The 72,089-nt window shown below is 47.0% G+C and overlaps 1 protein-coding gene across 1 annotated transcript; it reads left to right on the top strand.

Annotated features, from left to right (window-relative positions):
- Positions 1-22,354: 22,354 nt before the first annotated feature.
- LOC126525199 (uncharacterized) lies at positions 22,355-69,950 on the top strand. Its single transcript, XM_055067575.2, has 5 exons — positions 22,355-22,547; positions 57,948-58,106; positions 61,409-61,512; positions 64,048-64,116; positions 69,698-69,950. Exons 1-5 carry the CDS (start codon positions 22,448-22,450, stop codon positions 69,803-69,805), a joined length of 540 nt encoding a protein of 179 aa, XP_054923550.2. The 5' UTR covers positions 22,355-22,447; the 3' UTR covers positions 69,806-69,950.
- Positions 69,951-72,089: the final 2,139 nt, after the last annotated feature.

Genomic DNA, 72,089 nt, shown 5'->3' with positions numbered 1-72,089 from the left:
CCTTCGGAATTAGTATTTTTTGCATGTAATTATGCTTAAGCATTTTATCAGCTTCTGATTACGCATGTGCTACTCTCCGCTCCCTGGAAAACCTTTCCCTAAACTTCACTTGTAAGTGAGTGTCTGTCCTGTCCACTCCGTTTCTTCCCGCCCTTATGTCCGCTCAACACTACATGATGCATCAACTGGCCCAACAGTCTACGCTTCTGAAACGATATTCGACTTCATACCAGCAATTGGGTCTCAGATAAAGCTCACAGATGTTGCATTGTAATAAATAATTAATTTTTCTTATTGCTTACCAATGCTGTGCTACCTACCTTACCCCATATTGTAGTTTCACAATAGGAACAGATGGAACCAATTACTATTAGTGATGAAGGGGTTGCAAAGCTTATTTATAAAGGAAAACTTGCATAAGCAAGTTTGCATTGTATATTTATCCACTTCGCAAATGCTTTCAACTCTGCGTAACATCAACTGTTACTTTATGAGCTAAGTAAGCTAAATATTGTCACGCGCTAAGGCAAGATTAAGTAACAGTACGAGCAGCTAGACACGAAAAATGCCAGACATTAAGCGACGGTTCTCCAGCTGGCGCCGGATCTTTGACTTCGTCGGCTTCTTTGCCGTTTTGCTGGGCGCGCAACGCTGACTGTTCGCTGGCTCAAAACACCAGGTGGCATTATTCCACCTCCAAATGAAGCATCGACTCGATGCTCAAACACAAGACGTACACGGAAAGTACGCAAATTAGGTAAGACAAAAAATAGGGAAACACGCTAGCACACATACGGGCATGCACACGAGGCAAAAAATGGGTTCTCTCGTTAGAAACAACAACAAAAAAAAAATGCTTCGCAGTTCTTTGGAGGACGACGCGACGACAGCCAAAAAAAAATTGTTTCACTAGTACACTTCACATCACCGTGTAAAATACGGCTTGAGGCGGATGACATATACAGCCTCTGCGCGTGGTAAACGGCGCTTGGGCGAAGGCAGGTCTCCGTCTAGAATCACTTCATAGTTCACGTCACTTACACGCCTTAGTACTGTGTATGGTCCGAAGTACTTGCTCAGGAGTTTCTCACTGAGGCCTCGCCGTCTAATGGGTGTCCAATCCCAAACTTGGTCACCAGGCTCACAGGTAACTTCTCGATGGTGGAGCTTGTACCTTATTGCATCTACACACTGCTGCTGTCTTATGTGCACACGGGCCAGCTGACGTGCTTCCTCGGCGCGCTGAATGTACTCAACGTCAGGAGCTAACTGGTCGAGCTGGTCGGTATCTTCATACGGAATCATGGCGTCTAGCATAGTTTTGACATCTCGACCATAAACGAGGCGGAATGGCGTGAATCGTGTAGTTTCCTGCGTGACAGTGTTGTACGAAAACGTTACGTACGGCAGGATTTCATCCCACGTTTTGTGCTGCACATCGACGTACATAGAGATCATGTCTGCCAGTGTTTTGTTTAGTCTTTCTGTTCAGCCGTTAGTCTGAGGGTAGTATGCAGTGGCCTTTAGATGATTCGTGTAACTCAGCTTGAAGATGTCGACCAGAAGCTTCGCCGTAAATGCCATCCCTCGGTCAGTGATGATGAATGACGGTGCGCCATGCCGAAGCACAATGTGATGCATAAAAAAACTAGGCAACTTCAGATGCTGTCCCGCGTGGTAGTGCCTTCGTCTCAGCGTAACGCGTCAAGTAATCAGTTGCGACAATGATCCACTTATTGCAGGAGGAAGACAGGGGAAATGGTCCAAGAAGGTCCATTCCAACTTGATCAAATGGCGTACGCGGAGGGTTGATCGCTTGTAGAAGGCCTGCAGGCTTGAAGGGTGGTGACGTGCGGCGCTGGCATTCACCGCATCCTTTCACGTAGCGTTTGACGCAAGCAGTCAGTCTAGGCGAGTACTGCAGTTGCCGTACCCTGTCCAGAGTCCTTGAGTAGCCCAAGTGACCAGATGTCGGCTCGTCGTGGCAGGCTAATAGGATGTCGTCGCGAAGGGCTTGAGGTACTACTAGAAGATGTGGTTTGTCGCCAGCACCTGTGTTTCTTTTGTATAAGATGCCCTGCCCTCTCTTAGGCAAATTGACGACAACCGTCGCGAAAGTGGGCGAGGAATGGACGCCATGCTGCCTTCTAAGTGATCGATGATGGGCCTTAACTCAGCCTCCGATCGTTGTTTAGCGAGCAGGTCCGGCCTGCAGAGGGCTCTCAGGAAGGTGCTGTCGTATTCCTCGTCAGGATTCTGAGACTCAACAAGTGCTTTTGATAGCGTGTCAGCATCTTCATGTTTCCTGCCTGACTTGTATACGATGGTGATGTTAAATTCCTGGAGTCGCAGACTCCAATGTGCCAATCGTCCAGAAGGGCCTCGTAGGTTGGTCTACCAGCACAAAGCGTGATGGTCGTTCACAACTTTAAATGGCCGCCCGTAGAGATACGGCCTAAACTTTGTGGTATCTCAAATAACCGCGAGGCACTCCTTCTCTGTGGTGGAATAATTGGACTCTGCGGGTGATAGAGTGCGGCTCGCGTAGGCGTTAACTCGTTGAGTCCCGTCTTGCGTTGCACCAGGATAGCTCCCAGACCGATTATGCTGGCGTCAGTGCGTACTTCTGTGTCAGCATCCTCATCAAAATGACCGAGCACGGGAAGAGAAGACAATCGACGTTGTAGCTCCGCAAAAGCAGTCTGTGCTTCATCAGTCCAGAGGAATGGCAGGTCGTCACGTGTAAGGGGAAATAGCGGCTCTGCAATCTTCGAAAAAATATCAATGAAGCGTCGATAATATTCACACAAGCCCAAAAACCGTCGGACACTTCTCTTGTCGGTTGGAGTGGGAAAAGCAGCTACGGCAGTAGTCTTCTCGTGATCGGGCCGAACACCTTCCACGCTGACGACGTGACCAAGGAACTTCAGTTCCTCGTAACCGAAATGGCATTTCTCTGGCTTGAGTGTAAGGTCAGCCGATCGAATGGCTTCGAGTACATTCCGAAGGCGTCGAAGGTGCTCGTCAAAAGTTTGCGAAAAGATAACGACATCATCGAGATCAACGAGGCAGCTTTTCCATTTGAGGTCAGCGAGAACTGTATCCATCATTCGCTGGAATGTGGCTGGCGCGCAACAGAGGCCAAAAGGGAGTACTCTAAATTCGTAAAGGCCGTCCGGAGTCACAAACGCAGTTTTCTCGCGGTCCCGCTCATATACTTCAATTTGCCAGTAGCCACTTTTCAGATCGATAGAGGAGAAATACTTCGCGCGCCTCAGCCTATCCAGAGAATCGTCGACACGAGGCAACGGGTACACGTCTGTCTTGTGTGACGTTGTTTAGCTTCCGGAAGTCAAGGCAAAACCGAAGCATGCCATCTTTCTTTTTAACAACAACAACTGGCGATGACCAGGGACTGCATGAAGGCTGTATTACGCCATCTTGAAGCATTTCCTTCACCTGTGTTTGAATGGCAGGTCGTTCGGTCGGGGAAACACGATAAGGCTGTTACGGTATGGGGGGCACGTCGTCACAGGTGATGATACGGTGTTTCGTAATCGACGTTTGACGCATCTTCGATGACCGTGCAACGCAAGAGTGGAACTCGAGCAACAGCTCGCGCAGGGGTTGTTTGTTCTCTTCAGGAAGCGTTGGACAAATGTCGAAGGTGCGTATAAGTGCTTCAGCAGTGTCGATTGCCTCGGAAACAAAACACTCAGTGACATCAACGATCGGGTTGGCGTAGGCGATGACAGTACCGGGGAAAAGGTGCCGGTGTTCGTAGCTGAAGTTCGTGACAAGAACCTCACAGTGGCCAACATGGAGATCAATAAGGCTTCTGGCTACGCAAACACCTCGAGAAAGCAGGCGAGAGCGATTGCTTTCTGCGAGCGCTTCACCGTGTAGGAGTCTGTCACATGCCACCTGAATCACGACACTTGCACGTGGTGGTATGGTGACAGCGTCGTCGATGACAAGAAGAGATGCTCGAGGGTGGATGGTGTTGGTTGTCGCTGCGGCACTCTTTGTCTAGAAAGTGACGAGGCGTTGTCGAATGTCGATGATAGCTCCGTGCTCCCTGAGAAAGTCCAAGCCGATGATTAGGTCTCGAGAACACTGATGGACAATGCTCAAGCTGGCAAAAAACGTAGAGCCGTGAATCTGTATTCGTGCCGTGCAAATGCCGAGTGGTGTGACGATGTGCCCGCCTGCTGTAAGAACTGGCGTTTGATTTCAAGGCGTCGTCACTTTCTTCAGGAAGGTGGCCAGTTTTTCGCTGATTATAGAATAATCCGCTCCAGTGTCCACTAAAGCAGTCAATTCACAATCGTCGAGCAGTACAGGAATGTCCAAGCAAATTATTCTTCTGTAATCAGCAGGTGCTGTCGTCGTCGATGGATCGTCGGTCCACGTACGCGTCAGTAGGGGTCCTTGAGCACGTCCAAACTGAGCGGCCTCGCCCCCGAAGGCCGCTGTGGTTAGTTTTCCCGGCGTGGGCTGGGCGACCGACCCCGCACCACGCTCGGATACGTACGGCGATTCGGAGAAAACCGCCACGGTTAAGGGGAGCGTGACCCGGTGTCGAGCTGATGGGGATCCCTACTGCTGAGCAACGCATTGTTCAATTTCAGGAGGACGCTGGCTGAACCTAGGTCGCGGCGAGTTTGCTAAAAATCTGCGTAGTCCGAGCTCTCGATAGGAGCACTGTCGGTAGACGTGCCCAGCTTCGCCACAGTGAAAGCAAAGGGGACGGCGATCAGGTGCCCGCCACACATCTGATTTCCTTCGGGCCTGTCGGTGGTCCTGGTAATACGAGGCCGCTTGGACGGGCTGTAGCTTGGCCGGGCACGCGGTGCGAAGCGGGAAAGGAGGTGGGGCAGGTTCCCTTAAAGCTTGCGAATACGACATACAGGAGCTTTCAGTTCTTAGCGATCGAGCTTCTGTGTTGAAGGGTGGTTTTCTTAGCGCTTGCTGGACTTCGTCACGGAGAACGCTGGACAAGGAGTTGAGCGTCGGCTGTGAGGGTACCGACAGTTTCTGGAGTTCTTCGTGGATTACGGAACGAATGAGCTCTCCAAAGAAATCGACGTGGCCCCCGAGAGCTCCGAAGAAGTCCGTAGGTGAGGCAGCGTTCACTTGGCGTTCGTACGATGGTGCCCGCTGCCGAAGCGTCTGTTCCATGGTGTCGGCCTCGGAAAGAAATTCTGACACAATCTTGGGAGGACTGCGCATGAGACCATCGAACTGCTGCTCTTTCACTCCGCGCATCAGGTACCGCACCTTCTTTTCTTCCGACATGCTGGGGTCGGCTTGTCGAAAGAGACGCGTCATGTCCTCGACATACATTGCGACACCTTCATTCGGCATTTGTATACGGGACTGGAGATCACGCTCAGCTCGCTCTCGGCGGTCAGGGCTCGCACACGTCTAAAAAATCCGGCGTTTGAATTCTGCCCATGAAGTTAGGGCATCTGCATGGTTCTCATACCAAACACGTGCACCATCGTTAAGGCTGAAATGTACGTTTTTCAGTTTCTCTGCGTCATCCCACTTGTTGAACGCGGCAACACGTTCATAGTGCACCAGCAAATCTTCAACATCCTCATGAATGGTGCCGTGGAGGGGATTCGGCGTTCGCGGATTGAGTAGCCTACAATGAATCGGCATTGTGCCTTCCATACTAGTAGGGGTGGGCGGAGCTGCCATTTTCTCTGGGAGGAGTCCAAATTCAGGGGCTTATCCACGGATCCTTCTGCTGGCGCGGTGTACACGCGTAACCACCGGTACGGGGCTGGAGCTCCTGCTGCTCGGATGGGTTTGGTGCATAGACTAAATTACCCCGCACCTCCACCAGTTTGTCACGCGCTAAGGCAAGAGTAAGTAAAAGTACGAGCAGCCAGACACGAAAAATGCCAGACACTAAGCGACGGTTCTCCAGCTGGCGCCGGATCTTTGACTTCGTCGTCTTCTTCGCCGTTTTCCTGGGCGCGCAATGCTGACTGTTTGCTGGCCCAAAACACCAGGTGGCAATATTGATAGTGCTGTGCTAAAGTGGATAGAGTGTTTGTTAGTTTGGCACCAAAATGTAAACGCTAATGATCATGACTCTCCTATTTCACCCGTTACATCTGGTTTTCTGTGAAGATAAGTACTAGGACCGCTTGTTTTTCTTAACTATATTAATGATCTTCCCTCTTCAATTACTTCCAAAATGATACTTTTCGCGGGTGATTGTGTTTTATACAGAAAAGTTACTAACCGAAGTGATGTGTGTTCTTTTCAAAGTGATCTGAACAATAATGCAACTTGTTGAAATACTCGGCTTACGAATCTAAACATTAATAAATGCAAGTTCATGGTAATTGCACACATAACTAAACAAATTCATCCGAGCTGACGCCCGCTTAATGACACCCCACTGACACGCGTTAGCAAGCATAAGTACCTCGGTGTTCTATCATGGTCATAACAGATGATCTGTCATGGAAGGCGCACATTGAATATATTACTAACGATGCCAACTGCAGGCTTAGTTTCATTCGTCGCAACGTTTCTCTTGCCCCTTTCTCTTTAAAAATCAAAAATGCTGCTGTACAAGACACTAGCGCGTTCGAAGATTGAGTACGCTGCATCAATATGGGATCCATACACTAACCCTCTCATTGCAACGCTCGAATCAGTTCGGAATCGCTCTGCTAGATATATAATGTGTAATTATTCCCTGCATGTTAGTGTCTCAGGAAAAGAAAAAAAAAACACTTATTCTTCCACATCTTTCCATACGGCGTTGCATATCTCGCCTGTGCACATTTCATAAACAATGTTACACAAACGACACCCTAAAGCTATCCCTACTTACTCCTCCGGTTCACATATTGTCTCGCAGAGATCACAATCTAAAGGTACATGTTCGAAAGTGCCGGACACACCAGTACTTGAAATCCTTCTTCCCAAACACTGCATCGGACGGGAATCACCTGACCTCCCCTGTCGACACCTTCAATGGTCCCGCGAAATTTCAGGATGCTGTTTATAGTAATCTGCTGTAAGATTTCTTGCTCTTGACTGTTTTTTATTGCATTTTTCTCACTCCTCTCTGTAACGCCTGACCAGTCCTAAGAGTAATAAAATGAAATTAAATTAAACGTACCGCACCGCTGGACGAGGCTGTCATTTCGGTTTAGAAAGGTAACCTGACAGGCCATCAGAAGTCTTCTGAATGGCATCTGCTTTAAGTTTAGCTAACTGTCGTTGCTACGACCAGGCAACGTCGGGCTCAACACACCATTGTGCAGAAAACACCACAAGGCGAAGCTGACCATCGAAGCCGGGAGGACAGTTCAGATGGTTCTCATGAAAATGACGGGAACTGACTTCTCCGCGGAGGCCCTCTAGTGCGTGCTGCCGAAAATGGAGCTCCTAGGGAGCCACTCTTCCAGCTTACGCTGTGACTGTACTGCTTGTGCTGCGCGGGCTTGTGGCTTTTCTTCACAAATTCGAACGAGTTTCTAGTGTAAAGTTAAGCAGAGACACTGTCCTCAAGGAAGGGCTCACTTGCCTAGTAGGTTTACGCACTTAGGGAAACGAGGGAAAGCTATTCTTCGTATGGGACCCTTCAAACGGACCGACACGGAGGCACAGAACAAACATAGGTACTGTCGTTCCTTCCATCATCTAACTGTTTATTTCTTTTCCGAAAACAAGTACTCCTATTAAAGAGTTGCTTTCTTCGCATTCATTTATATGTATTTGCACAGTCATTATGACAGTGGATGGCGGAGGGAAAGAGAGAGAAGACATGAGTCTAAATTCGTCGCATGCATAATGAAAGTTGTAGCGCACCGACACTCGCCATACAAGTTTGTTACCTCCATGTACTGTAGAAGTGCTTTACTCGGTAGTGTCAATTACTCTGGAGCCTCTTTACAACGCCTTCTTTATAGTATCGGTACTGTTTTAGGTAGTGAAAGACCTTAAGGAAATCAACCGTTTGCGCTTCTGGTAGCGTGCTTTTTTATGGCCTCACTTACTGTTTAAGTTCTTTATTTTATTGTTTTGTTAATCAGGAGCGTGGGCACCGAGATTTACTTGGTAACATTGCGACTGATTTGGCATTCAAGGAACTGTTTCACGTATGTGAGGTTGGAAAGCAATTATGGACGGTTTCTTTATAATGAACCTACATACACCATACTTTTACTTCATTTCTAGCAAAATGCATCATCCATGGATACTGGCTATGCACATTCTGTGCGATTACATTTTGCTTGTGGTCATAACGTCGCCAGGTTGCTTAGGAAACGGTGAGTTTTCTTTGGATAGTCATGAGAGCACTGTTATAGTGCTTCCCCATTTTTTCTAGTGCTACAGAAATACTCTTCATGTGTATCTCTTTCAATTGTTCAATTAAGTTAAGTCGAGGGGTTTTTACAGGTCTAAACCGAGATATTATTGTGAAACACACCGTAGTGGGGGACTGTCGATTATTTTCGATCTCCTGGTGTTTTTCGACGTGCAGCCAATGCAAGGTATACATGGCCTTTTTATGCATTTCCGCCCCGTTTAATTGCGGCCGCCGTTGCCGGGGTTTGATTTGGCGCCTTCGGGCTTAGCACCACAACGCAAAGCCACAGCGACGCCACAGCGTGTAGTTAATTTCTACCTTACATTCTTGGCCTAAGAAAAGGCGAGGTAAATGATATGTAGGCATTTAAAATATTATACATGGTGCATTTATTATAATATATAGAAACTTACACCGATAGTGCAGAGCACGTCAAGCAAAGTAGTTGATGCCCCGATTACACTTAGAAACATCCAGGGCTTTCTCTTCAAAGGAAAACAAACATCTACGTTAGCAACGACGCAATCAAACTGCTGTTTTAAGGATAAAAGTATGTAACTTTCTTTTACTAGGGTCACTAACTGAAATTACATTAGGAGCCTTTCACGGTTCCCTAAATTGAAGACGCTATGAAAGAATGAAGTGTATTCTAGAAACTACGTTCGACGTTCCAAACAAAAAGTGCGTTTTCGAAACCTAGGGAACGAATGCCGCACATATATAGGGGTTTGAGGGCACCCATTATAACTGTTCGGCCAGCGCCTTCAATAAACAAAAACAGAGGGAAGTTCGTTAAGTACCTTTTTTATTTATGGGTAAGTAAATCACCGACCGGACTCTCAAATTTTGTTACCGTGATAAAATGAAATTGAACAGCCGAAAACGTGATGTCTTCAGGCAACATCGTTACGCTGGTGTCTAAAAGCCATCGTTTCTTGGAAAACTTACTAGAAGGAACTCTGGCGCTAGAGACTACAGGAGCTGTAAGTAATTAGGTTCAGCACGCATTCGAATTATCCGTAGTGCACATATTTGCATATAATTTGCAATTCAGGCTTCAAATGCCTTTACGGCGTTAGCATATTCAACACTTTAATTAAAGCATTGGATGAACAATGCATTCATCTTCAATGATTAAATGTAAGTGTTATTGTATACTGCGCCTTACTGCCTTCATGAAATTAGGAAAATATAACTGTTTGGAAGGTTTCAAGAATAAAGAGCGATAAATAATGGGACAAGAACGCAAGTAGTCGCAAGCACGAGGCTTATGCAAATGCGCCTAGTAACCATCATTCCCAAGGTTGATGAAGGTCTGCTGTGACAAGGCTCTTAGTAATATTAATCAATAACTCTAAATGGAAACTGTCTGTCGTGGAGCCGATGGCGTGCACACTCGGGTGAGTATCACCGGATTACGAAGTCAAGTAAAGCCACTGTGCAGATCCAGGAGCGCAGCGTGGATTTATGAAAGCGAATGCGACGTTGTTTATGGTGAGGAAGGGCCACTAACTCATTCACCGGCCGCCACAGTAGGAAAGCTTTTGGATTTATCATAGGGTGGCCCAACTGCAATATAAGCTTCCTTATTTGGGCAAGGAAAATTTGGCAATTTGGGACGCAGGAACAAATTCAGAAACCTCTCTCGTTTCAGTGCAATCGAAGCGGCGAGAACAGAGCATTTCAGCAGCGTCTCAGCAACCCCGCACTCAGCCACTTTCGCAGATCGCTTTTCAAAATACGGGCCCGCGCATGTCTCTTCAACGCTAAGTGAGCGTTACGAACGCAAAGCGCGAAGCTATGGCTGTGTTCCGATACTCACCGTAGGCGGCTTAGCGGACAGCGGCCATCTTAAGTCTCGTTCCAATTCCCACGAAAACGTCAAAGTAGACAGCTTCGCGAAGACAGCATTGAAGTCGAAAAAGATGCAGGCTGCTTACCTGTCCTGACAAGATGGCGACTGAGCAGGACCCTTCGAAAGCCAACAGGAAGGTTTCTTGCGCGTAAGAAAACGTAGACACGCTCTCCTACGCCCTTATGTCAGCTATATCGTGTTATTCATAGGTTTTCAGGCGAAAATACCTAAAATACAGAAATAATGGGTGTTTTTCTGAACTTTCCTGATGCCGCGAGGTAGCATGACCTCGCAGAAGCGTCTTCCGTGCTTCTTCCGGACGGCTGGAAACGTGTTCCATTACATGGCTTCAAAACTGTCTCAGCTGTCCCCTTTGCTGTCTACGTGGACTGTCTCCGATGCTGACCAGAACTTAAACACACCCTGTATCATCAGTCGGCACTCTATGTCGGCATCGCAGATCGCCTTCAAGGTACGCTTGCCGCGCCCTCACCGCTTCGAGTCGCACTGCGATACACTCAAATAGATGGTGTTCGCATACATTGAGGCAAAACAAGAACAGCGCCATGGAATGTATGACTCAGTCGACAAAAAGCACGCGCGTTGTACGACGACTTGACTGAATTCGGCCACGGAAACTGCAAATAAACGCAGCGCGAATATGCGGCAGTTAGGATAGCGAAAAACTAACGAATCCGCATACAACAAGTGGCAACGTACGAGACATTAGTGATGAGCGTGCAATCGCTCGCTTAGCTCACAGACCCGGGACCATTTGCGTTCGGTTGAAATCAGCCCGCCTGATTCTTTGAAGCCAGACCTTCCTCCGCCCAGCGTCTCGCTTCCCACATGGAATTCGGCAGAGTCGCTTGCCACCATTTACAAGTGTAGCGAATCCGAAGACACAGCAACCTGGCTTCGCGAACACGGAACCGCGCTACAAAAGCAAAAAGAAGGCGCCAAACCGTCTGCGTACGCCCCTTGCGATGTTTGGCACGGCTATGCCGTCGGAAGCAAAACCAAGCAAGAAAAAAAATATGTATATACCACGCACTGTGCAAATCGATGTAAGCGAAGCTTTGTCTGCTGTTTCCGTTCATTGACGTTATTTGGCGGTGACATAGTGACGGCATACGACAGTCATGAAGTGTTGTGAAATGTAGCCTTGTCTCCTCCCCTCGACGGTTTATGCGAGCCTTCGTCTCCTCGGGATTATAGAAGTTCACGTTTCGGCGCCATCCTAGGTTGTAGCGTTGCAGCTCACAAAACTGCCTCATCTCTCTATCCCTCTCTATTTCCTCGTTAATGTTCTCCCCAACTCCTCCCTCTACTGTCGTTGCTGTCGCGGATGAGCACAGAGGGAAGCCAAGCGCGCCAAGCCTGCATTGCATTTGTGCGGGGTTCTCACCTATAGTTACGTATAGCTACGGCGTCAAGAGGGCATTGTGCATATGCTATGCGGCGCATATGTTGGCACGAGCTTCCAGTGTCGTGTTTCCTTCGTGCCACACTCCTGTCATGTACAAACGCAATAGCATTAACGGCTCCGGGTCGCACAAAATCCGTCGTCAACGCCGCGAGCGTAGCTAGGCGAATAAGCATTCTGAATCACAACCGCGGAGGCCCTCCAGAAGGTTATTCCTCGCAATTTCGAGAATGACATCTCGTAAACAAATGTCATGAAACAAAACACCGACAGCGCATGCCTTTTATGTTTTTGTGACATGGTCACGTGTCAACCAGGTCCCGACGCGGGCGGCGTTAGTAGCGTGCATCTCTGCTACGTCCCTACGTGACCGGCGTTAGCGGCATGCAGGGCAACAACAACAACAGTAAGCAGCAGCCAGCAGCAGCAAGCAGCAGCGGAGAGCCGAAGAAAAAGGCCAAGAATACTTCGATTTAAAAAGCGCGTGATGGCGTTTGGCCAATGGGAGGGCCGAACGTCAAAGGAAAGCGCAGGAGAGGAGGACGGCGGCAATCTTCAAAAAATGGCGCTATTTTGTTTTTTTATTGAGCTGCTTCACGGCTAGTGGTTTAAGAGCGCCCGCCCTTGAGCTCGGTGCACAGTCACAGGTCTGAGAGCGCGGGCTCGATCCGCAGGCGTCTCGGCGGCTTGAACCGTGCGAGTGTCCTCGCAGCAGCAAATAGACAGCTTTTTATTGGGAAATAAAATGAAAATCAAGTGCCGTATTTGCTAACGATTATTTTTAAAATCACCTCATGCCGTATGGCACGTTGCTACACATCCGATAGCACATATATGGGCTCCTTCATGAGAAGAGTTATATGACATAATTGCTATCTGTTGGAAAATATCATACAATGTCCGCGATCATTCTACGCGGCCACTCGTAGTGCGAAAAAAGTGAGAGACTGAAGCAAAGGCTGGCCGACGAAATGCAGCCTGCTTCGACAGCTGGCGGTGCGGCCGGTTGGATGTGTTAGCGTCTATTCAAGCCACTCCAGCTCCTCGCTAATCTTTATTTTAGCTTTGTTTTTATACATACAGGAAACAGTTTGCGCAGCACTAAATGCGCATTTTAATGCTCCTAGAACAATGCAGGAAGAGATAAGCGAGAGCAAATCTGCAGACGTCAAATTCAATGGGGCTGCTGCGAGCTGCCACACTGCTGCCAGCTGCCCGAACACTGGCGCTCATATTGAACATAACGTTTTTCACATAACCAAAGCGGAACGTAATTACAGCATCACAGAAAAAGAATGCCTGGCCATCGTTTGGGCACTCGGGAAGTTTCGCCCCTATTTATACGGCAGGCCTTTCAATGGGGTTACTGACCATCACGCCCTTTGTTGGTTATCCTCTTTAAAAGACCCGTCTGGACGCCTTGCCCACTGGGCTCTGCGCATTCAAGAATACGACATACACGTCATATACCGCTTAGGTCGCAAGCACACTGACGCTGACGTTCTGTCCCGCTCTCCGCTGCCAGCCGACACGGCCTCCCTCTCCACCATTAAGGTGGTATCCTCGGTCAACATCGACACCTTCGCATGAGAACAGCGCAAGGATCCGTGGGTGGCATCTCTTTTGGATCTCCTTTCTGGCTCGTCTGCATCTCCCATCCCCCGCTCCCTGCGTCGCCAGGCTGCCCATTTTGCTGTCCGGGATAACCTCTTGTATCGATGCAACTACCAGCCCGATGGTCGCAAGTGGCTCCTGCTTATCCCTATTACGACATGTGCGCGTCTTTCCATATTGGCCCACAATGTGCACACGCAGGCGTTTTGAAGACGTATGAGCGCCTGCGGCAACGTTACTACTGGCGAGGAATGTTTACTTTTGTCCAAAAGTTTGTCCGCTCGTGCCCGCAATGCCAACGCCGCAAATCTCCGCCTCATCCGGCCCACGGTTTATTACAGCCGCTTCCGTGCCCTGCTCGTTCCTTCAGCCGTGTGGGAATTGACCTGTAGGGGCCGCTACCACTAACACCCGCTGGAAAACGATGGATTATTGTCGCAGTTGATCACCTTACACGTTATGCCGAAACCGCTGCTCTACCTGCAGCGACCGCCAGTGATGTTGCATCCTTTCTGCTCCATCGTTTCATTCTTTGTCATGGCCCACCTCGGGAGCTGCTGAGTGATAGAGGCCGTGTGTTTCTGTCGCAGGTGGTTTAAGCTCTGCTTGCTCAATGCCACATAGTTCACCGGACCACCACGGCGTACCATCCTCAAACTAACCGACTTACAGAGCATTTCAATCGCAGCCTTGGTGATATGCTCGCCATGTACGTTTCATCGGAGCATACCAACTGGGACATCATCCTCCCCTTTTTCACGTACGCATATAATACGGCTACACAAAGTACCACAGGATTTTCTCCATACTTTCTTCTCTACGGTCGCGATCCTTCCTATACCATCGATACGATTTTGCCTTATGCACCAGACGCGTCAGAATGTGCTCCCGTTGCAGCCGTCGCCCGATACGCCGAGGAATGCCGTCAATTAGCCCGCATTCACTTTGAGAAATTTACGTAATTACTTTGAGAAATTGGCGATATATATATATATATATATATATATATATATATATATATATATATATATATATATATATATATATATATATTAATATATATATATATATATATATATATATTGTAATGAAGAAGCAGAGCACAAGCACAAGGCCAGCCGGATCGCCAGTGCTTGGCACGAGAGTGAGCCGTTCGGGTAACCAGCTGTTCTTCCTCTGCGTCACCTGCCTCCTCGGATACGAAGAGACGTTGCCCTCGGAACTGTTCAGTGCACCCATTACAATTGGTGGAAGGTGCGGGGTACTCAAGAACATCTACACCCTGGAACTCCGGTCTCGGACTCTGCCTTCCGTCATGCCTGACTCTCCCCAGCCGACGTCGCCGCCACCCCCCGTTGCCTGCTCTGGCGCTGTCCCGCAACGCCATCCAGCGGTTTTCTGCGGTACGGATGAACAGGACATCAATGACTGGTTGGCTACGTACGAACGGGTGAGCTTACACAATCGATGGGATGATACCGCCAAGTTAAATGCCGTCATATTCTACCTTGCGGGAGTGGCTCACCTGTGGTTTAAAAATCACGAAGCCGACTTTCAGTCCTGGTCCGCGTTCAAGACGAGCTTCGCTGCAGTTTTCGGTCGCCCTGCCGTCCACAAGTTGCGCGCCGAGCAGCGGTTACGAGAGCGAGCGCAACAACCCGGTGAAACATTCACCTGTTATATTGAAGAGGTTCTGGCCCTATGCAAACGTGTGGATGCGCCTATGCCCGAAAACGACAAATTGAAGCACATATTGAAGGGCATCGGCGATGACATTTTCCAAATGTTGATCGCCAAGAGCCCGCGCACCGTAGAAGAGCTCATAAACTTGTGCCAAAGCTACGACGAGTCGTTATGTGAAACATGTCATCAAGAGGCTGAACATGGCCAACTACTTCGCCGCGAAGAGCCATCAGGGCTGTAGGAAGTGGATTGCAGACAACGATGGCGCTGAAACCGGCTGAAATGTCAAGCGCGGCGAAAGGCAGGGGAACGCCTTTGCGGGTCATGAAGAGTTCTGAAGGAGTGAAGACGACAGCGCCTTCAGAGACAGCGCCACAGAAGACGGGAACAACGGCAGACAAGTACGGCGATATGGCGATGTCTTCTCGAAGAACTAGCTTAGCGGGAAGAGAAGTGGCGCCGACGAGGGGCACGTCACACATAGGCGATAATTCGACTTCAGCACGTGCACAATTGATGACGGCGTTATTTCGCGAAAGAAAGTCCCACCCAAGTATCACGTCGTAAGAACAGGACTGCCGAACCACGAACTCCACAATATAGAGAACGGCCTGAATAACAATTCTAGCTGTGCATGCTGCTGAAGGCTGAACTGGCTGGGCGCTTGCTGTGCGAAGAGAAAACCCAGAAATTGGCGTCGTAACTTTTCGTAAAGCGTGAGAGAGGCGTTCGTTTAGGACAGACACGGCTGCTCCAGTATCAATTAGCGCAACGGTAGGGACGCCGTCAACAGTAAGATCGACAACGTTCGAAGGCGACAATGGAGGACATGTACAGATCGATGGCGACGCAGTTCTTGCCTACTGAACTGCGGCGCTTAGTTTTCCTCTAGCGTGGGTGAAGGGCGCCGACGCATGGGGGACAACGAGCGGCGACGCGGGGAAGGTGAACGACGTGTAAGAACCGGGCGCTCGGCTGGTGGCCTGTTCGACTGCCGACTAATATAAGTGTCGTCGAAAGGCTGCACGTTGCCGTAGGGAGGCGACTGCACAAACTCATCAGAGTGCAACATGCGGCGGCGGCGGCAGAGTCGTGCAACATGGCCGGGAATACCACAGGCATAACATATGGGCCTGTTGTCTTGCGTGCGCCAAGGATTAGCAAAGGCAGGAGCAGGTCGATGAAGGGGACTATGAACGGGTGGTGGCAGCCGAGGATGTAGCGGAACGAGTGGTTGACGAGGGGGCTGCGCGGCGACGGATGCGTAAGTTAGTGGCGCGGCGACAGGGTACTGCTGATGCTGCATTGGTAGAGCCTCAGCAACTTGGTCTTCAATAACCCGCCAGAGCGTAGGAGCGAGCTGTGTAGGACGCTGTTGCGGCAGCGACTGCTGTAGCTCAGCGAAGGGTAGCGGAGAAAGCTGATGTGCAACTTCCTCCCGCACGAAAGCTTGGATTTGTGTGAGCTAGGAGGAGCGATCAGAGAAGGCTGTCATGAAAGAGAGGGCCTCGTCAGCCACTGAGGGGCGCCTAGTCAACTCGCGCTGCCTCCTCAACTCGACGTAGCTTTGGCACAAGTTTATGAGCTCTGCTACGGTGCGCTGGCTCTTGGCGATCAACATTTGGAAAATGTCATCGCCGATGCCCTTCAATATGTGCTTCAATTTTTCGTTTTCGGGCATAGGCGCATCCACACGTTTGCATGGGGCCAGAACCTCTTCAATATAACCGGTGAATGTTTCACCGGGTTGTTGCGCTCGCTCTCGTAACCGCTGCTCGGCGCGCAACTTGTGGACGGCAGGGCGACCGAAAACTGCAGCGAAGCTCGTCTTGAACGCGGACCAGGACTGAAAGTCGGCTTCGTGATTTTTAAACCACAGGTGAGCCACTCCCGCAAGGTAGAATATGACGGCATTTAACTTGGCGGTATCATCCCATCGATTGTGTAAGCTCACCCGTTCGTACGTAGCCAACCAGTCATTGATGTCCTGTTCATCCGTACCGCAGAAAACCGCTGGATGGCGTTGCGGGACAGCGCCAGAGCAGGCAACGGGGGGTGGCGGCGACGTCGGCTGGGGAGAGTCAGGCATGACGGAAGGCAGAGTCCGAGACCGGAGTTCCAGGGTGTAGATGTTCTTGAGTACCCCGCACCTTCCACCAATTGTAATGGGTGCACTGAACAGTTCCGAGGGCAACGTCTCTTCGTAACCGAGGAGGCAGGTGACGCAGAGCAAGAACAGCTGGTTACCCGAACGGCTCACTCTCGTGCCAAGCACTGGCGATCCGGCTGGCCTTGTGCTTGTGCTCTGCTTCTTCATTACAATATATATATATATATATATATATATATATATATATATATATATATATATCACCAATTTCTCAAAGTAATTACGTAAATTTCTCAAAGTGAATGCGGGCTAATTGACGGCATTCCTCGGCGTATCGGGCGACGGCTGAAACGGGAGCACATTCTGACGCGTCTGGTGCTTAAGGCAAAATCGTATCGATGGTATAGGAAGGATCGCGACCGTAGAGAAGAAAGTATGGAGAAAATCCTGTGGTACTTTGTGTAGCCGTATTATATGCGTACGTGAAAAATGGGAGGATGATGTCCCAGTTGGTATGCTCCGATGAAACGTACATGGCGAGCATATCACCAAGGCTGCGATTGAAATGCTCTGTAAGTCGGTTAGTTTGAGGATGGTACGCCGTGGTGGTCCGGTGAACTATGTGGCATTGAGCAAGCAGAGCTTCAACCACCTGCGACAGAAACACACGGCCTCTATCACTCAGCAGCTCCCGAGGTGGGCCATGACAAAGAATGAAACGATGGAGCAGAAAGGATGCAACATCACTGGCGGTCGCTGCAGGTAGAGCAGCGGTTTCGGCATAACGTGTAAGGTGATCAACTGCGACAATAATCCATCGTTTTCCAGCGGGTGTTAGTGGTAGCGGCCCCTACAGGTCAATTCCCACACGGCTGAAGGAACGAGCAGGGCACGGAAGCGGCTGTAATAAACCGTGGGCCGGATGAGGCGGAGATTTGCGGCGTTGGCATTGCGGGCACGAGCGGACAAACTTTTGGACAAAAGTAAACATTCCTCGCCAGTAGTAACGTTGCCGCAGGCGCTCATACGTCTTCAAAACGCCTGCGTGTGCACATTGTGGGCCAATATGGAAAGACGCGCACATGTCTTAATAGGGATAAGCAGGAGCCACTTGCGACCATCGGGCTGGTAGTTGCATCGATACAAGAGGTTATCCCGGACAGCAAAATGGGCAGCCTGGCGACGCAGGGAGCGGGGGATGGGAGATGCAGACGAGCCAGAAAGGAGATCCAAAAGAGATGCCACCCACGGATCCTTGCGCTGTTCTCATGCGAAGGTGTCGATGTTGACCGAGGATACCACCTTAATGGTGGAGAGGGAGGCCGTGTCGGCGGGCAGCGGAGAGCGGGACAGAACGTCAGCGTCAGTGTGCTTGCGACCTAAGCGGTATATGACGTGTATGTCGTATTCTTGAATGCGCAGAGCCCAGTGGGCAAGGCGTCCAGACGGGTCTTTTAAAGAGGATAACCAACAAAGGGCGTGATGGTCAGTAACCCCATTGAAAGGCCTGCCGTATAAATAGGGGCGAAACTTCCCGAGTGCCCAAACGATGGCCAGGCATTCTTTTTCTGTGACGCTGTAATTACGTTCCGCTTTGGTCAGCGCACGACTGGCGTAAGCAACGACGTACTCGGAGAAGCCAGACTTGCACTGCGCAAGGACAGCGCCAAGGCCAATACCACTGGCATCGGTATGCACTTCAGATGGGGAGGTGGCGTCGTAGTGTCGCAGTATAGGCGGAGACGTCACGTGACGGTGTAAGGTCACGAACGCGGAGTCGCATGTAGGAGACCAGGAGGATAGGCCGTTGGTGCCACTTAAGAGTTGTGTCAGAGGTGATATTATCGAGGCGAAATTGCGAACAAAGCGTCTGAAGTGAGAACAGAGGCCGATGAAGGCGCGGAGTTCTTTGAGTGTCTTAGGTTTCGGAAATTCTGCTATGGCCCGAAGTTTGGATGGGTCGGGGCAAATGCCGTCTTGTGATACGACGTGACATAGAATCATGAGCTTGCGCGCGGCGAACTGGCACTTTTTCAGGTTGAGGGTCAGGCCTGCGTTGGTCAAGGACGTCAACACTTGCCTAAGGCGAAGAATATGCGTGCTGAAATCAGGGGCGAACACAACGATGTCGTCGAGATAGCACAAACACGTGCTCCATTTTAGGCCACGCAAGATATTGTCCACCATTCGTTCAAAGGTAGCAGGCGCATTGCAGAGGCCAAATGGCATCACATTAAATTCGTATAAACCATCTGGTGTAACGAATGCAGTTTTAGGGCGATCAACTGCTGACATCGAGACCTGCCAGTAGCCCGAGCGTAAATCCAACGAAGAGAAGAATTTAGCGCCTTGCAAGCTGTCCAGAGCGTCGTCAATGCGCGGTAGAGGGTAGAGGGTAGAGGGTAGAGTCTTTGCGCCTTATCTTATTGAGACCTCGATAATCGACGCAGAACCGAATGGAACCATCTATTTTTGTGACGAGAACCCCCGGCGACGCCCACGGGCTATTGGAAGGTCGAATGACGCCGCGCTGAAGCATGTCGTCCACGTGCTCACTGATCACCTGACGCTCCTTGGCGGATACGCGGTACGGGCGCTGCTGCATTGGCGCGTTGGAGCCCGTGTCGATGTTGTGGCTGACGGTTGACGAGCGACCCAGAGTAGGCTGAGCGACATCAAAAGAAGAGCGGAACTGGGCAAGCAGGTGAAGAAGCTGGGAGCGCTGCTCGGAAGTAAGATCATCGGCAATGAAAAGTGTGAATAAGTCAAGTGATGGCGGAGCAGAAGGGGAAAGTGCACAGAAGTCAGTGAGCTCTGCATACGAAGCATCCGGCACGTCGGTTATAAACATGTCATCAAGAGGCTGAACATGGCCAAGTACTTCGCCGCGAAGAGCCATCAGGGCTGTAGGAAGTGGATTGCAGACAACGATGGCGCTGAAACCGGCTGAAATGTCAAGCGCGGCGAAAGGCAGGGGAACGCCTTTGCGGGTCATGAAGAGTTCTGAAGGAGTGAAGAGGACAGCGCCTTCAGAGACAGCGCCACAGAAGACGGGAACAACGGCAGACAAGTACGGCGGTATGGCGATGTCTTCTCGAAGAACTAGCTTAGCGGGAAGAGAAGTGGCGCCGACGAGGGGCACGTCACACATAGGCGATAATTCGACTTCAGCACGTGCACAATTGATGACGGCGTTATTTCGCGAAGGAAAGTCCCACCCAAGTATCACGTCGTAAGAACAGGACTGCCGAACCACAAACTCCACAATATAGAGAACGGCCTGAATAACAATTCTAGCTGTGCATGCTGCTGAAGGCTGAACTGGCTGGGCGCTTGCTGTGCGAAGAAAAAACCCAGAAATTGGCGTCGTAACTTTTCGTAAAGCGTGAGAGAGGCGTTCGTTTAGGACAGACACGGCTGCTCCAGTATCAATTAGCGCAACGGTAGGGACGCCGTCAACAGTAAGATCGACAACGTTCGAAGGCGACAATGGAGGACATGTACAGATCGATGGCGACGCAGTTCTTGCCTACTGAACTGCGGCGCTTAGGTTTCCTCTAGCGTGGGTGAAGGGCGCCGACGCATGGGGGACAACGAGCGGCGACGCGGGGAAGGTGAACGACGTGTAAGAACCGGGCGCTCGGCTGGTGGCCTGTTCGACTGCCGACTAATATAAGTGTCGTCGAAAGGCTGCACGTTGGCGTAGGGAGGCGACTGCACAAACTCATCAGAGTGCAACATGGCCGGGAATACCACAGGCATAACATATGGGCCTGTTGTCTTGCGTGCGCCAAGGATTAGCAAAGGCAGGAGCAGGTCGATGAACGGGACTATGAACGGGTGGTGGCGGCCGAGGATGTAGCGGAACGAGTGGTTGACGAGGGGGCTGCGCGGCGACGGATGCGTAAGTTAGTGGCGCGGCGACAGGGTACTGCTGATGCTGCATTGGTAGAGCCTCAGCAACTTGGTCTTCAATAACCCGCCAGAGCGTAGGAGCGAGCTGTGTAGGACGCTGTTGCGGCAGCCGGCTGCTGTAGCTCAGCGAAGGGTAGCGGAGAAAGCTGACGTGCAACTTCCTCCCGCACGAAAGCTTGGATTTGTGTGAGCTAGGAGGAGCGATCAGAGAAGACTGTCATGAAAGAGAGGGCCTCGTCAGCCACTGAGGGGCGCCTAGTCAACTCGCGCTGCCTCCTCAACTCGTCGTAGCTTTGGCACAAGTTTATGAGCTCTGCTACGGTGCGCGGGCTCTTGGCGATCAACATTTGGAAAATGTCATCGCCGATGCCCTCCAATATGTGCTTCAATTTGTCGTTTTCGGGCATAGGCGCATCCACACGTTTGCATAGGGCCAGAACCTCTTCAATATAACAGGTGAATGTTTCACCGGGTTGTTGCGCTCACTCTCGTAACCGCTGCTCGGCGCGCAACTTGTGGACGGCAGGGCGACCAAAAACTGCAGCGAAGCTCGTCTTGAACGCGGACCAGGACTGAAAGTCGGCTTCGTGATTTTTAAACCACAGGTGAGCCACTCCCGCAAGGTAGAATATGACGGCATTTAACTTGGCGGTATCATCCCATCGATTGTGTAAGCTCACCCGTTCGTACGTAGCCAACCAGTCATTGATGTCCTGTTCATCCGTACCGCTGAAAACCGCTGGATGGCGTTGCGGGACAGCGCCAGAGCAGGCAACGGGGGGTGGCGGCGACGTCGGCTGGGGAGAGTCAGGCATGACGGAAGGCAGAGTCCGAGACCGGAGTTCCAGGATGTAGATGTTCTTGAGTACCCCGCACCTTCCACCAATTGTAATGGGTGCACTGAACAGTTCCGAGGGGAACGTCTCTTCGTAACCGAGGAGGCAGGTGACGCAGAGCAAGAACAGCTGGTTACCCGAACGGCTCACTCTCGTGCCAAGCACTGGCGATCCTGCTGGCCTTGTGCTTGTGCTCTGCTTCTTCATTACAATATATATATATATATATATATATATATATATATATATATATTTACCAGAAAAAAGCAATTCTAGGTCCGGGTAAATATTCACAGTGAAGTAGACGCACGTATGATGCGGTTTATAGACGGCTCGGCCGGGGTCCGGCCTTCATCAGATGATGAAGGCCGGACCACGGCCGAACCGTCAATAAACCGCTTCATACGCACGTGTACTTCATTGTTATATATATAGCATATCTCTGCTTTATTTCATATTTAATGGAGGACAAATGAAAGGCCAAGAGGCTAACCTGGACTGTGCCGTGTTGGCTAACCTGCACACATTTGTGCGACATTCAGTAGGGCGCTGCACTGTGTACAGAAGTAGGCAGTGCGAACGTAAATTTGATGTAACGCATGTGCGCGCATTTTTGTCGTGCGTGACGACTTATTCAACATAATGATAACATAAATGGAGGTTCATGTTTGCAGAGTGCAGGAAGACGTGCCTCGTGATGTGGTGCCCAGACTTCCAAGATCCCGACACAAACAGCTATATCAAGTACAATTTGAGGGACCCAGGTTGGTAGCATTGTACTTATTTCTTCGTTTTTTCGTTTGTTTATTTATGCTGTCAATCCAAGAAAGGAACATTACAGGAGTGGATAGAAATACAAGAAAGAAAAGATACGAAATACCGCTACATATAGCACGAGAAACAAAAAAAAGCAATAGCAGTATCTGTGAAAAGTGACGTGTGGTGATCAAAAACAAAACACTCTCTCAGTATGTGCATCAGAAACAGAAACAGTTGATATGACGCATTCATATCCGGGAAGGTAAGATTCTCCAAACCAGCAGTAAAACCACTGACAGAGGAACACATGACAAGTGGATTGGGTAATTAATTCCATGCTTTGGGGGGATTGCCCTAAGAGAAAAGCTATACTTGAATATATCATTCCCTGTAACTGGCGGCTGTATCTATAAACTGTGCACGTGTCTGAAGTGTTGATATGCTGTAATTACACAGAAATCAGCAAAATTAAGTTTAATTTGTTTATCAATAATTAGGTTTAGGAATTAGGAATTTAGAATTAGAATTGGAATTAGTAAATTAGAATTAGAAATTAGGAATAGGAAAAATTTTTGAGAATTTTAAGATAAAGAAAGTTAACATAAAAATGCAACATAGAAATAATTAATAATTTTAGAAATTCAGCAAGGCACCTTTTCTATCACTCTAATAATTTTGTAAGCTGCGAGAAAATCTTTCCTGTGGCTGGATCCCAGTGAAGTCACCCCAAAAGAAAGAATGGGTGGCGAAGTTAGCGATAGCCCAAATTTGCTAATTGAGTTTTCGAAGACTTTTCTTGGCCTAGAAAATCGACGGCACGAGATAAAGTAATGTTCGATAGATTCAGGTATATTGCAAAAAGAAAATAAAGGGGACATAGGGAGACCAGACCTGTGTAAATAAAAATTTGGATACGGTATACGGCATCTCAGTTTTCTAAACGAAACTTCCAATTATCTTGAAGGACACCAACTGTTATTCCATGGGAAGGCAAGATGGTGGTATTCAGAAGACAGTGTTAGTATGGATATTGAAGAATTTTGCGATATACAGAAGTTTCTGTACCTAGCCGCCGTAACATAAGCTGATGTCGGCAAAACATATAATAGGGCCCTTGAGGGATGCTCGTGCGATTGAATCAGCCATTTCATTCAAGTGCAACCCCTGATGTCCCGGTACACAAAGCAAACATACTTTCCGTAAGTATGGAGGTACAATCGAACAAAACGTTCGTTGAATTCTTGAATTTGAAGATGCAGCAAGTGCTGCGCATACAGACAGCGAGTTGGTCACAATAACAGCTAATGACTCATTTTGGTCAACCTTCCGTAGTGCTAATATAATTACTAATAATTCTGCCTAAAATATGAGTATAAAGTCGGGAAGGCGAAGAGAGTAAGACCATTGAAGTGATTCAGAGAAGATTCCCACTCATGCCATCTCATTGCACACAGAAGGGTCAGCAGCTAATACATTGTCAGTGGCTAGCTGGTACAGGTGGTCGTGTAAGATGATAAATAAATGTATGCTTCGTACTAGTTTAGGATCATTTGGAAATATGTCATCGAATTCAATTTTGAGGTCTGGTAAAGCGGCATAGAAATGCAAAATTTGACATATAGATACATCCAATTGTTTTAACTGTGCTTGCACAAATATCCTCTTAGGGCTGTGTAATGTCGACCACGATACTTGAAAAACTCAGACGCTTCAGTGATAAATACCTATTGCGCACGTATTTTAAAAAAGTATTTTTTTTAGTGTTTGAACCGTAACCACGCGGAATCTGCAATCTAGGATGGGTATATGAGCTTGCTGGTTAAAACAGTGTTGGCAACGAATCTAGGTAGCTCGAGACATAACCGTAGAACTTTCCTTTCTAAAAGTATAAGAAGCTTAATTTTGTAGGCGGGACCACCGGAAAGTATTACGCAGCGGACTTCTAATACGGGCCGAACGTACATATTAATTATCAGTATCTCTCCGCAGTCTAGAGTGACGGTGGCTGAGCCTGCGGAGTATAGTTACGGCACGTTCTGCCTTTGTTTTAATATGTTTAATGTGACTGCTCGGGGTAAGCCTGCCATTGTAATTAATACCAAGGTTCTTGATTGCGTCAACATAAGGAATTATTTCCTGGCAGTATTGTAAAGATATATGCAGTTGTGCAGTTAGCGGAAAGACTAGTACTGCACAAGTAAAACTCTTGCTTGGGCTTGTTGGTTCATATTTGAATGTGTAAAGAGCAAGGCGCAAAGATCAGGACAGAAGAAGAACACAAGCGCCGGTCCTGTCGTTTGTGTTCTTCTGTCCTGATCTTTGCGGCCTGGGCCTTTGCACATTCTAGCACTGCAATATTGCTGATATTTAACGACATGCATAACCCCTCTCGCTATGTCTCCAGCATTTCTTTTTCGGCAACGACTGGTGTAGTGAATGTATATTATCTTCGGATGTAAAAAATGCGATATCTTCCGCATAAACAAAAAATGTACTGCCCTAGACTACGGAATTGTACTTACCAAAATGTTAAATAAGACAGAAGAAAGAACGGTACCCTGTGGTACAGCTCTTGGCTCCTTGGGTTTAGACGTCGAAATACCGCGTTGATAAGAATAGAACTCTCTATCCCTCGTAAATTGATAATCCCAGTGGTTATATACTTCGGGAAATTCGTAGGCTGAAGCTTATCGAATAGAATACAATATTCTAGAGTCGCTTTCGCTACATCTAGCGTCACCAAAGCTGCGTAGTCTAGTTTGAGGCCAGCAAGTTTAATGCGGCTATCTACGTCTACATGGGCACACCACACGGAGTGGCCGGGACGAAATCCAATCTGACAAGGACTGAAAAGTTTATCATCCTTCATAAAACTTGTTATATGGCCGTGAACAACTCTTTGTAATAATTTAACGGCATTGGAAGTAAGAGAAATTCGTTTTATGTTGTCCAAATCAAGTCTAGCTGCCTTTTTCTTCAACAGTGGAACAAGTTTAGCTACTCTCCACTCTCTTGAAAGCCATGAATTTTTTAGAAACAAATTTACTATATTGAGTAGCTCCTGAGGAACATATTCAAACAAAACTTAATCATTCCTGTTGTAATATCATCTGGACATGGGGCTGACGCCGGTTTTGACCTAATAGTTCCCTCGAGCTCTGTCGCTGTTACTTCTACAAAGTCATCTCCGGAGGGAGGTTTCTTTAGTCCTATCTGCAATTTGTGCTTCAAACGTCGCTCAAGTCCTTGAGCAATTTTCTCAAGTGTCTCTGATAATTATTTAGTTGATAGAACTACACAGTCAATATTCACGGGCGCCGATATAACTTTACAGGATCGAAGAGAATTTAACAGGGCTTTTTTCATTGCTAGGCTGCGAAAGGTATGCGTAGTGCTTGGAATCATATTCCTCCTTAGCTTTTGAGACTCTTCGCTTACGTGTAGTAGAAATATACGCATATTCAGCCCAATTAACAGGGCATTGGTTATATAAACGTTTTTCCCATGCAGCTCTTCGGCGTCTGAAATGTCGCTCGCAATCAGAATTCCGTCAGGGACAATATGATACACCGTTAGTATATTGTATAACAAACTGAGCTTTTTTTTGATGATTGTTTTAGAATTGAACATAAGCTCATTGCTTTATTATCCCTCTCCATGCCCTCCCTGAGCGTTTAAAGCTGATTTGAACGCATTCCTAAATTGTGCGCAACTACCAAAAGTGCGCACATGATTGTCTAAACTATTTAACGGGGCAAGCCGTTCCACCATTATAGGGAGGTGATCAAACTTAGTTCTTGAAACAACAGTCTTCCAAGAGGTCACAGAAATGCTCGAGGTAGCAAACGTAAGATCTAGAGCAGATCGCGATTGACTCCGAACAAAAGTATGTGCTCTAGAATTTAATCAAAAGGAATGATTTGAAAGAACCCATTTCCACAAGCGTTTGCCACAAGTGTCCGGTCGAATACCCCCCGATACATGATGAGAAATATTATCGCCCACTAGTATGGTGTTCTCTTGACTGCCAGCAATAGATGTATCGAGTGAATGGGTGCCTTCCACTGCAGTGGGGAAGTACGTGTTAATGATAGAAAAAGGCGAGCACTGAGTAAGTATTATATCCAATGCTAATCATTCACAATCGGGTGACATTCTCTGGTATGCTATAGTAGCTTTAAGGCAGATGTTTGATGACACAAAAAAAGAGCTAAATCACCGCCTCGGGAAGGGCGATCCAATCGAAAACATCAGAAATTTTCAAGATGATAAGTCTGACCGGTAGCAAGCAACGTTTACTATAAAAGTATAATATCTGGGCAATATTTAGAAGTAACTTATAATAAATCTGCTGCGGCGGAAAGTATGCATCTACAGTTCCACCGCATTACTGTTAAATTTCCTATGGTGAATATATCCGAGCAGGAGAGTCTGCTTGGCCTAAAATGCTCTCTTTTGAGGAGCCCTTCTTAGTCGGAATCTCTCTCGCGTACTTTTTTGCCTTAGAGTTGGTGGGAGAGCTGAACTATTTCTCTATCACTGACCTAATTCGTTTAAGAGATTGGGGGTCCATATCTACATCGACATTTTCCATTCTATGTATATCGGAGACGGATGTGCTCCACATTTTCAGAAGTTGGTGGCTTTAATGAATCGCTTTTAGAGAATGGCAGCGCTGCCGATAGACACTTCACTAGGTGTATTCCGTGGTAGACTCAGCACCTGATCCTCAATGTTGGCTTAATTAGTAAGTTGAAGCCACAGACCTCTTTGTGAGGACATCACCTGAACAAGAGAGTCAGTGAGATTTGTCACATTGCGCTCCATTGCTTTTTCAAGTTACTTTTCTATGGAAGCTGCCGCAGCATGAAAGATTGCGTTTTCCATGCGCACTGTTTGACGGGCCGTAATACCAGCACACCCTTGCGTCCTCACCTGAATTTTTCCAATGGCCTCACGACGAGAGCATCGACGTCTATCAATTACTTCGAGAGTTTGCTTTTCTTTTGACCTTGCAAGGCACTTACGCTCATCTGCAGGGAGAGTACCACTGCAAAGGCAGCATGACTCATTTGAGGAAGAACAGTCATTTGAATTGTGGCCTCCTCCACAAATTGCCATCGTGTGTTGGACCTGCCACCTTTTATGGAGTGCCCAAACCGCCAGCATTTTAGACACTGAAGGACGCGTTTGATAGAGGCTTAGCTCGGTATGTCACTTGTCATACCTTATTTCCGATGAGCGGTACATTCAAGCAAATCTAGCAATGATTGCCTCTGTGCCGTGCGCTTACTATAAGCGACACGGCTGCAATGACGCAAGAATTCACGCCTGCCGCTGAAAGCATTTCCAAAATTTCTGCGGGACATAGACTTATGGCGACACCGCAGACTAGGCCTTTGGTACACGCAAGGGGGACCACGAATGAAACTGCTCACTGGACGTGTCACAATAACATCGCACCTTGTACGGAAGCCTGGTCTGTCGAAGATAATGACCCTTCGGTCAAACTGTCAAACCTCGGCGATTTCTTTAACATTGTCTTGGGATTCTTCATGCGAATCACTTCACCATCACTCGCGACCAAAGCCACAGGAACGCTGAACTTCCCAATGCGTAAGAAACGCTCCCGCGGCAAATCAGGGGGAGGAACAAAAGCCGACCAGGAGGAAGACTCCTTGCCCAGTTATGTGAAAGACAGTGCAGATACGTAGGAAATTAATCGTACAATTTAACGGATATCGGAACAAAAGGTAAAAGACAATCAGGTAAAAGACAAAGAGCAAAAGAAAACTGCGAGCTACGTGACCAGAACCAGCGTTCCAAGCAGGATGATAGCGGCGTTATCCTAGCTAGGCTCTACATCTACTTCTACACACAGTGGCTGTGGGTCCCGGCAATAGTTGGTTTTTTGAAATGGCTGAGATATGGGTGCGCCATGTACCGCTTCGAACTTGTTCAAGGCGCCGGACTCGCGTTACATTTTGGGGACAGCGATTATGCTAACCCGCAGCAAGGCGTTCCCCATTACGATGCTTTCGTTCGCATCGGCGTCGTAATCTATACGGCACCGTCATAGGACACTCAACTGGACCACGCCCTTTCCACGATGTGCACAACCACTACGGAACCGTCGTCGCCATCTCAGGCTTCAGATTCTGGTAGGACATCTTCAAACATTCACTTTGCTGATTCACATTCCACTCGCTATTAACCTGCGCCCGTTCTAGCTGCTCTCTTGGGCTCTTTTGAAGCACGCCTTCATCTGCGACTGCTCTGTTTAGTCCAACGTGTGCCTTTTGTGTAGAGTCGCACCGCCGACTTCAACACACCTGTTTTAAGCCTTCCACTGACAAAGCTCCACCTGTCTCGGCGCCTCCCTCTCCTTTTCGAAATTCCGTCAGACAGCAATCCCAGGCAGCCTTCCCAAGTCCTTAGCACGACGTCATGGTCTGCGTTTCGCACGTAGTTGGAGTCTGTCGTTGCTGTCCACTGCTGGTCATCTAAACACAAAGCCCAAATCGTTGTGACTCAACTTCCTTCTGCGGCCACTGAATTCATGCAGTTGATGCCGGTACCTAACCGCTCCAACTACGCAGGCCTTGTCTCGGCACTCGGCTCCCGCTATGGCCATGCCAAACTTCCACACTTACATCATACAGAATTGACGTAGTAGTTCTGCGGAAAACCGCAAGTTGGAGAGAAGCAATAATAAAGGGAAAATCAGAAATCCACCCGTCCGTAGCTATTGGTACAAAGGCAATCCACACTGTTTCCTCGAAAGAAAAGCCTCAGAGTTGAAGAAAAAACGGGTGGATGTCTGATTTTCCCTTTATTAATTACTTCTCTCCACCTTGCGTGTTTCCGCAGAACTACTACGTCAATCACTTGCCTTAGCTTCGTGTTCTCGACAAACCCGACTTCGCCCTTTCATCTGCTAGCCGCCTGGTTAGCTCAGATGGTAGAGCGGCTGCCCCGGAAAGGGGGTGGTCCCGGTTTCGAATCCCGGACCAGGACGAATTTTTCTTCAACTCTCAGGCTTTTCTTTCGAGGAAACCGTATGCGTTTCTTTTGTAGCAATAGCTGCGAATGGGCGGATGCCTGATTTTCCCTTTAATAATCATATAGAATTACAGCACGTGCAACAGGGCCACTACAGCCTCCAAGACCTCGCTGCTCATGTCTCGCGCCTGTCGAGGCAGGCCCTAGCTGTTTGTCCGAACTCGACCGCCAACCTCATTGCTACCGAAGCCTTGATTGACGCCATCGCTAACCCCAACGTTCAACACTTGGTCCGTCGCAACCAGTCGTCTACAGTTCACGCTGCCTTAGCTCTTGCACTGGAGGCTGCCACAGTGGAACAATCCACTGAAGTGCCCCGCCTCCGTGCTTTTTCAAGCCAACAAGCGTCAACAGGCCAAGCCAGTAGCTCCGACCTATACCGTCATCACTCTGCAACCGTGCATTGCTATCAATGCAATGGGGTCGGTCATTACAGTCGAGGCTGTATGCGTCGTACCACATCACCGGAAAACTTCACAAGGGGGCCACTGAAGGCAGGACCCCGCGTGAGTCTTCAAGTTTTTTTCCTGCCATTTTACCCGTTAACAAGTATGCCCACGCTGCAAGTCTAGCTACTGGGCCAACGGAAAACGTTGAAGCGCTAGTGGACACCGGTGCATCGCTTAATTTCATGACACCTTGTAGGCTCCCCATTCAGTGCCATCTGAAGACTGCAACGGTCACACCAGCCGGCCTCTCTTAGGTGACGCAACTTCTCTACGTTCCTTTGGAGAAATCTCGACAACTGTGACTGCTTTTGGAAAAGTGTGAGTGTCCCATTCTTTGTGTCGCAAATCCTCTTCGCACCGTCAATTTTGGCCTGCAACTGGTGCTCAACACTGGGCGTACCCATGTACTTTACCACGCCACGTGCATAATAGGATTGCTCCATCACAATCCGGCACCTGACCAGGCAGCTAACACAGTGACAAATTATGTGCTGTCTTCGTATGTTCGCTCTATATTTAAGTCGGGCATACACGCGGTCGCAGGAGCCCACATCGTCCTGAGCGATGTCACTTCGTCATTGCGCAATCATTTATCTTACTTTCGTTCGATTGTACGCTCCCTCTCAACGTGGTTGCGTGCGCTAACGACCGTGCTTCTACCGCAGGCCCACAAAAGTGAACATGTTCGCCCACCACAATTGCTTTCTTTTCCTGGTCTGGCAACATGTACGGCAACCCTGCCCTTGTTTTCTGCTGCGCCGGCACCCATTCGTTGTGACATGGACGCATGCTTAGATGCGGATTCCTTTGTCGACTGCACTATCTGCTAGCGACCGGGCAATGAATTTGCCGTCTCACGTTCTTTACTGCGCTCCTCATCGTCTACATTTGCTCTCTTGGTGCTCAGGCTATCAGACAGCCCGATGCGCCCGCACTCTGGAACTGTGTTGGCGTCGTGTGCTCCGTCCTCGCAACGGTGCAACCCTGTACTTCTCCAGAACGTTGCGATGACTGAGCCAAATGGAATGTCTTCCATTTCGACCCAAACCTAACGTCTTCCTTGAAGTCCGATATCCCAGAATAGCTGGGGAAATTTGAATAAGCCTTGTCCTTATTACCGAGCGGACTCGGCTGTACTACCCTTGTTCCTAACAAAACCAACATTGGCTACCACGCACCCGTTTTACACAACCGCTGTCATGCTTGTGTTTCTGGATATGCTGAAATTGCAACTCAAGTGGAAGATATGTTACAGCGTGGCTTCACATCTCTCACGTTCTCTTGGTGATCCCAAGTAGTTGTCGTGAAAGAAGAATGGCACTACGCGATTTTGCGTTGAATATCACCGCCTAAACAGCATTACCAAGCCAGATGTATAGCCTCTCCCCCACCTCGACGACGCCTTCGATCAGCTTCACGCGTATAGATTTTTCACTACACCCTCCGGCTACTGGCAGTTCGGGATCGAAAAGAAGGACGTGGTGAAAACTGCATCTATCACAGCGAACGGCCTGTACCATTTTCATCGCCTTCCTTTTGTGCTCTCAAATGCAATTCATAGGTACGAGCGACTAATGGACCGGGTCCTTAGATACTCGAAGTGGTCGGTGGCGATGGTGCATTTGGATTACACCATCCTGGACGCTGTCACGTTTGGTGACAGCGTCGCCAAACACGACACGTATCCGAACGCCGGCGATGCTGGGGACAACCTCGTTTGCCGGTTACGCTGGTGACGCCGGCTGTTTGGTGACAATGACACGAAATGCCGGTAACGCTGACGTTATATAGAGCGCTGTATAAAGCATGGTCATATAGAGCGTGTCTTGCGCGCTCTATATCATGGTGGGCTCCCCATAGTCTTCAAATCGTTTCTTCGGCTGTCCAGAGTTTTACTACTTGGGTTATGTTGCGAGTGCTCACGGCGTCAGCCCTGACCCTTCGAAGCTACAAGCTTTAGTAAGAATTCCGCCTCCTAGAACGGCTTGGCTTCCTACTTCCATCGTTTTGTCCCTGGCCTCGCCGCTAGCGCCGCACACCTCAGTGAACTCCTGAAGAAAAGTTAGGAGTGGCATTGGCTCTTCGACCAGGCATCAGCCTTCGACAATACTAAGAGGGCCCTCACTACTCCACCGACACTCGCATACTATCAAAAGGATGCCCCTCGCATGATCTAGACTGACGCCAGTAATCTTCGCCTTGGGGCGGTTCTCTTACAATCCGACTCTGAAGGGAACTAGAAGCCCGTTGCGTATGCCAGTCGCCGCCTCAGTGAACTAGAGTTGGTACCATGCTTCAGAACTTGAGTGCCTCGCTGTGGTCTGGGCCATTGAGAAGATTCGGCCTTATGTCGACGGCAAGCATTTTACTATTGTTACGAACAACGTTGCGTTGCGCTCACTCGAAACAAAAAGATCTAAATGCCACACTTGCCTGGTGGGCCCTCGAACTTCGACACTACAGCTTCAAGGTCGTTCATCGTAGTTCTTGTCACCAAGACGCTGCAACCATTTCATGCAACCTTGTCGTTACCAACTACTCTACGCCGGCATTTGCCGTAATCCATCTCCGAGTTACACAATCAAACGTTGCCAGAACCTGCGGCATCGTCCGGCACCTTTCTGATACCGGTAGACCTAAGCGCTTCCTCGAGATACTTTTATCAGCTTATACAGTCCGAGATAGCCTCCTTTATCGCCGATGTACAGCAAGTTAATTTTGCCTACCAGCGGTGCATGTGGCCGTGCGACCATCCCACTTTTCATGCATAACGACACCCCCTCTGTTGGCCAAATGAATCAGTAGAACATTCTGGATCGCGTTAAGGAAATGTTTTGGTGGTGTGCGATGTGCGTCATGTCATCGTGCTCGTCATATCGCTCGTGTGCTCGTCAAGCTCGTCATATCGTCAGCAACCCACAACCTGTGCCGTCACAACCAATCGTCCCTTTTAGTGAACCATTCGATATTGTGGGCATTGATCACATGCGCCCATATCCTCACAACAAGCACGGCAACAAACAAATTTTTAATTGTTGCCGAGGACTACCTGAACAAATGGGTAGAGGTTCGAGCCGTCCCTGATTCTGCAGCCGCTCATATCATGACCTCTATTGAAAGTGCCTCATAATCCGACATGGCACGCCAAAGTTGCTGATTTCCGACTGTGGTATGGCTTTTATGCCGCGTGCCTTCAAAACGTCAATGCGTAAACATGGAATAAGCATGCTCCAGAGCCCGCTCGGCTTCCACAAAAATGGATAGCTCGAGCGCGTCACATCATTTCTTCCTGCGTCAACCCCACAAACGGCAACTTAAATGACTACGTAACAGCTGCGGCTTTTGCTCTAAACATGTCCCAACAGGAAGTCACTCGTGCTACGCCATTTCTGTTGCTGTACGGCAGGACGCCAATGTTACCGCAAGAGCACTTTCTTGGCTTAGATACGTCTCTGCAAGAAGGCCCCGAAAAAATGTACTGCAGCAAGACCCTGCGCCAGGCTCACGTCCTAGCTGGACTAGCAATACTAGACCACCAAGCGCAGTTCAATATGTCTTCTCAGCGAAGTTCTGGTCGCTCTTTCAAACCGCTCAATTCTGCCATGGTTCGACGAACATTGCGTCTACCTCGGCCCTGCGAAAAACTGTTAGCCCGGTTTTCTAGTCGTTTCTGTGTTGTGGAAGCTTTAGGTCCTGTGGCGTTTCGTTCAGCCGCGATTCCCGAACATGATGACAACCGTCAAATGCGCACTTTTCCTACTCCTGCCAGCTAGATGAAGATTTACATCCCTCGTGAAACCTTTACTGAACTTCTGTCTTACTCCTCTGTGAACTCGAATGGGCAGGGGTCGGCGAGCGTAACGGTAACGAACAACGCCACAAGTAAAAGAAGAGGAAGAGAAGGACAAGCAGAAGAATAGAGCGGTAGTGGCTAAGGGGAATTGTAGGTTTTTGGACCGGCTGAGAATAGGGTGTGTCATGTACTACTTGGAACCCGTTCAAGGCGCTAGAGCCAGCTTACAATATCTTATTAATTTATAAAATGCAACGCGAACCTGCCTGAACAATGCTGTATGTTTTACATAAGACTTGGCGGATCACTCGGTCGCAAAGTTGTATTACAAGCAACGTCTTTACTAATGCATCTCAAGAAGGTCAGTAGTTCCTCATTTCGGACGGGTGCAATAGGAGCTCTTAAAATTGATGTTTGAAGAATAACTGAGTAAACCATCTTCATCCCCAGCCTATTTTAGTGTCACCTACAGGACGAAAGCTCCTTCCAGCGACCTCTAGTTACCCCTATCTTGCGCTGATTTATTCCAACTTGCAGCTGCAAGTTGCCTAGTTTCATCAATCCACCTAATTTTTAACCGTCCTCGGCTTCGCTTCCCTTCTCTTCGCACCCATTCTGTAACTCTAATGGCCCTATGGTTATCTTCCCTGCGTGTATACTTTATAACATTGGAACACAAAGATAAAAGAACTGTACATGCGTCACGTGATCTTATCACAGGGCCCGAGTGGTTGATTACTACAACTTGTCCGAACGCAGCAAGCGCTAATTAGTCCCGTGAACGACCTACAGGCGTGCTGCGAGCGCCGCTCGCGTGAGGTCACGGCATGGACTCGCGGCTGTCATTGGCTGCAGTTTGTACGGTGTGCGGGCGCCTTTTGCAGTGTTTCCATTTGTTCGCTCTCGTTCCCTAAGCTTGTACACTGATGTCCGTCCTATCAAATATATTTTTACGACGTCTTCGTTCGCGAGAATCTATGCAAGGGGCTTATTTCCTTGATGGCAATATATATTTTAGAGGAGGTAAAGCTACAGTGCCAGCTTAAGGAGTTCAGATAAGCCCATTGCGGTTTTTCGTGCGAGGACGTACACTTGGCAGCGGCAGCTTACGTGGATAAACCATAAACGCAAAACATGCCACGTAAGAATCAAGTTCGGATATAATACCTGCCGTGGTGCAACACGCATGTCATAAACGCTGGCTGTATGTGACTTCTACAACATTTCATCATCATCATGAACCTATTTTATGTCCACTGCAGGACGAACGCCTCTCCCTTCGATCTCCAATTACCCCTGTCCTGCGTCAACTGGCCTCAGCTTGTGCCAGCGCATTTCCTAATTTCATCAGGCCACTTCGTTTTAAGACGATGGCATGGGAGTAGATGGTGGTATGGTAAGACGGTGTCATGGGGCAGAGGTAGAACATCGGACTTGCAATCTGAAAGTCAAAAGTTCGAATCCTCCTGCAGTACAGTATACCTCCAGGCAAAGAGTGCCGCCTGACATCAAGAAAAAAGAATGCCGAGAACCGGTGAGGCTATACTAATCCAGGTGACACTAAATTTCCTTGCTAAATTATGAAGGCCCACCAAGCTTCAGCAAAACACACTCTATCAGCCTCCATGCTACAGTATTCGGCCACTACCTCCCTCAGGATTCAAAAAAGATGAAAATGCATATCAGTCCGCTGTGTGCGAGTGGAAATCCTACTCTCCTTCGCCCTACATTTACCTACTTTAACTCGCTAAAACAGGTTGGCTCACAAATAGTTCGTGATAAAATATCGAATTTTTCTGTTTCTCCACAGAAATTCTCGGCAGTAACACGAGGACAGAGACAGAAAGAAAGCGGTTTCGATTGGACAGCAAACGGACATGTTTGCTCTCTTATCAAAACCGCTTTCTTTCTGTCTCTTAACATTATGCCTGGCATTCTTCGTTCCATCACTGATTGCGCGGTCTTTAACTGGTCCTCAAGCTTCTTTGTCAGTCTGAAAGTTTCTGCCCCATATGCTAGCACTGGTAAAATGCACTGATTGTACACCCTCCTTTTCAATGATAATGTAAGCTTCCACTCAGGAGCTGACAATATCTGCCGTATGCACTCCAACCCATTTTTATTCTGTTAGTTTCCTTCTCATAAACAAGGTTCCCTGTGAGTAATTAAGTAAAGGTATTCCTTAACCGACCCTAGAGGCTGACTGGCAATCCTGAACACTTGTTCGCTTGCCTGACTATTCATTATTATCTTTGCCTTCTGCATAATTATCTTCAAGCCCACTCTAACATTCACTCTGTTATGGTCATCGATCATTTGTTGTAACTCGTCTCCAGTGTTGCTGAACAGGACAATGTCATCTGCAAACCGCAGGTTGCCGAAATATTCGCCGCTAATCCTTACTTCTAAGCCTTCCCAGTTTAATAGCTTGAATATTTCTCACAAGCACGCCGTGAATAGCATTGGAGTGATTGTGTCTCCTTGATTGACCTCTTTCTTTATAGGTGTCTTCCTACTTTTCTTGTAGAGAATTATTGTAGCTGTGGAATCTGTAGGAATTTCCTAGGATATTTATGTAAGGGGCTGTACTCATTGATTACGTAATGCATCTATGACTGCTGGTATCTCTGCTGAATCAAATGCGTTTTCGTAATTTATGAAAGCCATATAGAAAGGCTGATTGTAATCTGCGCATTTCTCGATTACGTGATCGATGACATGGATATGATCCATTGTAGAGTATCGCTTCCTGAATCCAGCCTGTTCCCTTGGTTGATTAAGGTCCATCGTTGCCTTTATTCTATAGGAAATCAACTTGCTGGATATTTTATATACTACTGGGAGTAAGCCAGTGGGCCTACAATTTTTCAATTCTTTAACGTCTCCCCTTTAGTGGATAAGTATAATGTTTGCATCTTCCTGTTCTCTGGGACCCTTGATGTCGATATACCTTCGTAAAGAGAGCCACCAGTTTTTGAAGCATTATGTCACACTCATCTTTGATTAAATCGACTGTTATTCCATCTTCTTCTACCGCTCTTCGCCGTTTCATGTCTTGCAAAGCTCTTCTGACCTCATCGCTCGTTATAGGAGGAGTTTCTGTATTCTGCTCATTAGTGTTTCGAATAGAGGAATCCTGACTCCTCTGGGTACTGCACAGGTCAGTATAGAATTCTTCCGCTGCATTACCATACCTTCAAGATTGATGATGATATTACGCTGATTATTTTTCAGTGCATAGATGTTGGTCTGTCCTATGCCAAGTTTCTATCTCACTCATTTCATGCTGCCTCCATTTTTTACGGCTTCCTCAGTCTTTCTCAGGTTATAATTTTGAATACCCCGATTGGAAAAACCAGCGTCTTCCAGTGCCTTCTAGTATGAAAAGCGTTTTTGACACTGGACCGCACTGGGGACGCTGGGGCTCGCTGGGACTCACTGGCACACCAGTGAGAACGCTGGGTCGAGACGCTTGTTCCACTGCCATGACGCTGGGGCGCAGTGGTTTTTGTTGTACAGGCGCTGGTTCTCGCTGCAGTTCGCTGATTCACATCGGAAACTGCGCTCGTTGTGTCTGTGCCGCACTGGCACCAGTACGCGAGGACGAGCGCTGCTGAATATTAAAAGCTTTATGCAGTTTCATCGCTTGATACTAGTCTCTTGTCCTAAATAACGTTATATCTTGGGGTCATAGCACACTATTTCGTGTCGCAGCTTGGAGTAAAGGTGCGTGATCTGCCCTGTTTATGCCTGCACATTTGATACTGAAGATCGCTTTCGTTTTTTGCATTTTCTCTTTTTTTAACGGGAAGAATAGCTCAATTCTTCAACGAAATCACTCAAACGCAAAGGACGCCACGTTTTTTAGTAGTTTGCTTGTAACATAGGACTGGGAGTTGTCACCGTTGTCCCAGTGGTGTGGAGAGGACATTAAATCCAGAGGTTGTTCAGACGCGCTCTAACGGACCCCGAGTTCGAAGCTTACTGCTGATTGATATTATCGAGCCTATAACGAAGCTGAGGCGATTCGTGCACTTCCACTTTCCCTATTGTAATTAAGAAAGGTTCTGAGAGTTACACACATTTTAGCTTTCGCCAGGTACCCGCGCCGAGAGCGGTCCCCACCGAAGTTCAGGCCCAGCGTAGCCGCCGAGTCCGTCTGCACGCTATCGTTGCGCGGGGCTCAGGAATCAACAAGTCTAATAAGGATAAATCTTTCCATATTTCAGCTTTCGCATCGTTCTTCTTAAATCAGTCAGTCAAGAACTTTATTGAGGTCCTGAGGGGGTTTAAGCCGTTGGAGATCGCACGCGGGGAGCTCCTTGGGCCGAAACCGTAGGCGACGCCCAAGTCGGGACGGGAACGTGGTGACGCTCCGCCAGTTCTTGGGCCCTCTGGGCGGCCTTGAGTTGGAGTTTGAGGTCCGGGCTTTTGAGGGCTTCTTCCCATTCGGGCTCACTGGAGAGAGGGCCCTCTGGTAACGCGGTACATTGCCAAAGCGTGTGAGAGACTGAGCAATAGAGTTCTGGGCAATCTGGGCAATTTGCCGGGATTTCTGAATTGTAGTGGCTTAATAGGCCTCGTGACGGATACGAGACCGTTTGCAGCATTCGAAAGGCGGCCGCCTGCGCGCGCTCGAGTTTGGCGTGCGGGAGCGGGTATTTCATTCTGCCTTTTCGATAGTGTGAGGTGATTTCTTGGTAAATGAGTAGCGGGTCATTAAACTGAATGTCCAGCACCTCGGAGGCCGTGGGACCGTCGCGGCGGGCAAGTTATCGCGCACGGTCGTGGGCCGTTTCATTGAGGTTGGGTTTTTGCGGGTGAATGTCTTTCCCCATGTGAGCGGGAAACCAGGAGAGGCATCGTTTGCACTCTTTTGAGCTTGCTAGTAGTATATGCGCTACCTCTTTCGATACGTTGCCGCTTTCGTAAGCCCGAATTGCAGCACGCGAATCCGTGAGGACATGGGTAAATGTGGGGTCTGCCATGGCGATGGCTACGGCTATCTGTTCTGCTTTAGCGCTGGTGGTCGATTTAACCGATGCCGATGATCGTAACATTCCGTTGCCGTCCACAACTGTTATCGCGAAAGTTGATGTATTGCCGTACTGGGCCGCGTCCACAAATGCGGTGGCTTCAGGATCCGCGTCGGTGCGGTCGAGAATCGCGCGGGCGCGGGCCCGGCGCCTACCCACGTTGTATAGCGCGTGGACGTTTCTGGGAAATGGTGAGAGTCTGTAGTTGTCGCTAATTTCACTCGGTAGGGTAACAGCGTGCTCGAGATACGGAGATGGGGAGACATTAGCTTCGCTTAGAATTAGTCTACCGGCTTTGGACGAGGATAGGCGGAGCATTTGCGCCGTAGTCTGAGCCTCGATCACTTCGTCGATGTTGTTGTGCATGCCTAGCTGATCAACCTTTGCTGTACTTGCTCTTTGCGGAATGCCCAAGACCTGTTTGATGCTCTTGCGCATGAGTGTGTTTAGTTTCGTCTTTTCTGTTTCGCGTGCGTAGAGGCGACGTAATTAATATGGCTCATAAGGAACGCGTGGTATACGCGCAGAAGGTTATCTTCGCAGAGACCCTTCCTGCGCCCTGAGACTCTGTGGATGAGTCTGATCATGTTGTCGGTTTTGGCGGTTAGGTGTTTGATCGTGTGTCCGTGGCATCCGCTGGCTTCGATTAGGAGTTCAAGAATGCGTATGTGGTCGACTCGCGGAATGTGTTGTCCGTCTCTTGTGTGTAGTGCGATCGGCAGTTCGTCTAGAGGAGTTAGGTATCGGACTCCTTGGCAAGACTTGCGATATATAGTAAGAGTTCCGATTTCTTGGAGGATAGTTTCATTCCTGTGTCTAGTAGGTACTCCTCCGTGGCATCTAGGGCAGACTGTAATGCCTGCTCCATGTATGCCAGGGAGCCTCCCAGGCTCTAGATGGTGATGTCATCTGCATATAGAGCGCAATTTACATTCGGGATGTCTCGTAGTTTGTCTGCGAGTCCCTTCATCACTATGTTAAATAGTAATGGAGAGATAGATGACTGAGCCTTGCGGTGTTCCGACGGAGCCCAGCGTGTAGCAGTCCGACTTAAGTTGAGAGACTCGCAGTCGGGCTTCTCTGTCTTTTAGGAAGGAGCGCACGTACTCCTGAAATCTCTGGCCGAGGCCGAGGCCTGCCACAGACTCCAATATGAAGCGGTGCGAGACGGTGTCGAATGCTGTCGTGAGATCGAGGGCGATGATGCCTCGAACGTCTCTTGTTTTAACGTCAAAGACCTGTCTCTTTAGGAGCAACATGACATCTTGCGGTGAAAGGTGGGGTCGAAACCCTACCATGTTGTGTGGGAGGAGTTCGTGTTCCTCAATGTAGCGTGACACTCGGTTTTGAATGACGTGCTCGGCTACTTTACCCACGCATGAAGTAAGAGACATAGGGCGTAAATTGTCGAGCTTAAGTGGTTTGCCGGGTTTTGGGATAAGGACCACCGTGGCCGTGCGCCATTGCGTTGGTACCTCTCCTGTTTCCCACACGTGGCTGATGTCTTTAGTGAGTAATGTAATGGCCTGGTCGTCTAAGTTACGTAACATTCGATTATTTACCCCGTCGGGTCCTGAGGCCGACCTGCTATTTAGGTTGTGTAGCGCCTCTCGGACTTCTGCTTCCGTGAAGGCAGCGTCTAGTTCGGGAGTGGTTTCGCACTTTATGCTCTAGTAATCGTTGGGGTGAGCGTCGCCTAGCGGAAGGTAACGTTTGGCGATTTCTTCCAGGAAGGACTCTTCCGTTCCCCCTTTCTCTTTATGTGAGTGTAAAAGTCGGTCTAGCGCGTGGCTTTGATTACCCTTTGTTTGGCTGTCGTCTAACATGCGTTTCAGGAGGTTCCACTTACCTCCGGTCCGCATGCGGCCGTCGACCGCCGAACATAGTTCGTGCCATTGGAGTCTTGTGAGCTCCGTACAGTATTGTTCGATGTCTCGGTTGAGTATCGCGATGCGTTTGCGCAGGCGTCTGTTGAGACGTTTCATTCTCCATCGCGCAAGTATGGAGGCCTTGGCCTCGAGTAAGTGTGCGAGGTGAGGGTGAACCCTTGGGACCTCCAATTCCGTTTGTATGGTTTTCGTGGCTCTAGTTACGTCGCCCTTTATCGCAGAGAGCAGCTCTGCGAAGGAATCGTACGTGTTCGTGTCTTCCTTCCGTAACTGGCGGAAGCTATCCCAGTCTGTGAGGGTGAAAGACCGGGGTGGGGCCGTCGTGTTTGGTATTTCTGTGCGTATGACGAAGTGATCGCTGCCCAGGTTCGCTTGCGTATTCGTCCATGTGTAGATTGCTACCTTTCGGAGTAACGTGAGGTCCGGCATAGTATCGCGTTGGGTCGACGTACCCAATCTGGTGGGTAACGTGTGGTCCGTAACCAGGGTGACGGACAGGTCGTCGATCGCGCGCGAGAGGTTGTTGCCGCTAGGCTTGATTGTAGGGTAACCCCACGACGGGTGGGGGGCGTTAATGAGCGGTGAGTTCCGTGCCAATGATGTGGCTTTAGTAAGGATCGCGTGGAAAGATTGTTTGTAGTGCGCGGGGGAGCTGTAGACGTTTAATACAAAAAGGCTTTGCTTTAAGAGTCGGTTAGGTACGAGCTCGATTAGGATCGCCTCGATGCGACTGTTTTTTGGTAGGACGTTATGAACGATATGCGCGAATTTTCTATTAACGAGCGTGGCGATGCCTCTCCTGGTGTCCCCTCCTCTTTGTGAGACGGGGCTGTACCCGAGAGCATGAGGGTTTCGCATAGGGTTTCTTGTAGTAGTACTACGTGCGGCTTTTTGGGTTGAATTTTGAGGTACTGTTGCAGCGAGGATTTGTGTTTCGCGTAGCTAGCGCAATGCCACTGCCAAATTTCTAAGGTGTCCCGTGTCGTGCTAGCCATGATGGTTTTGCGGGGGATTTATTGGTGACGAAGGGTGCGTCGTCGCGTCCATCTGTTGTGGCTGACTAGCTTTGTTTTTAATTTTTATGGCGACTTTATTTTCGACCACCTCTACACGATTCGTTAGGATACGAATACTTTCTAGGTTCTCACGCGTGAGGCGCAGAATTTCGGCTAGGGTGTCTTGCGGTGCATTACTCTCTTCTTCCGTCTCTGGGAGCGGAGGGGGTTTGCGTTTGGCTGTGCTAACTTTTACATTTGTCTCCTGGGGTAGTGCTTGTTTGGGAGCTTTAAGGTTTTGAATCTACTGTTTTGCGTCATTAAGCTGCGCTGTAAGCACTTGTTTGGTGGCCCGGAGACCCGCTAGTTCCTGTCGTAAGGCTGTGACTATCTCGCTCTCATGCTCGGGCAATGAAAACCGCGTTACCAGTCTGGTAGATGAAGCGTCCCGTTCCTGCTGCTGGTGTTTTCTCCCTCGTACTCGGTTGGCCCACGTCAGTTCGGTGTGGCCGGATGTAGGGCGCCCCCTAGAGCAGGACCGGCTGTTGCGTCGTCCCCTGGAGCGGGAGCGGCTGCTGCGGAGGGCGCTGCAGCGCTCGGGTGTCGGCGTGACTGAGCGACTCCTTGTGGTCGCTACGGGAATACCCGAGGTTGCGCTCGAGTCACTGTGACTGGCCCCGCTCGGTCCTTGGGAGCGGCTACGGCCGCGTCGGTAGCGTCTGCGGCGGCGTCTCTGTCGCACGATGTAAGGGACTTGAAACTTGCGTTTGCAGTCCTTGTCGGCGGTGGGGTGCGGTCCGCCGCACAGGGTGCAGTGAGGGGAACACTGGTGATCTTCCGCTGGAGTTTTGAGGCCACACATCCGGCACCACGTGGTACTGGGGTTAGGGCAGACATCCGCGCGGTGACCGATGTTGCCACAGTTGTAGCAAACTTCCGTGTGTCTGCGAAACAGTGTGCATTGAACAATGCTTGCTCCGCAGTAGATGTAATTTGATACTTGCATTCCTTGGAAAAGGATTGTCACGGCTGTGGTGCTCTTGATTCTCTTCACCTCCAAGGCGTTGGGGTTGCGTTTCGTGGCAATTATTTCTCGGAGTTGGGAGTCGTTGAGCTCGAAGTCAATGCCTCGGATTACGCCTTTGCAGGTATCACCTGGTGGCGCCGGGTATACTGCGACCCGATACGTAGTATCTTTCATGCGAATTTGTTGCACCGTGGCGTATGCTCTTGCATTGCGTTCGCTGCGGCTGCAGATGATGAAGATATTCTGAGTTACGTTGGGGCAGATGGAGTCTTCCGTGAGGTCTTGAGGAGCCAGGGCTCCCGCCATTGCCAGGGCTTGCTCAACCTGATGGTGTAGATTTGGCCACGTTAAGACCGTCTCGGGGTCTCACGATTATACGGAACGTGTCCCTCGGTAGCTGAGGGAGTCTCGAGGTAGCGACGAGGCGCTAGTATGCGCTGTTCGGTCCGGTGGTGCTATCGCTGTCCCTTCGTCTGTCACGAGTACTTGAACTTGCTCCTTGTGGTTGACTGGCCTTTCCATTGCGCGATTTGCGGTTATATGCCGCAATCCAGCCCGGGTCATTCGCGTCTTCCGGCGATGTCGTCTCACCGGTGACGATTCCCATGGCGGCAATGACTGACTTGCGGTGTTAGGCCTAGGCCTACCCGCCTTTGAACGCCGAGGTTGAGAATTCGAATGCAGAAAATGTTGAGAAAGAGTCCACCCACCGAAATATATCCGGTATCCACGGAATCCGTGTAACCTGCTGCTTTCGTTGGTACGCAATTCACTTCGATTTAGGGTGAATAACTTCGTGAAATCATTGATGATATCGGGAGCCGATGTTTGCACGTCCGCACTAGTCGGCGCCCCACTACCAACCCCTGTTCTTAAATAAACATTTTTTTTTTCATGTCTACAGTGCCAGTACAAGAAGTGATCAGCGCCAATATGACGCGTCATAAACACAGGTATACGTGCTGTCGTCGAAGGCTGCTAGCACTAGTATGCGCTTCTCTGACGAACATGTATGTCTAGACAGACGTGTCGATTGAACCGCGTCATTGAACTGAGAAAACGTTGCATATCCCTTGTGTAAAGAACAAGAAACAGCTATCAAAATCGAAAGTAAAAGCCCATACAGGGCGTCCCGGTTCGGCGGTTCATTTAGGACCTTTTTCGAAGCTAAACTACCACTCGCAAGTGAACAGCGATGCTGTGGCAATTCCTAATCTACTACTGAATAAGGAGAGCAACATTTTCCCTCTGGCACAGGCGTGAGCTTTAGCTGCTGGCCGATACCGCATCTACCCTGTCTGTGCGAGACCTATCTCTGCGAAACTAAAACTGCTTCTCGATTTTGACGTGGCAAATTATCCATATATGTGCACCTGCTCACGTGGCGTCGTGTGTAAAGGTATCAAAACGGCATATTAAAGCTCATGCACCAATTTAATTGTTAATGGTGAAATTTCACAATGCATACAAGTGCTCTCTTCCATTCGACAGGGCTGTCCGTTAAGTCATCTTCTTTTTTCTTTATTTTTGGAGCCGCTCTGTAGACAAATACTTAAAATGTACAGAAATCAGGGGGTATAAAATACAATTCTGTGAAGTATATGTTCTAGCTTATTCCGATGACGTTGCCCTATTTGCTGCAGATAGGGAGAGTGTTAGCTCAATATTAAGAATTGCTGAAAGGTTTTCCTAGAAAAGCGGCATTGAAATCAATAAGCAAAAGAGTATTGGTCTCTGGCATGGGCATTGGAATGCCACCCCGGTGTTTTTAAAAATATTCGGTGGCTTACGACACCTAGCACTTACCCGGGGGTACCATTGGAAGGGTATCGTGAGAACGAGTCACTCTGGCTCGAAAAAACGGATGAGATGCGTGGGGTGGCCGTGAATTGTCGCTTTTTGCACATGTCACTACTTGTAACGATTTTGTCGCTGCAAAAATTATGTATATTCTGCAGGCACTGTATCGTACTTGTAAGCACATTCGAAAATTTCACCGAATCTTTGCCACGTTTATCTGGTCTTCTACATGGAAGTGAACATCAAGGATAAATTTGTTTCGTTGAGTAAAGAAAGGTGGTCTGTCGGTGTGCCACTTGTTTCTTCAGCGAGTTGTATCACACTTCATGTTGATAAGGGACGAAAGAGACCCATTTCTGTGTTTTTTTTTTCAAACCATGTTAGCAGTTTTTATGCCTGATTTTTTTTTATTTATTTATTTTCATAACAATCAGGTTACAAATGGGGATTATACATACATACAGAGGGAGGTCCCATAGTCAACAAACTGTACAGGGGACCTCCCATTACAAATGAGTAGGATATATAAATACAACGCAGCTATATGCAAACACAAAAGACACCATATTAAGTTAGTCACTAGTTTACGCTGTAAAATATTTAACGACAAAAAACACTTATTAATATAATGATAACGATCAAATTGTTATATTGAGTGCAAAAATTTACGAAGGTTTGATTTGTATGTGTAAAAATGAGAGAATATCTTAATATGACACGGTAATGAGTTCCAAAGTAATGTGGCTGAAAAATTTGTAGTAAATTTACCATAATTAGTTCTAGGTTTTGGTAGTAAATAGCTGTTGGTAGAAGCGAAACCGGTAGACGTGGAATATGGATACTGGCTGGTAGTAATTATAGGGAACGGGAGCTTTCCGTTAACAGATTTATAAACAAGTATTCCAAGTGAGATTTTATTTAGTTTCTGTAACGATAAAATGCCGTTAGATCTGAGCAATGGAGATGCTTCCGATGTGTAGCTGCTAAGTGTAATGATGCGAATTGCTTGATTTTGGGTATGCTGTAGTGGAGATAAATGTGTGGAATACGTGTTTCCCCATGATGATATGCAATAGTTAATATGCGTGTGAATAAAAGCGTAGTAGAGGGAGATGAGTGTCTTCATATTAAAGAAATTGCGAACTTTAATTAATATTCTAATTCCATATGCTGCCTTCTTTGTTGAGGATAAAGCATGCTCGTCAAATTTTAGGTGTTTATCTAATATGACGCCAAGAAACAGTGCACTATGAGTAGGATAAAGTACACTGGAGTCAAAGGTTAGCGATGGATACACTGAGATATGTTTTTGTTTAGCCGAGAAGATGACGAAGTTAGATTTGGCAGTATTAATGTGTAGTTTGTTTAGTTGGCACCAGGTTACAATATTTGCCGCGTTGTGATTAAGCTTACACATCAATGAATCAAGACTTTTGTCCGAGGAGAAGATGGTAGTGTCGTCAGCGTAAAGGATACAGTCAGAGGACTTTAGGTACTTTGGGAGGTTATTAATGTATATTAAAAACAAGAGAGGTCCTAATATAGATCCTTGTGGTACAGAAATGTTAGTTGTTTTAGGGTGCGAGTAAGTGCTGGAGATTGATACAGTGTATTCTCTGTCTTTCAAATAGTTACGTAGTAATTGCAGTGCCGGGCCAGTTATACCAATAGAGTCTAATTTAGCAAAAAGGATGTTATGAACAAGTGAATCGAGTGCTTTAGAGAGGTCGATAAATAATGCACCAGCGAAATTTCCAGTGTCAATTGCCTGCCGAATCTTGTCTGTTAGAAATATTAATGCCAAATCAGTTGAGTAACCTTCCCGAAACCCAAATTGATTTGGTGATAGGATAAAAAATTTTGATAAATAGCTTGATAAGCGTGTTACGATTAGTTTTTCGATAATTTTACTGAAGAATGAAAATATAGCTATAGGGCGGTAGTAAGATGTTAGACGCTTATCTCCCTTCTTGAAAACAGGGATTATTTTGGCTTTCTTCAAAGAACTTGGATAGATTCCTGTTTTAAAGATAAGGTTCACTATGTGACAGAATATTTCAGATATTAGGTAAGCTATCGTTTTTATGAGAGATGGGCTGAAGTTATCGAGACCAGGTCCTGTATTTTTTAGACTGGAAATGACAGTGACTATGTCTTCGGGTGTTGCGGGATGAAGGAAAAAGCTATGGGGCACACGGGGGTAAGTCTCGGTCAATGAATCTTCGCACTCTTCGTTATCTGCACAGAAGGAATTAATGAAGGAGTTTGCAATGTCCAAGGGAGTATCAAGGAGAAGATCCCCCGATTGTATCATAGTTATTTCGGAATTATGATTCGACCGACCTAAAAAAGAGTTTAATACTTTCCATTGCTTTCTGACATCATTACCTGCAGACTTAATTTCATTTTCATAATACGCCGTTTTAGCCTGTTTGAGCAGTTTTCCTAGTAAGTTAGAATATTTGTTATACCTTTCGTGAAGTGCTGTGTTAAATGGCTGTTGTTTTTTTTTGTTTTTCTGTAAAGGTTATCTTTTTTCCTTAAGCAATTTAGCAAACTGGTGGATAACCATGGGTTACCAGGAGCTGAAAACGTTTTTTTACAATTCATTAGTACCGTGGAATCTGAAATAGCTTTAGAAATTATTTGTGAGAATGTATTATAGGCAGTTTCAGGGCTATCACATACCATTACTGGGGACCAGTCTGAAGCGGCAATTAATTCAATAAAAATTGACGAATTAAACTTCTTTCTGGTGAAGCTTGCATCCGTAATGCGAGCAGTAGAAGTTAAGCGCACGAATGTTGGGTAATGATCGGTTATTGAAGCTTCGACAACGCCACAGTCAGGGTTAATCAGGGTTGGCGCTCACTACACAATTTCAAGGTTCTTGCGTGAAGTTGTAACGTCGTACTGTTTCCTTAGGGCAAGATTTTCCCTTGAGTACCTCTCCAATGTAAGAAGAAAGCGTCTTATGAAGGATCTCATTGAGATGTTCCCTGTTCCATTGTATCGGTTAATGTTTCAAGAAGGGCCTGGGCAAGACGTGCCTAGAAGGGTTAAAAATATGTGAATACCAGCAAACGTTAAAACATTTTTCTTCAAGCTTCACACGGTTACCTTGCCTGTTAAAACATTTAGAGTAAAGTGGGATTTATGTGCCATGGGGGAAGCAGATGCTTCCTCTGCAACAAAGCTGAAACGATCGAACATGTTTTCATTGATTGTAATAATGCCATATTCTTTTGGGATAGATTACAGAGAACTTTAAAGGTAGACCTACCCCTCAATTCACATGGCATTCGTTTCTTACCACCTGAACACGATTTTGAACAAATGGATGTTATCTTTTTACTTAGGCTGCACGCAGTCTGGCGTAGTCTGTTGGTATATAGACAATCTGATGTTAAAGGCCGATCTGTGTATGAATATTTTGTGGAAATGGTTGTGAATGTACGTGGCGCTTACAAGACGAATGACTGTGATGAAGCTGTAGTGTCAAGGCTTGACACTTTAACACATATAAGACGAGTGTGATCTACGATCACAAACTCTTTTGAGGCTTATAGGCAAGCTGGAAACAAATAAAAAGAAACGCTGGCGTGCCGTAGTGGCAAAGTACCGGGCTTCGGATTTGTATGTCAGACGGTCGAATCCTGGTCTAACCATATTTATTTAACTTCTTTTTTTATTTTTTTATTGCACTAGAACGCTCTATCTTGCTTTCTGTATTAAAAAAACTTATGCATACATACAGTTGCCAGGAACCGCGTATTTAACGCGCTAGAGCGGTTTTTCGCACCAGTAGCCAGCGCCTCCCAGTACGCCGCGCCTGCCCAGCGTCCCGGCATCCAGCGCGCGACACTGGCCCATAATCCGGCATGGCAGTGCACACTGGATACTGGTTTTTGCAATAGGGATCGCTTGTTTCCACTTCCAACGGTTTTGATGGTTCGGCGAAATCTAGTTTATCTCTTGAGTTGGACACTTTCATACTTTGTCGTTTCTTTATTAGGCCCTGTGTTACTTGGGAGAGCTTGCCTACTGGTTGCCTTCGTGCCATATTTCCCATTTAAATTGCTGCCTCCGAAGACAGCCTAGCTACAGTTTGATTATTACCTCTATGTCGTCTTCATCTCTGTGTTCTAAGGCTGTATATTTGTTTGCAAGTAGCAGCCTGAACTGGTCTCCGCTTACTTTTACAGCGTCTAGGTTGGCCTGTTTCTTCCTGGCCTATTCTATTCTTATTTCTTCAAACTGAGGTGAATGCTGGACCTCGCGAATCTCTGATTACTGCACTTTACCTAAGGCTTCAACAACCTTCAATATTGTTGGAACGGCAGAAAGTATGAAACCAATTTCATTTCTTCTTTCAACATTACTGTTTTTGTAGGTAAACTTTCTCTTGCTACGCTTCCTGAAGAAGGTGTCCATTATTCGCAGCTTATTCCTTTCTGTGAATTCTGCCAAGATCTCTCCTCTGGTCTTCCTAGGATCGACGCTATAGTTTCCCATCGCTTAGATGCGTTCATTTATTGGAGACTTATACATATATTTAAATACCTTGTTGTTTGGTTTTGTGTGTGCGTGTTGTATACTATGTTTCCACTGAGATTTCTTTTGCTCTTTATCAGGCTGTATTTTGGCATTTGTATATTATAATATATCTTCGCATTTCTAATGTACGAGGGCAAGTGAAATGAAATTGAGTCAAACCATCCCACGCAATAACGGCTCGGTTCATTATCTGCGAGGCATGCGCGTAGCACGCAGGCATCCCTCATTTAAGGTGAACATTGCATTTCATTGGCCACTGTGAAGCATTGGAGCAAAAAACGGTTGAAAGAAGGACGTGAAAGTTGCACAGACAATCCAAGATCGGGCCAAAGCCACCGTGTAATCACCCCCAACACAATTGCAAAGGTTGATGAGTTGATTTGACAAGAATGGAGCATAAGCATCGATGAACTGGCAAAGCGTGTGGACATCAGTCACGGTTCGGCTCGCGCCATAATTCATGAACACCTCATTTATCGCCTCTTGTGTGCGCAATGGATGCCCAATATTTTGAACCACCGCCAGAAGACGGAGAGGTTCGGCACTTCCTTGACTCATCTGATGCGGTGTCACAATGACGTCTTCTTGACTGCAATTATGACGGTGGACGAATCATGGTGTTATACTACTACGAGCCTAAAACACGACGGCAAAGCTTGGAATGGAAACATTCCAATTTACCACCTCCATGCCAGAAAGGTGTTGACTTTTTTTTTCGTTTGGGACCATTACTGATCGAATTTGCTAAATGTGGAGAGACTTTCAATTGTTCCGATATGGTGAAACGCCGGATCGGTTGCTTGTTGCAATAAAGAACGAACGACGTGGAAAATTGACGAGTAGGGCCATCTTGCTTCACGACAATGCCCGTCCCCACGTCTCTGATATGGGTAATGCACAACTGGCAAAGTTAAAGTGGGAAATGCTGCAACATTCACCATACAGTCCAGACCTGTCGCCTTCGGACTTCCACATTTTGCGGCATTTGAAAAAACTGCTCCCGGGAACCAGATTCGTGTCGGATGATGACGTGAAAAAGTCAGTTAGAGACTTTTTGGAGCAGCAACCCAAGGAGTTTTATGAGACGGGAATAACGCGACTCGTTACCCAGTGAGGCAATTGTCTGAATAGTCATGGAGAACAAAGTACCCCGTTTGTCAAATATTCTCATTGGATCACTTACACTTGACTCGCCCTCGTATATTTTGCAGAACTTCTGATTTTTAGATGTGCTCTCTATTGCGACTATAATTTTGCTGCAATTACAATACACGACCGGTGAGAGCTGCTCCTGCGCAATACATTTTGAGAAAGGACAGCCTAATTGAGGTTTTTCCCTGGCCGCTGCATACGTATAAAATATAAACAATGTTCTCGAATGACAAAGTTTCATTAAAATATTTGTCCTGAACTTTTTCATTTCATGGCCTTTATGTTTTCATATCCAGCAGCATCAACTGCTTTGCTGGTTTCGAATTGATATAGTTCTAAAGTTCATGTGATATTTTCGTTACATATAAATACAAAATCATGGAAGCATCGGTATCAGTTATTTCTGGCACAATTTTTGGCACATACGGGTCTATTATTTTATGAAAAGATACATATCTTTGTTGTCTTCACAGTGCGTGGTGTTCAAGAATTCGTTTGCAGCATCTTTGGCAAAAATTGGAGGACGCTTAAGCTTCGCCTTCAAGAGTGGAACGCGACAGCGTTCCCGTCGACCCACCAAGGGGTGTAAGACAATTGGCTACGGCGCACCGATCACTTACGAGGCGCCCCGCATCGGACGCGGTGAGCGTCGAGCAACGGAGCGTTCGGCGCGGCAACGAAACGTGCGCCTGAGCAAGCGGAACGAACCAAAGAACTCGGTGTCTCGGAGCCCCGGGGAAACGATAACGATGCACGCCAGCGAAACGTCGTGATCGCCACGGGCAGAGAGATAGACAGATAGTGATCTAAAGAATGGAAGGACGCTTGATTCTGCAACCCGTGAGGGAGCAAGGAGAAACGTTGTCAGGGGAGAGGAGTCCGGGACGCGACGCGCCTCTCACCTGTCCCCGCACAACCCCAATGCGCGCGTGGCGCGCCCCATGTCGGGGCAGCGCCGTACCTTAAGAGGAGGGGGTCTTCTGTGTTTGCCGCAAGATGGCTCTGCGTGTGGGGAAAGCGCTGAAGAAATGTAGCGGAAACGCACTTCGCTACTTGTGTAACTGCGACTTCTGTAAGCTACATGTTTATAATTACCGATATACACCCTAGTATAACTTTCTACGGCTCGATTCTAAGGCAACACCGCATTCACTAGAGGCGCTTTTGCACCGCTTTGAAGCATCGAATTCGCGGCTGAGTGGTAACGTCTCCGTCTCACACTCCGGAGACCCTGGTTCGATTCCCACCTAGCCCATCTTGCAAGTCGTTTTTTATTCATGAAGTGCCTGCCGGGATTTATCGCTCACGGCCAACGCCACGGACGCCTACACCAACGCCGTCGACACCGGCTTTTCTGCGACACGAGCTCCTTAACGCTGTCGCGTTAAAAGGCAATGAAGTGATTATTCAGGTAGTTGATCCCTGGACAATTATATAACGAAGAGACCGAGCTGCTGCGTTCCCCCCCCCCCCCCGAACAAAATTTCTGGCTACGCCACTGCATATGCATTGCAAAACCAGTAGACCCATTCAACGCTACATAGCTTGCGGTATCCAAGTCGCAAATTTTTACGACTCACGCGGTCTTGAAGAAGGAAGTGCGGTTCAGGCATGGTAGCAGAAATAATCCGAAATATTTTTTCAATAAGTACGGCTCCAGCCGCTGATACCCAAAGCATGCTCTAAGGGAACGAGCGCCCGCGGCAGCCGAGTGAGCCGGGACAAACGCGAGTTTAGCACACCTCTAGCTTAAATCTCTCCATCATTATCAATAAACTTTGTCTTTATGAATGCAGGCCTTGGAAACAGCGTTTTAAAGATATTGAGGAGGCTTAAACTTTCCCTTCAAGAGTGGAATGCCATAGCGTTCAAAGATCCCTGATTGCTCCTCACGCTTCCCGCAACTGCAGCGTATGTAACCATAATGTTTACCGAGAAACGCTCGCGGAGAACGCTATGCACAAAGGCGGGCTTTCTGGCAGAAACGCGGCCTCTTGCGTAGGTCGCGATGCGGCGGAGGCGAGCGCCATCTGTAAGTATATCAAGGAAGCGGATGCGCGACTACGTGGGGTCCGACATATTCACGCGGCGGCGCGCGCAAACAGCAGATGCAGTCGGCGGTCTCTGAATTGTGGAGATGCTGGAAAAGAGGTTCGTTTGAGTTTTTTCGTGACAGAGTTATGTTTTCTGGTATATTCAAATTAGAATCCGAGATCTATCACGCCTGTAGGTTAGGTGCAAGTCGCATTTTACGATATTTCTACAGATTTTCTATTTTCGGAAACGACGCCCGACACCGGATATTCTGCGACACTGTTAGGTAACAAAGTGCACATTTATAATGCATATATGCAGACAGTGACAGTTCTTCCGGGGAAGATGGGGCCACCCACTTGATCTGCTGCCATTTGGCAGCAGCAGCTTGCGGCGGCGTGTATGCCTATTTGAGACTTGCAATGTTGCTGTACAGGATTGCCATTAACCAAGCCTGCTGGAAGACCACTGCGGGGCCACCATTCCGTCTTGCTGCTTCCTTCGTGGGAGCACGCATACCGACTGCATCGTACTGCGCCTGCGTGGTTTCCAGCGTGCCCTTTATAACCTCATACCCAGGATCATCCCCATTTGCCAGCAGCAGCTTGCGGCGGCGTGTATACCTATTTGACACTTGCAATATTGCTGTACAGGGTTGCGGATAACCAAGCCTGGTGGAAGACCACTGCGGGGCTATCATACCGTCTTGCTGCTTCCTTCGTGGGAGCACGACACCGCCTGCATCGTACTGCGCCTGTGTGTTTTCCAGCGTGCTCTTTATAAGCTCATCGAAGAACCAGGATCATCCCCATTTGCCAGCAGCAGCTTGCGGCGGCGTGTATACCTATTTGACACATGAAATATTGCTGTACAGGGTTGCAGATAACCAAGCTTGGTGGAAGACCACTGCGGGGCTATCATACCATCTTGCTGCTTCCTTCGTGGGAGCACGTACACCGACTGCATCGCACTGCACCTGCGTGATTTCCAGCGTGCCCTTTATAAGCGCATCGAAGACCCAGGATCATCCCGTTTGGCAGCTGTAGCTTGCGGCGGCGTGTATACCTATTTGACACTTGCAATGTTGCTGTACAGGATTGCGGATAACCAAGCCTGGTGGAAGACCACTGCGGGGCTACCATACCGTCTGCCTGCTTCCTTCGTGGGAGCACGTACACCGACTGCATCGTACTGCGCCTGTGTGTTTTCCAGCGTGCCCTTTATAAGCTCATCGAAGACCCACGATCATCCCCATTTGGCAGCAGCAGCTTGCGGCGGCGTGTATACCTATTTGGCATTTGCACTGCTCCTGTACATGTCAGCATGCCTCTACCAAGTTTGTAGAGGCTTTTTCGTGCCGTAGCTGCTGCTGCTGTTATTAGTGCTTACCTTTCTTGAATGGTACATTACTGGCCCATTGTCTCTCTTTGTTGCGTCGTGCGTAAGACTGCTCGTTTGAGTCTCGTACTACCTGCATAGCATGGCAAAAGAAATGAATAAGTTGTTTGAGGATTTCAAGCGAACAATAATGCGGAATTTTGTGATTTTCGGGAAAGCCGTCAGAGAGATCTAAGAAACGATATCGGGGAAATAAAGACAAGACTGAACTTTATGAGAGAATGCTACGAGTCAATGAAGATGTTCGTAAGTCGAACTGAGACGCAACATCACACCTTGAAAGAAAATGTCAAGGAATTGAAGGATGACTGTGATGCTCTGCGTGCGTAGCTGAAGCAACATGGGACTAGACTTTTACAAAGTGAACATCACTCAAAATGCAACAATGTGGAATGGAGCGGCGTGTCCAATGCTCCTCCCGAAAATGTCAGAGAAATCGCCAAGAAATTAGGACAAGCTATAGACGTGCCCCTTGATGACCCTGACATTGAAATCTGTCATCGCGTTAAAACATGAGGCAATACTACTGCCCCTGACATTGCCATTCAGTTTTCGCGAAGAATACTACGAGACACTTTTTAGAGAAGGCAAGAAAGCAAAGACGATAGTCTTTGCATTCTTGCCTACTGATGACTTAAGGTCTCCATCAAACATGCCTGTTCTTGTAAACGAGCATTTGTGCTCTGCAATGAAGCGACTATTCGGTGCCGCGAATGGGAAAAGGAAAGATTGCCAATGGTAGTATGCGTGGACAAGAAACGACAAGATATTTGTTCGCAAATCAGCTGGCACGGCTGTTGTTGTGATAAATGGCCTGGATGACTTATCTAACATCATGTAAGGAAACTTCTCTTCGTCTTTGTTCCTTTAATTAGTGTTTTACGTTACAGATGTGGGTTTGTTATTAAACGATGTCAACGTCTTGGTGAAAGCAAAGGGACCATCGTTGTCATTTTCTCACCAAAACGTTCATTCTTTGGTAAAGAAAAAAAGATGACATGGAAGTGCTCCTGGAAAGCATAAATGCTCCTTTCCCGGCAATAATGCTAAAAGAAACATGGTACACTAACGCGTCACAGGTATTTTGCCCTTCCGTCTATCAGTGCTTACGAAGATTACGAAGATAAATGTGGAGTCGGTGTGGCTATTGTTGTAATGGAAGGCATCATATGTCAAACTGTGGACGAGTTCTGTATTATCAACCCAGATGTCAAAGTACTTACACTGCGCAGCCGCAGCAATTTGTCTGGCGTCATCTACCACCCACGCTCCAGTGATTTTAATCGGTTTGTGAGTTTCACTGGCAAACGTTTCAGTCATGTCGTAGAAGGAAATTTTATGCTATTCCTGGGAGGTGACTAACGTGCACATGCTTAGGCACACGCACAACAGGAAAGAATTTCAGTACCTCATAGTTCCAAAGAGGTTGAGCAATGTAATTGCAGTGCCAACATGAGTTACTCACAAAACTGCAACTCTGTCCAACCTTTTTATTACAAACGCTTATTTTGATGACGTAATAGCAGACGTTAATTACACAGATATCGGCGACCATTTAGGTATCTGTGTTAATCAGCAGCACCTGCCGTTTAATAAAAACGAGCACACCAATTCGTTATATAAAAGGTATAACAACACATTATCTAGAAAATTTTCGCAGCTCCATTAGTCTGCATCAATGGAACAGCGTTCTCAATTCACACAAAATTGAAATTGGGTACACTGCTTTCATCACTACTTTTAAAAAGATATACCACGAACATTTTCCATTCAAAAAGTTTTAGAAATCTTCGAAAGCCCGTAAATCTTTGGTTAGTTATGAATTAATAAATATGTTTAAGCATAAAAATGCTCTGTACGCTCATATTGGTACACATAAGGACCCAGCTAGCCTTGAAGAATGTAGTTCATACCGAAATCAACTTGCAATTAAACTGAGAGCAGCTAAGTACTTCTACCACGAAAACTTTTTTTAGAACCTGCAACTACGCGATCAGATGTGACATGGAGAAATTTAAGCTCGCCGGTAATGTCCACTTAAATCGTTGATTCTTCCTGGTAACTTTCCTTGTCAAGGAAAACAACTATATGCCGTAACACAAGCTAATGCTTTTAATGACTTCTTCGTTCAAGAAGTAAATGCTTGTACTAAGTCGTACAGTAGTAGGTATGATGCTTCATTTAGAGAAAACATTAGTTCGAAGTCATTCTTTCTCACTCCCACTAACTGTACTGAAGTTTCTTCTTCTATAAACTCAGTCAAGAATAGTAAATCGAGTGACACAGATGGCCTTCAAATAAGGCCTGTAAAGCATGTCCTTGACGTAATTTGTCCTGTTCCTACTCAAGTTTATAACCTGATTCTGTCGTCTAGCCCATTTCCGAAAGACGTACAAATAGCTCGAGCACAGCGGGTGTTTCAAAAAGGGTTGAAAAGGCATTGAAAAAAATAGTTCGTAATAAAGTAATATCATATCCTGACCAAAATATTTTCCATGGCAATTAGCAACATGTTTTGAGGAACCATCTTTCCACAGAGACAGCTAGCTCCTTTAACTCAAATAGAAACTATTCTGTAAGCGTTCAACAAAACAAAAATAAATTATTGGAACATATGTAGATTTCTCCAAAGCATTTGATCTTGTTAATCATGAAATTTTACTCGCTGAGCTACAGACTTCTTTAAATCCTACTTATCGTATCGAGCACAATATGTAGAGACAGAAAAGGAAAAGTCCATTATTCAGGTTATAAGAGCAGGATTGCCGCAAGGAAGCATCCTTTGGCCACACGAGTTAATAATCGATGTAAAGGATATGCCGGAAAGCTCCCAATAGGCCAAATTTATTTGTTATGCAGATGACACAGTAATGTTTATTACTGCTACATCGGAGGCTGAAATAAAGCTTCAAAGGAAGAAAGCGCTAAAAGATTTTAAAGAGTGGACCGATGCAAGCTCATTACATATAGATGCGAGCAAGGCAAAAGTTGGGTATATGCAAACAGGCAAAAACCTACGAAGTTCAATAAAAATTAATATAAATACAAATAATTTAGACATTGTTAATACGGTCCTTGACATTAAGTGTAACATTCTCTGAAGATCTAAGCTGCAATAATCATGTGGAACAAATCCGTAAAAAGGTGTCATGTACTGTGGGAACAATAGTACGTTTGAAATGTTTTCTTCCTATTAAAATTAAGACACTACTTTACAATGCTGTAGTGTTCTTTGTTTTACAATACTTCAACCTCCTTTGTGGCACCACTAGCAAGTCAAACCTCACGAAATTGCATTTGCTTCAGAAAAGAGCAGTGCGATGCATTGCCAATGTTCCTTGCTCATTTTTCACGAAAAATTTGTTGGTAAAGCTCGACGTTTTATCTGTGTTCATTCAATACAACTATCGTTTAATTTTGAGCTACAAATCACATTTGAGGTCTAATGAATCTATAGTGTTTCCTCTAGCAGGTCTGTACGTAAACCGTAGCTTCCGTGATACTAGGCATAAATAAGTATGGCATGTCCGTACAGCTGAACTCAAATACATTAAGCAATCATTAACATACACTATGCCCATTCTACTTAATAAACTCGCAAAGGAAGAGTTTGATCCTTTGCGTAACCTAAACCATACAACAAGGCTATTTTGTCAGTTTCACCAGATATAGAACTAGTGTTGTCTATGATGTTTGTTTTGCTTGCATTGTAGTCACGCATGCGTGCTTACGCAGAACCTGTATTTATATATATGTATGTCGATCTATGTGCATAAGCTTGCGTACATGGTATGTGTGTGTATATGTGCATAATGTTTATATATATGTATTTGTATGTTTATAATATAGATGTGCATGTATACGCGTATTTCTTTTGCTTGAAAGTGCACTTCGTCCCAAGCATTATTTTTTTTTTTTTGTAAGCGTCGCATTTTTATATTCTGCAGTGCTCTGCTGTCAAATGTATAAGGGGGCAGGACCCTCGTCAAGATGTGCCGCAGCATTTAGTCATGTCTCCTCTTTTTCAAGGTGAAAAAGAAAATGAAAACGATTTATTTATTTATTTATTTATTTATTTATTTATTTATTTATTTATTGAGGCGGGATGAGGGAGGTGACGGGTGAATTTGTGCTTGGTGTACGCCTACCCTCTTCCTCTCTCTCTCCCCTTGGCAAAGCCCCTATTACAACGTAAGTTCTGGACTACATGCAGATGACAAATTTCCGTGCGCAAAAATATGGTGTCCTGCAGTCAAACAAGTTTCGCAGAACAAGTACCTGTGTCGTGCAGCCTTCGATCCTGAATTATCAGCGACAACGACAGCGGCTACGACTGAAGGAACAGAAGAACAAGAAGAACCAACCACAGTCCGTAAGCATGGTTTCGAACGAATCTTCAGAGTCATTAGTGGCGTATAGTTGGCAAAAGAAGTAGGCGTAAGAATGATCAAAGCATTGTTGTTGAGAGGTGCTCTTAAAGGCCCTGACGTTCTTTCCGCGTGCTCTGAACTCAAACTGACATTCGCGCATCGCGTTGCGCCACATCGCAAACCGACGCAACAGAAAAGTTTGAGGTATATTTGCCGAGGTAATGTAATAAATACGTGAAACATATTTGCAGTAGGTAGCAAAATGCTCATGAAAGGAAAATATTGTCAGTTGAGTGGTTTCATAAACGTCCAAACTGTAATGAACAGCAGCGTAAAAACGCACGCTTCCCAGAGTGTGAGATTTACGGCTGGTAAGTGGCCATACATTTAAACACGCTTCCTCTATAGATATGAGAATGTCATGAGTAGCCGAATTTGCTGAAGAAATCTGCACGACTTTCATTTCGTGGTGAAGAAACTTTTGCGAATTCTTGTGGTCTTGCATTGAGTCTATGCACAGATGTATCTATCCTGGAATCCCAAATTAACGTTACCAGAGCGAAAGCTTGGCAGTTGTACAAAAGTAGCAGTTGCTCCCTAAAGACGAAGCATCAATTGCAACCGAAAATTAGTGGACAGCTATACGAATTAAGGGTAGTAGTTTTATCGTCCGTAAAGACATGCAAACGTAGGCACACTAATTAAATTAAAGAGAATGGCGTCACGCGCGCACAAGCAAACACGAACAGATCTAACTCGATAAGCGCACAAACTCTCTGTCAAAACGCTGGCGTGAGGAAACGCGGCGGCAGCAGACAGCGACGTGACATTCGTGCTGCCTATCGCATCAACGAAAAGTGGTCGCCGAGAACACACAGCACGCACAAAGCAGCGAGTCGTCGACGCACCTAGAGTCTGCCCCGAACATAGCTCACTCTCAAGATACGACTGCGCGACCGCACGCATGCGCAATCCGCCTCTTTCTTGGCGCGACGGCGCATGCGCCCTGCTCTAGCGGATTAGCCGCGAAACGTTTTGGAAGGGAAGCGCGCGTTGCCGCACGCCGGAAAGTCCCCCGAATAAAAAAAGCGCTGGGACGCGCGCTGATGCAAACACTCCTGCCGTGTACCGCGTTGAAACTCCACTGGTATATAGCTCGACGTCGGTGGGGTGCCGAAAACGTGCGTAGCGTACGACCGCAACTCCAGATTAAAAGAGAAAGCGGCCAGGGCATCGTCCGAGTTGTCGGGACTGCACCATGAGACAGTTAGTTGCCGCCTTTCATGAATGGCTCGCTAATTTAACGAAAAACCCATTCGTTACACTTGGGCGGCACTTAAGTACATCATGTTGCTGACGAAGTCTTTTTGCAGCGTCGGTCCTCAATTGCTGCTGGTGGCAGCGCGTTCCTGACTGCACGTACTCGTAAGGCGCGGCAACGCTGGGCCGATAGCAGACCGACAAGACGCTCACTCCAATGATTGACTAATTATTAAGCGTCACTGAAACCTTTTTATCATACCAAGTCAACAAAGACGGAACTGACGAGCGCGAGTTGTACTGCGACGGGCTTTCTTGTCGAAGGCACCGGCAAAATCAGCGTGCCGACGATCGTTCGACCGAACCCCGCGCGATCGGCCATCGAACCGACAACACAATAGCGACCGCCTCATCGCCTATATATATAATTATTCGTGCTCAAAATGAGTCAAGCATGCCTACCAAGTTGAAATGTACAAGCTTTAATCCTCTCAAGCGGCGCTCACGAAGTTTGAGCCAATGTTGATCCTGTTCAGCGAAGGTTAACCTGGCGCCGTCGAGTTCGTGCACTCGCTACCGGCGGACCTGAACTGAAACGTGAGCAGTTAGGTCAAACGAAACTGCTTTTATAGTTCAATTCTGGTCTTAGTGATTTGAAATCAGCTACCCTTCACTTTGCCCGGCGCGTACACAAAAAGCGGTAAGCGGTGACACAGCGCTGTGCCAAAATCTGTACGTCACCGTACCTGTAGGCTGTCGGCTGCATTTGCTACGTATATGGGTAGGCCTGTACGTTTTGCTTTGCCGACACATTTGTCAATTTTAGAGAAGCACTGTTTGCCTCTGCGTCAACCGCCAAACAAGAGATGGCGTATTTGTTATGCAGCAGCATAAACAACCGCCTCGCTCATTTACATATATATACCAACGCTGTGTGAGCGATGCAATCCGCGTGTTTTCGTGAGAGAACAACATGGCATAAAAATGAGCACTTATGCGAGCGCAGTTTTCTCTAATAATGCTCTATGGCACGCTTAAGCTGTAAGTATAATAGACTCAAAGAAAAGCGAGAATGACTTAACATCCCGTAATATATGTATCTGGATCACAGTTTCCGTTGTTCAAGTGGTTCGGCCGCTCATATTGACTCGTCTCAGGGTATAACAATATGGCGCATATGCGCAGATATGCATGTTTTGCTACATTTTCACTCTATTTTATATCAGCGACCGGCCTTTTCCACAATATTTGACGAAAGTAACAACCTGCGGCTGTAGATGTCGATGTAAATAAGTGCGCTGCTTTAAGAAATCCGACGGAGAAGGCTGCGCTCGAAGATTATTGAAAGTGCGAAACGTCTAAATAATGTGTAAAAATGATACAAAAAGTGATGTCCAAGTGCAGAAATCAGTGACAAATTCCAAGGCAGTCGTGCTGCCAAATGGAACTCAGCGTGCCTTTGTCGGCCACACCGTTTGCAGAACAGCGCCCACAGGCCTGATCACCCAGTAGTCATTGAGTGCTACATGGCTTTAGGAACGACATACTGTCCCGAAGAAGCCATTAATAATGGTTCACGATCCACGAAACGCACAACCGAAGCGCACTCAACGTGGGCGCAGGTACACAAAGCAACCGGCGAAAGCCACGGGACCTTTCCTAAACGTATTCAGCGGCGTGCGGCAGAGTGCATCACAGGAAAATTAAAGAGGCGGATTGCAGCCGGAGACCATCTGAGCTAACCAGGAGACTAATTGCAGTTATAGATAAAATAAATTGACAGCGTCCAACGCAGGTCAATAATATGAAAAATCACTTCTGGAGCAATTCGCAAGGTGGAGGCGGTTTTTCATCACAGGAATGTTTGTTATCCGCCATAGAGAGGAAAGAAGCTACCCAAAACGGTTTCATTATAAAAAATCGTATCGGCTTCTCCCAATAACGGTTTCGCCTTCCACATTACTGCCTTGCGACGCAAGAAGTGATTCGAGACGTCTGTACTTAACTGACGATTTTTGCCTCTTCTCATAAATGTTCTCTGCAGCTCCGTCCTCTGGAGACAAGCATGTACCAATAGACAAAAATCCTGTTCCGAATGAACAACCAACGACACACAAGGAAGAAAAAGTCGCAATTGGGAAGCCTTGGGTACGTGATGGTTTGTGAATTTCGTTGTCTGAAGAGCAGATAGTAAAGCCTAGGCAAGGGCTTCGGTGACTGCTCCGCGGGCACATGGCTCGATAGCATATGTGTCTGTGCACGAATATTGATTTTTGAGTCCGAATCGAATACGAGTTGAATAGCGCCAGAAGCGAATCGAATCGAATGAAATACTGAACGCTTTCAAAATATCTTCCTAATTAGGAACAGTCGTGGACATAATTAATGTAAAACGATCGTCTCATTTCAGTATTCTAAATGTAAGCAACATTTTTTTTTTTTCATTACACAGTACGTTAGGAAGAGTTACTTTTAAAAAAGCACAAATGGAGCATTAGAAGCAAACAATTAGCTTCTTCGCATGTATCGGGCTCCTTACAGAGTGCGAATCGTACTCTGTGACGATTAAATTTGATGACCGAATCGAATAGGGCGTCGTTTGCTTCGTTATTCTAAAGTTTCGAATATTCGCGAACCCCTCTCGGCAGTGAATCCGTGATTGTTGCAGTGAGATTTACATTTACACATTCATAACTTTTTATTCTTATTCCTGCTACCCTATCATGAATGGCTACTAGTATCTGCATTAGGAACGTTGCCATCTTTAATTATAGAGTTTTGATATTATTATTTGATAAGTCCCGATACTTCTGCGTTTCCCCGACAGTGAACTGATCTATTGTAAATGTGGAGGAATATGACGGCGGACACCACCATTTCTCTCGAAAGCAATTTCTTCCTTACAGTGGTCGCAACGTCACCTTCGTCCACTGCGGTATTCACTCCTGCGGCTTCGGAAATACATACACAGAAAGCATCGCAGTCAGAATCTGTGTGGTGACCTAAGCGCCACACGCATTGCCAAGGCCACTGTTGCCATCCTCTGCCTTTTTATGCAGTAGCCTGAATAGCACTCAATTTTCCACCAATGGATGGTACGCTCAAGCTGCTTCATTTGTTACGCGATAGCAATGCAGACGTTGTCGCCATGGAAAAAAAATGACAGAATGGAGCGTGACATAGTGTAGGGTCGATGGAGGCAAAGAGGACCATGCAGCGTGATGAACCGTTGTCCGAAAAGTGCACAGTCTAGCAGCCCGGGTAATTCGCAAAGAACTGCTCGTAGCCAAAATGATGCCTTTCTCGTAAATGCCAAGGCGTGCGGTGCTGAACGCTACTACTTACATAGACGAGGATTTAGATTCAGATTCAGATTTATTGCTTCCAAAAAAGAAGTGCTTACAACATCACAAATATACAGACGAGGCTCCCAAAGTCGCAAAACTGTAGTGGGACCCCCGGTTAATAATAACAACATCGATGCTCATATTTTTAGACAGCAAATTAGCGTTATTGTCAGATAACATCGATGGATCAAAATACATTATTATATATTTCATTTAAAGTCAAACAAACATGAAAAAGCACATTATAAAAGAAAGTCGGGGGAAAAGCAGGGATCAAACTCAAGAAATGACATGTGAGACAGAAGTCAAAGATACCAAGCCAGATCGTAGTGCAGTTATCGCAAGAAATGATGCTTAAAGTAATTTTTAAACATTTCAACAGAAGCACAGGGTTTCATAGTTGATGGTGATTCACTACAAAAAGAAATTGGGGCGAACATAGATCTTTCTTGCCGTAATTTGTATGAACCACGGGTAACAAGAAATTCTTGTTAGCCGCAAATCTGGTTATATTTTTGTTCTGCAAAAGTTCAACTGCAATAAACTGAAACGTAAGGTTATTATGAAGCAACCTGTGGAATAAAACGGGTATGTTAAATTGTAAGAAAATGCTCATAGGCAAGATATTGTACACGCGAAGTAACACCGAGGCATTGGGTTGCACGGAACTAGAAGTGATAATGCGTATAGACTGGTTTTGGATATGTTGAATCGATGGTAAGTGACAAGCGCATACCTTGCCCTATGAAAGAATGCGATAATTAATGTGACTGGTAATGAAAGCATAATACAATTCTAGCAGAGCCTCACGAGAAAAAGAAAGGCGAGCTTTGATTAATGCACGCTTACCAAATGCAGTCTTCTGCTTGAGATGTTGGAAGGGACAGCAAAATGTAATGTTAGGGTCAAGATGTGTGCCGAGAAAAGTAACATCGTTGCAGACGGAAATAGAATGAATTCCCGTTTGATAAATTAGGAAAAATATTACAGATGTGACAAACGCTTGGTGCATGACGAGTGAGCTTCGTGCATGATGCTGCCAAAAAGAAGTTTCCGCCGCATGTAGGTTCCCGACTTCGTCCGAATGGTTGTCTGCTGCTGTGCGCGCTGCAAGCGACTCAAAGAACACATTCAGACCTTTCAAATGCCGCCACAAGAAAACGTTCTTTTACTGACCCCAGTATAGAAACAAAAACCAGCGATGTTGTATTTTCTTTCATTACCTCAAAGAATTGTTTTTACGCTTACCCTTACACACTCAACGGTAGCATTTATGAATAACAGATCCAAATTAATAATTGGCCCTCTACTGCCCTCCTTTTCGAATAATTCACAGTTTAGCTACTACTCTGAAGACTGCAAGAACAGAGATGGAAGTAATGCACCTGACGGAAAACTGTGTTTGGTGAGTAAGCATGTATTCTAGCTTGCTATTTGGATTGGTTGTATTGCCGAGAAAAATGTATTTTTTTCATCGTTTTTTGTCGTTTTTCGTCAACATCTTGCCTTACCACGCAATGAAGTAAACTTAACGTGACTCTAATGCAAGGAGACCAACCTTTCCTTAAGCGCGCCTATATATTTAAGGTAGTGAATGCAGCCTCCAAACTCGAACGTGCTGAAAGATGTTGGTTCATGCTGCGGTTGGCAATCGAACGTGCGACCCCGTGCTTAACGCAAGAACGCCAGAGAAACACAGTCACCTTGGTGGATCGTACTGGCCGGCATTGTACGGTGGCGGTATTGTAGTCTCGGAGTTGGGCGGTTCTGTGAGGTTCGCTCTCTAGCATACGCCTCCGCTACGCGTCCAAACGGGGAGCTGGACTACGCTACCGGGCGTCACACGGAGTCTAAGCTTGCTCGCACCATCGTCCGAAGTTTTCTTGAAAAAAAGAAATTGAAAGGGCACTTTATACTTGCGAAAAACGCAAATTCTTACATTTCCGTTTTTCGAGAAAGAAGTGTTTATTTAACAATAAGGAAAAACTGGTATTGGTGTAGTTGTTCAAAAGGAGGTCCCACAGCACATGGCTGAAAGGCGACTTTCTTATTGAAACTAGTGGAGATGAATACAAGAGAATGTCAACACACAAGCGAATAATGCAATGGCGAATTGCGAGGACGAGAGGTTGGAGGAACCAAACAGGGTTTTATTCATATGGCGGTAATGGGGACAACTTATGCACAGGCACATGTACACTCGTACTGGCGGAAGTAGAGAAGCACATCACATTTCAGCAGCCTATCCCGCAGCCAGATTGTTCTCGGGACATGAGCAAAATCATTCTGAAAAACACCGCACGCAGAGGATGTCTCCCAAAGATATCGGCGCATTAAACCTTTGGAGATGATTGGTGACGGTAATGCGATTAGCATTCTTTCTCGCGACCGGTGTTTAAGTGGTGATTATTCGTATTACACGTGATAGATTCTTGTGAAGGTGGAATTAACGATAAAGAGAAGGTTCTATAAAATAGTAATCCGCGCTATCTATCGCTGTCGCCGCACAGCCTGTGCGTAGACTCCGGAATGCACGCAACGCCGGTACGTCAGAACGTTGAGAAACGCGTCATGCGGCGACCGGTCTCCCTCTCGCGTTTCTTTCTGCACACGCTGCGCCATCTAGTGGGGCAGCACGAAGTCGACGCGTGACCTCGGAGATGAGAAGCGGGGCAGTCTGGTGCCTTCGAACGCTGTTCCCTTCCTTGCTGCAAATCGTGCGGTACATTCTCCATGACCCAAGCTGGCGCAAGGTTCAGAGGTACCATCCGGCCACACTCCGCCTATGATGTTGCACCTTCGATCTCGTATATGACGCAATGACTAGGCATTCCAAGCGTCGGTCAACGCCGTTTTCACGGTCAGACATTGGCTCCTTGCACCAATTAGCTGAGCAGGATGCATCCCTCATGGTTGTGACTCCTTTCACAGAGAGGGGCAAGTTGCAGACAACTCGAACGGACTTTGACCTCGTACTCTGGCCTAATGTTGTCTAGGCGCAACAGTTTGAATGATGGTGACGTTAGCGCTCCCGTGACGCTTTCGTATGATCTTCGACTAATGCGCTAGACGAAGCAGAATGCGCTTAAGACCTCCTTTAACGACGTGAACACCCCGGGCACTGGCTCAAAGCGTCTAGCACGCGTTCTTGTGCATCGTCCCTTAGTCGTGTTTTTATTAAAAAAAACATATTTGGCTCAAGTCAGGCCCTTCGCGGTGGTCACTTTGTTGTTCAGACTATTTTAAGGACTCTTCAAAAAAAATTCTGATCCCATGTAACGATCGAATAGTACTGCGTGTGACCACTGCGGCAATAAGGAAACTATCGAACACATTCTTTGACAATGTTCCCGATACAGCGCACACAGGCAGTCACCCGCGACCACGCTGGCGCGGGTGGCTACCGGTCGCTTTCGAATGACACAGACCTGAAAAGCCAGACTATGCAGTCGTCACACCACAGGAAAGCCAATGCAGTCTTAAAATTTTTGCGTTCGAGCGGCCTGGTGAGGGAATCTAGTCCCCGTGGACATCCGCAAGCTTCACAATTTATTTTTCGTGCCTTTACGATTTGTCTTCATTATTATCACCGTCTTTAATTTTCCCTTACCCTTCCCCCGTGCACGATAGCACAGCAGTTAACCTCCTTCCCTTTCCCACAACATATTACTGGCGCCTACTCTAGTGTACTGGAAACAATTTGCACCACATTTTCTTCGAGCAACGCAATTGCTCTTTTTTCAAGACACGGTGCATGATAGTGGGACATCCAGTATAATTCACTCAATTAAGGAAACGAGGCCGTTTCGGATACACTCGAAATCAGAATCAACAGCAGCCATGCACGGCAGCGCTTATACTCAGACTTGCAATAAAAGAAAGAGAGAGAGAGAGGTTGCAGTTTATCCGGAAAGGCGAAGCAGTATTAGTGATAGCGAAGTATATGACATTTACACGAAGGAAGATTCCACCACCGAGAGAAGCCAGATTCTAGGTGGTTCAAGAGGACTCAGGCTGTGAAATTGAACTGTCGGCTACAATTAGGCCTTGTAAAGACGGATATAAGGCGGTCACACCAGTGAACAATTCTTCGAAGTGACAGGTAGTTTTTTTAAATGAAACCGTACCTAATATATATATATATATATATACACATCGGATTTTTTCACAGGAAACGCATGGTTTAAGCACGAGGCCATTAACGCGCGCCTGTTTCCTTCCCACTGCTCTCGCGGGCAACTTACTGTGGCAACAAATGGAAATACAAGAAGGCAACGCGCTCACGAGTAAGAACGTTGCTGAAAAACGTCCCACAGGCTCCGCTCCGTTAATTATGCAAGGGAAGAGAGTGAGAGAGAGAGAGACAAAGCGACAGAGAAAGCGAGAACTGGAGAGGTTTCCCCCTCACGCTCGAAGAATAGTTGCTACGCCACTGTATTCAGAGCTATTGCAGTGCACTTGATTTAAGCGATAGGTGTGATGTATACTGAATATGCAGTTATAGAAATAGGGTCGCCAAGATTTTTGCGTGAGCAAAACTCAAACTCGTTTTTTAGCATACAAGAATTGAAATTTCTGCAAATTTGTAAGAATTTATACTTGACTTCAAGCTGAATAAAGGAAACACAAGAAGGAAAACCAAAGAGGACGAGAGGTACTTGAAAGTTTATCCTCGGCAAAAAAAAAAAAGAAGAAAATAAAGGCGCCTATTTATCACTCGACACAGAGAATAAAAGCAAAATACATCAATTAGGCAAGCGCGTTCCAAACCCCCCAACATGTTTAAGATAGTTCTAAACGTTAGTGGCAGGATTCCGTAAAGGCTACTCAACAATAGTCCATATTCACACTATCAAGAGGGTGCCAGAAAAATGTGCGGAATGTAACCAACCCTTATATATAGCTTTCATTGATTACGAGAAAGCGTTTCATTCAGTCCAAACCTCAGCAGTCATGTAGGCATTACGGAATCAACGTGTAGACGAGCCGTATGTAATAATACTGAAAGATATATATATAGCGGCTCCACAGCCACCGTAGTCCTCCATAAAGAAAGCAACAAAATCCTAATAAAGAAAGGCGTCAGGCAGGGAGATTCGATCTCTCCAATGCTATCCACAGCGTGTTTACAGGAGACATTCAGAGGCCTGGATTGGGTAGCACTGGGCATAAGAGTTAATGAAGAATACTTTAGTGACTTGCGATTCGCTGATGATATTGCCTTGCTTAGTAACTCAGGGGAGCAACTGCAGTGCATGCTCACTGACCTGGAGAGGCAAAGCAGTAGGGTGGCTCTAAAAATTATTCTGCAGAAAACTAAAGTAATGCTTGACAGTCACGGAAGAGAACAGCAGTTTACAATAGATAGCGAGGCACTGGAAGTGGTAAGGGAATACATCTACTTAGGGTAGGTAGTGACCGCGGCTCCGGATCATGAGACTGAAATAATCAGAAGAATAAGAATGGGCTGGGGTGCGTTTGGCAGGCATTCTGAGATCATGAACAGCAGGTTGCCATTATCCGTCAAGAGAAAAGTTTATAACAGCTGTGTCTTACCAGTACTCACGTACGGGGGAGAAGCCTGGAGGCTTACGAAAATGGTTCTACTTAAATTGAGGACGACGCAACGAGCTATGGAAAGAAGAATGATGGGTGTAACGTTAACGGATAAGAAAAGAGCAGATTGGGTGAGGGAACAAACACGAGTTAATGACATCTTAGTTGAAATCAAGAAAAAGAAATGGGCATGGGCAGCACGTGTAATGAGGAGGGAAGATAACGGATGGTCAGTGAGGGTTATCGATTAGATTTCAAGGGAACCGAAGCTTAGCAGCGGGCCGCAGAAAGTAAGGTGCGCGGATGAGATTAGGAAGTTTGCAGGGACAACATAGCCACAATTAGAACATGACCGGGATAGTTGGAGAAGTTTGGGAGAGGCCTTTGCTCTGCAGTGGGCGTAACCAGGCTGATGATGACGATGATAAAACGTCAGTTGTGACACGGCAATGTTTGTAAAGGAACATGAAAACCGCTAAGCTCCGGAAGCGTAAAACATAAAGAAACGAGCTATGCATCAGGCCTTTATAATGTGGGCCAGATACTGTTGGATTTACAGCGAAAAGCTACATATTGAGAGAAGCTGTATCGCTTGTGCGAATGTTTATCGAGGGCTGAATGGCACACGTAGAACCATTTTAAAGCGTCCCTGTATGTGGCTAGCCGATTCGTTCGTCCGTCCGTCTGTCTGTCGTCTGTACCACCTGTACATCGAAATTTCATCTGGCGCAACCCATGTCCATGCACGAAAGGAAAGAGAGAAAGAAATGCGCGCGATTGGCGGCGCCAGTAGTGATGTCGTTACTCTCCGCCGCAGCCGAGCGCAAGCGCAGAACCTTTTCTGCGGCTCCGACATGGGTAGGTCACGTGTCATGCGTACTCCTGAGGAACAGCAACTTTTTATTAGCAATACCACGAGCAGAACCGGGAACGAGCTCGTCTATGCCGTGCGGATGCTGCAGCCCGGCACAAGAACAGGCTCGTGCAGCCGAGCGCAAGCAGCAACTGCGTACCGAGGAGCCGGCAGCCTACCAAGCCGTCGTTTAATGAACGGTCGGGACTGACGCAGCCATAAATACAGGGCCGCACGTTTGAACTTCGATGGTTAATCATCTGTGCGGACTGCTTGGGCGGTTATCTTATACTACATGCTATCGAATACTTGGTAAAAAAACGTGTTCGGCAACTTGGATTAAATAGCAAAACAAATTTATGAACTCATTTGACTGTAGGAAAGCTCTGCAACTTTCCTAGTTTTCCCTCGTTTAATGCGCTTTAGGTCAAGTTCGAATCAATTGTTGCTTTCTTGCTTTCGTTTGGTTCCTTGTCCAATAGTGTCTCCCGACTTTGTGTGCCCTATTTCTAAAACTTCCAATTGTTTCTGGTGTGCATCCTCCTGGCGTGCATAATTTTTTTCTTGTGTTTTGCAGATTACACCTGCCAGACATAAGCTTGGAACAGGCCATGGGTGTTATACGGGAAAGTGTAAAAATGGCCGATGTGTAAATGCAGCCTATTCTAGATGCGCAACTATGTAGGACTTGCACAGCTGTGAATAAATATTCTCTGCACATTAGCGTTGCCAAAATATCATGTGCTCAAATGTATGACTTTGCAACTACCGCCTGAAGCAGGTGGAAATAAAATGAACTCGCTGCAAGAAAATTGCACTGTTTCCTAGACTGAAAAATAAACAATTCCATCGAATACTGTTTCTGCTAAAAGTTTTTTGGCATTACCTCAGAGAGTGCCGTTCTATGGCTATTATGAGCGCGGCTACGGACGCTCGATGGCGGAAGCGGCATTCCTTCCAAGTTGAAATATGCAGACTACAAGGGTTCCCTCGGCCATCATGCTAGCTTCAAATAGTGTCTGCGGGTACCTTTTCAATATACATGGTAGCTCTTCAAAGCGCGCATGGGTCGTTCATACAGAAACAGCAAAATGAGAGGCTTATACGAAGAAAAACAAACTTTTTTCAGTACGAGGGTGCACTGAAGAGACGATGCAGGTACCTAAAGCAGGGAAATGGCTGCTACTATAGAGGGTTGCTCTTTACAATGTGCATGTCAAGTGAAACTGTCGCCCTCCTTTGTTAGCGCTGTCAGTGTAAGACAATGTTAAGCAGTCTGGTCCTGGCGTGAAAATTGATGTATCTCGCCTCGAAAAAGGCGAAAGGACACCAAGCACCATTAAACACGCGTACTCCATTACCTGTAAAAGAATAAACACACGTGCACAGCGTTACATAAAACGGTAAAAAGAACATTTATTAGGACTACGGTAATCAGGCGGCGCTCAAACCGCGTTTTCTCCATCATCACCGCTGTGGTGTCTTGGTATCGAAAGTACACGCGCGAGCCGCGCGCGAAGAGTTAGGTGTCCTAAAACGACCGGTGTGTGTCGCTGGAAAAACGATCTAGCCAGGCCGATGGACCGTGGTGGTATGCTAAATCGGCTTTACGGCAGAGCCAGGGCGGCTCTCTGGTATCCGCTCCTGGAATGAGTGTTGGGCGTTTAATCCTACTGAGCAGATATGTGCATTCCACATACCATACACTAGTTTGAGTGCAGGAGGCAGGGAACATCAAACAAACGTTATCTAATCCTTGCATTGAGGGCTGACAAATGCCGATGTTTTGACGTCAATCTCGTATTGTGCACCATCTAGGCGCGGGGCTGTATCGTCATCTCCGGCATCACTGATTGTGCTGGCGTTGTGACACGCCTGGTATCAGTCAGGACGCTGTTCCTGCTGCAAAGCAGGCGTGTCCCTTTTATAGCCGTTGGTGCCGCTTTTCCACACTTGTGCCGACAATGAATTTTCCTTTCTCCTCCTTCTGGGATTATATCAGTGGACATCGAACGCCTACATTGTTCCCGGCCTTGTCCGTATGTATTCAGCACTCTTTTGATTTATTCTGCCACCAATAAAAGTTCAGAAAGACCAAAATGCGTGAATTTCTCTGCTGTATCCTTGCCTATGTCACTGCACAACGCTGAGGACAGGCTGCGAGTGAAGTGTAAAAAAATCACTCTCCGCCAGAAACATCGTGAATTCCACGGGAATCGATGGCACTGCACATAAGTAAACACGAATCGTTACTAATTTCCTTCAGTAGTGCGATTTTGTGGACGCCTTTTACATGAAGTAGGCTATTGAACATCCAAAACAACTTTCAAAGCACACAGGCGCGTTTGTGGAACCTGCATTCTAACATGACAAACGGGTTCCCGAACTAATGAATTTACGCTTCCTCCAATGGTAAGAATTTTCCATGTTCATATGACCCTTCCGTACGTAAGAATACCATGAATGAGAGAGTTTTCCAGAACTGTACTGTCAACAAGAACTTCAGTCTATGTGCTAAAATAATTGACACGGAAGCCTTGTCGTCATTATTGTTTGTGTTCAAACCTGAACGCCAAAGGGTTGGAGTATTATGCGCGGTTATTTCAAATAACTTTCTCTAGCCGAGCTACTTGAAAGCAACGTAGAAAACTGACGCAAACGGACAAGACCTGCTCGTCGGGGTCTAGCCACCTATTTGTTCTAACCTAAACATTCATAAGTAGGTGAATCGCGAGATGTACGATATGCCTACAATTAACAGAGAATTATGCCAAGTACGTTTCAGCAACAAATGAAGCGCGAAGCTAAATCTTAACTGGAGATCGCGTTTGTGTTCTACAGAGAAGGTCTTTAAAGGAATTACGTGGCGGCGACACCACGGCATATCCTCGGACAGGCGTTACAATGACCGCATAGCTTGATATTTCTTCTACGGTAGCGCGGTATGAGCCACTCCACAAGATATCTAT

The sequence above is a fragment of the Dermacentor andersoni genome, chromosome 3 (genome assembly GCF_023375885.2).
Source record: "Dermacentor andersoni chromosome 3, qqDerAnde1_hic_scaffold, whole genome shotgun sequence".
NCBI classification, from domain to species: domain Eukaryota; kingdom Metazoa; phylum Arthropoda; class Arachnida; order Ixodida; family Ixodidae; genus Dermacentor; species Dermacentor andersoni.
The sequence above is the reverse complement of the archived record's forward strand: the minus strand, read 5'-3'. Positions and strand labels throughout refer to the sequence as shown.

Excerpts from the sequence above, each read along its gene's own strand:
- LOC126525199 (XM_055067575.2), top strand. The coding sequence starts at position 22,448 with ATGTTTGCAGAGTGCAGGAAGACGTGCCTCGTGATGTGGTGCCCAGAC. Across the intron at positions 58,107-61,408 it reads AGAAGAACCAACCACAGTCC|CTCCGTCCTCTGGAGACAAG; the intron begins GTAAGCATGGTT and ends TGTTCTCTGCAG. Across the intron at positions 64,117-69,697 it reads CTGACGGAAAACTGTGTTTG|ATTACACCTGCCAGACATAA; the intron begins GTGAGTAAGCAT and ends TGTGTTTTGCAG.